Genomic DNA, 72,089 nt, shown 5'->3' on the forward strand with positions numbered 1-72,089 from the left:
TGGTGATTTTATAGATTTTAAGAGTCCTTATTTTTCACATGAATGTTAATTAATGATTTGAACAGAACCATTTGTGAATTCTGTGAGGTACTGGAAAAGGAAGTGGAAGGGGAGCTCAGACCTCCCAGTGCTGTCCCCAGCATTGGAATTGGCCCAAATTAATAACCCTCAGCTTTAAAGTGAGAGAGGGTAGGGAATCAAAGCAGAGACATTCATTAGTGAGCTTAAAAATCTCTTTCAGGTCTCCTAACTCAGGGAAAAGAACTAGGGGTGGTGGAAGGGAAGGTGGGCGGGGGGTGAAGGTGACTGGGTGACAGACACTCAGGAGGGCACTTGAAAGGATGAGCCCTGGGTGTTATTCTATATGTTGGCAAATTGAACACCAATAAAAAAAAAATTATGAATAAAAAAATCTCTGCTCTAAGCATTCTTTTTTTAGGCTTATTTGAGAGAGCAAGAGAGAGAGCATGCACACAAACAAAAGAATACAAGCAGGGGGAGCTGCAGAAGGAGGAGGGAGAAGCTGACTCTCCCCTGAGCAGGGAGCCTGATGCCCATGGTTCCTTGCTCTATCCCAGGACCCTGAGATCATGACTTGAGCCAGAGGCAGATGCTTACCCGACTAAGCCACCAGGTGCCCCAGCACTAAGCATTCTTGATTCTCACAAGGAGAGCAGAGTGTCAGATTCTCAGATTCAATAGTTTTCTTCTTTAACTACTTTCCAAATATATGAGTAGTGGATGCAGGTCAAATCATTCAAACAGTGTAACTCAAACTGTAAAATTAGGATTGAAGGGCAGGAAAAATATCTAATGTTATATTTATTTTTGTGAGTTATTTTTGTGGTTTTCCTACAGATCATTTTAGCAGATTTCCGTATAGGTGTTTAACCATCCCTTTCCAGACAAATAATTAGTATAATTTTTGTAATTCTGGTTTTAAAGTGATTAATTCACATGACTTATGGAAAAAAGCACTGGACAGAAAGAAAAAGGGATGACACTTTAATAGTAATCTTCAAAACTTGGGAATATGTTGTGTTTTGTGGATTACTCAGGTCCTGCAACTTTTTAATCTACTTGTCTGAAGCATCCTGCAAATCTCCCCAAATATTACTGCTCAAAAACCTGGTGCATAGCCCTCCTGGAGGCCCAAGCTTCAGCATACTTAGAGAATTTCCTCAATTGAGCCCCTTCGGTAGGAGCTATAACAGACCAACTTTAGTTTCCAAATCTGTATCAGAGTGTTAAAGTATTATGTTATCTAGTACTAAAAACCATTCTGCGATTTAGAATTATGATTATTGTGAAATATTGCAATTGTTTTCATTATAGTTATTTATTTTCTCACATTTGTTGTGAGTTTTATCTTTGATATTTTGAAAAAAGGTCCCCCAAATCTATAACTTATTTCTGCAAAAAAAATTAAGTTTTTGATAGTAATGGGAAAACAAGATATGTTCTTATATTTATTTTTCTCAACTAAATATTCAGCTCTTTATTTTTATACATTATTCAGAAAATTACATCATATATAGTGTAGTTATTATTAGTCTAGGGAGTCTTAATGGTTTTTCAGTACTAAATTGAGAGAAAACAAGCATTGAAAAGACCATTTTATTCCTTTAAGTGTTTCTGTACAGATATTAGTGCTTTTAAAACAGGAGCCTAAGAAGCAGCAGTGGCTAACATCTACTTGTTCTGTACAAGCCTCTTGAATAATTTTTATTTTTACAAGAAATCAATTTTGAAGGTATACCCCATTTAATAATGTTTGATTAACTGAAAAGTAATATCTATCATGTATTAAAGACTGTATTAGGCATAAGGTTTGTCTGAGACTCTATGCTGTCACATTATATGTCTCATTTCCTTAAATTTTTAAAAAATATTTATTTATTTATTTATTCTACTTTACATTTTGTGGCTTTTTTATTTTCATGAATCTATTTTTTATTGGTGTTTAATTTGCCAACATATAGAATAACACCCACTGCTCACCCCGTCAAGAGCCCACCTCAGTGCCTGTCACTCAGTCACCCCTACCCCCTGCCCACTACCCCTTCCACCACCCCTAGTTCGTTTCCCAGAGTTAGGAGTCTCTCATGTTCTGTCTCCCTTTCAGATATTTCCCAATTATTTTTCTCCTTTTCCCTTTATTCCCTTTCACTATTTTTTATATTCCCCAAATGAATGAGACCATATAATGTTTGTCCTTCTCTGATTGACTAATCTCACTCAGCATAATACCCTCCAGTTCCATCCACGTCGAAGCAAATGGTGGGTATTTGTCGTTTCTAATGGCTGAGTAACATTCCATTGTATACATAGACCACATCTTCTTTATCCATTCATCTTTCAATGGACACTGAGGCTCCATCCACAGTTTGGCTATTGTGGACATTGCTGCTAGAAACATCAGGGTGCAGGTGTCCCGGCGTTTCATTGCATCTGTATCTTTGGGGTAAATCCCCAGCAGTGCAATTGCTGGGTCTAGGGCAGATATATTTTTAACTCTGAGGAACCTCCACACAGTTTTCCAGAGTGGCTGCACCCTGGAATCCCCTAACTGCAGTTCATATTCCCACTAACAGTGCAGGTGGGTTCCCCTTTCTCCGCATCCTCTCCAACATTTGTGGCTTCCTGCTGTGTTAATTTCCCCATTCTCACTGGTGTGAGGTGGTATCTCATTGTGGTTTTGATTTGTATTTCCATGATGGCAAGTGATGCAGAGCATTTTCTCATGTGCGTGTTGGCCATGTCTATGTCTTCTTCTGTGAGATTTCTGTTCATGTCTTTTGCCCATTTCCTGATTGGATTGTTTGTTTCTTTGCTGTTGGGTTTAATAGTTCTTTATAGATCTTGGAAACTAGCCCTTTATCTGAGACGTCATTTGCAAATACCTTCTCCCATTCTGTAGGTTGTCTTTTACTTTTGTTGACTGTATCCTTTGCTGTGCAAAAGCTTCTTATCTTGATCAAGTCCCAATAGTTCATTTTTGCTTGTGTTTCTCTTGCAAAAGAAAAGAAAAGAAAAGAGAAGAGAAGAGAAGAGAAGAAAGAGAAAGAGAATAAAATAAAAGAAAGAGAAAAAAAGAAAAGAAAAAAATGGGTGGGGGGTCAGAAACAAATCAAAAAACAAAAAAAACAAGGGGGAGTACCCTCTGATTCTGTGTACTGTAAATCCCTCGACCCCCCCTGGAACTTTCCAGTGCTGCTTGGTGAATAATTTGTTTTTCCCCTGTCCCCCTAGCTGGTCTCCTGGGGGAAGGGCCTGCTGTGCTGATTTTCAGGTGTTAGCACTTGGGGGAACTGCTCAGTCCCCTGCCTGCTGCAAGGCTCAGTGAAAGATGTTTAAACTGTTTATCAGGTGAGGCCACTGTGAGGCTCAGTGGGGGTTGTTTACCCCTTGAGGCCCCAGGAGGAGCAACCAGAGTAGTGGCAGCCAGCTCTCCAGCCCTACAGTCAGCTCCCGCAGTAACTCGGGAGCTCTCAGTCTGCAGGGGCCTGGAGACTCCGGGGCGGGGGCACTCATCTGCTCAGCTTGTGGCAGGAGCCTCCTTGTTGTCCTTGGCCCTCGCGGCTTCTACCTGTCAGCGAAGGAGGCCAGATACTGGGCTGTGTCCCCGGCGCCCTGGGCTCCCAGGCCTGTGCTGTTGGAATCCTGCTCCTGCCACGCAACCCCCTTCACGCGGAGCCGCAGCTGGAGCCCCTCCGAGCTACTCCCCGGTCTAGCCAAGTGCACTGCAGCCCTTTAGGCAGCTCGGCTCTGGGGTGTGGCGTGCTGTCCCCGGGGCGCAGGTGTCTGTTAGTGCCTCTGGGAGCCTGAGGGCATCCCCACCCTCCTGGGTCCTGCTCCAACTTCCTGTGAGCCCCTTTCCATCTGGGAAGATTGGTGAAGCTCCTGCTTCTCCGGGACGGGGCTTTTCTGTCCTGGGGACACCGTCCCCAGCCTTAGCCGGCTCGACATGGGGCCCCTTCCCCTTGGATGCTTTTTGTTTCTTTATTTCTTTTTCCCCATCCTCCTACCTTGATAGATGCATGAAGTCTTCTCACTGTAGCGTTCCAGCTGTTCTCTCTTTAAATCTCAGGCCAAATTGGTAGATTTTGAGGATTATTTGAAGGTTATCTTGGTAATTTGGTGGGGAGAGGTGACTTGGGAACCCTACTCTTCCACCATCTTGCCCAGAATACTTTTCTGACATTCTTCAGCTACACATATTTAGGGCACTAATTACTTGTAATGAAAAACTGACTTAATTTTTCACATCAACCCTTTTAAGTTATTTAACTTCCTGTGTACTGTATTCTGAATGCTGTTCAGTTAAACAGACTGCGATCTGTAAAAATATGTGTTTTCTATCTGCTTTTCAATCTGGAGATAGGGGATTCCATGGGTTGGGGTTATTGGATAATACCCCTGGAGAAGATATAAACAGGTAGGCCTCGGTGACATGTGTATACGTGTGTATAAGCCCAAAACAGCAAGAATTTTTAACAGAATCCTGTGAAAAATCACTAGGGGTGGTGAAAGGGGAGGAGCGAGGGGGTGGGGGTGATTGGGTGACGGGCACTGAGGGGGGCACTTGACGGGATGAGCACTGGGTGTTATTTTGTATGTTGGCAAATTCAACACCAATAAAAAATAAATTTATTATTAAAAAAAAAAAGAATCCTGTGAGAAATCAATAGAAAAAGCCCTGTGCCCTTTGCTGAAAAACTGTAAATCTCTACTGTCCTAGTGACGATCTTTGTTGATTTCTAAAAATGTGTCTCTCTTGGGTTTAAATCTGAGAACGGTGTGCTGTCAGAATTGATTACATGAGCAGACTTTTTTTTTCTTTGTGCTTCTAAGGATATCCTGAGATCTGTTTAATTGGACACTGAAGGCAGAGCATCTGGCCTAACTTCAGTTAAAAACAAAGGAAAAAATGCCTGTAATTTAATATAAACATATGGTGCCATCTGATTCTCCAAAGATATCCCTACCTTAAATATTAGTGCTTAAAACTAGCTTCTTTTTCTTTTCTTTTCCTTCCCCACCTTAGCTACATTTTTTTTTATGTAACTGGCTTAGGAGGTCTGTGCAAATCAAACAGGGTTTGGGATTGAGATGGTTTTTACTGCAAGATGAGAATATTCACTCATTACAGGCCCCCAGACATGTGGGAGATGATCTTCAGTAGGACAGTAACCAATACACTTCATCTTCATGAAAATTCAAATAAAAGATGATGCTATTTGGAAGACAAGTTTTGACAGGAAAAAATTATATTTTGGCTGCAAAGGTTAGTTAGATGCAGGAAAATGATACTAAGAGGAATATCTTCCTTATTCCTTAGACTTTAAAAATGTTCAATTTATTACCTCAGGGTTTGGTATCAAATTAAAAATAGATAAATGGAGACTTTAATAGTAGCCATCTGTCTGGAGAGTTTTTATTTGGTTTGTCTGGAGAGAGGAAGGATGGCTTAGATTATCTTTGAATGTCTCTTAGATATTTCAAGAGGGGAATGCTGTGGGTAGGGTGGGAAGATACAAATCACATGAGCAGATGATCTTACAGCTTCAGGGAAGTGTTAAGACTGGGAAGGGGAACAAGGCACTTCAGAGTTGGAGGGAACAGGTAGCCTGCAGAGAGGAACTCAGAAGTCATTTGGTTCAGGGTGTTTTGAATAAAATAAATAGTGGTTCTGTTAATGAACAAAAAGAAGTATCTCAGCTATGAATATGTAAGCAACTCTACAGTACACTGCTGTCTATGATCTTGTTGCTATGAGAATATAAGTAATCCTGAATCGATATGTAAAATGGATGTATTGAAAGGGACAGGTTTCATCAGAAGTTTAATATAAAATTAAATGGTGCTTGTCTCCTAAGCTGTGATGTGGTGTGAGATGGTTACAGACAACCAGAGTGAATACATCTAATGGACCGGAAATAAGTCACTAATACTGAATACCTGGACCTGGTTGGAGGCAAAGGGCCTGGGAAAAACCTGAAATATACAAAGAGCCAACGATGCCCCTGGCCGAGTGTCCTTACTCTAATAAGTCACAGAGAAATCTTTGTTACATTTCACATCTTTGAAGAAAGAATTCCAAATGTCAGACACATCTGATGTATATTGTACTTCCTACTGGGCAGCCAATGTATGACTCAGAGGTAGTTTCTGTGAGTAGTGCTGTCCTCTCCAACGGAGATATGTCCCTGACAGAGCCATTGGGGTTTCCCTACATAAAAAAAAAAAAAGTTGGATTGTGTGGATTCCAACAGTAATGGTGTTCTGGAAGAGAGTGTCTGTTTGTGTAAATGGAGGTCTCAGTCCTTGGATTCCCCAGAAGATTTATGTGGGGATCTGCACTCCAATAAAGATAGCCAGAAAGAATGTAGTAAATGCAAAGCGGTTCGTTAAAGCAAAAAAAGTGCACTTTCAAGGTGGGAGAATAGGCAGGTTCTGAGAGGTGGAACCGGCCCCTAGGTTGTTCTGGAATTGGGTATTACTGGGCCTCTCTGGGCTGGGAGGAGCTGTGATCTGCAGTGAGGTGGTCTCTTAATGGAGGCTGCCTCCAGTCATTTGGGAAACTCCTCCCACAAGTTGGGAGTAAGAGTTTGACCCTCTGAGGTTTGGCAGCCTTCTCCGTGGGGGGGGGGGGGATAGAGAGTTGTAGCCATTATGCAAATACATTATAATGAGTCTAGGGGTTACCTTGGGGTAGGGGTGGAAGGGGAGAGAGCATGTTCTACACCTGAGGCATTTGATCTGCCCACCCCAAGGTCTTAGAAACTACAAAGGAGGCCATTGTCTTCCCAGGATTTTTTTTTTAATTTTTATTTATTTATTATAGTCACAGAGATAGAGAGAGAGGCAGAGACATAGGCAGAGGGAGAAGCAGGCTCCATGCACCGGGAGCCTGATGTGGGATTCGATCCCGGGTCTCCAGGATCGCGCCCTGGGCCAAAGGCAGGCGCCAAACCGCTGCGCCACCCAGGCATGCCTCTTCCCAGGATTTTAATGTGTAGCTTATTTATCACCAGCCTTGCCTCTGCTCCTCTCCCCATCATTTCCCTTTAAAGACTGGGGACCGTGCCTTAGGGTGTTCCTTCCACTGCTTCAGTCTCCCTTCTGCAAAACAGTCGCAGATTTTAAAATCTGATTCTAAGAAAATTTTTGTTTCAAGAATCTAATGGCATTGCTGCTCATTCTGCTTCATTTAGCTCTTTGTCAAGGTAAACAGTTTTGTTACTGTAGCTACAGAGGAACCGGGAAAGGAGACTTCATACCCAATTATCTAACGTGACTTATTTAATGATTTATTCACTGTCCTTAAAGAACAGTGAGTTGATGTCCTCTTTGAGGAGGGGCATGGAGAGTTCTTTCTATGTATCCCAGCAGTCTTTCTGGACACTTCTGACGTTACCCAATGGGCAGTGAGGGGTAAGCAGCAACATAGCACAGTTTTCAAGTGCCTCCCAAAGGAGATCTCAGTATGAGCTTTCCTAGTGAGAAGTTACAAATTCCCATGGCTTCTCACCTAAACATATGAGATATAAATAGTAGGTGTTTATAGTCCTGAGTTCTTCTTTTAGCAGTTACAATATCAAAAATTAAATTTCTGCTTCTCATGGAGGTCTCGCATTTTGTCAGCAAGATTTTTAAATGATTATTGAGGATCCTTTGGCATTTAAGAAAACAGGAATTGTTTGAGACACATGGCAGTGAATGGTATAAAGACAGAACAGGAAAACTGCATTTTTTCTGGACAATATATGCTAAAATCTTGACATATCAGTGTTTGGAGCTCATGTAGCAGATGTTTTGATGTAACAGTCTTTTGGAGGTAACTTGACCTCTGCAGATGGCTTCCTAGTCTGTACATCAGTATGTGGCTGGACCTGTGCAGTTTGTTTGATGTCCCTGCCCCTCATTTTCTTGGTTGCTTCTGTGCCACTCCCGGGGCCTTTCTAATTGCCTTCTATGTGCTGTTCTCTCTGGGTAGCAGCACTCTGTCTCCAGCCCTCCACTGGCCACTGGCCAGTCCCTACCTTCTTTAGAGCTCCTCTCAGGTCAGAGAGGCTGTATCATCTCTTCTGAGATTGCTCAGCTCCCCTCACTCTGCCTCCTTCTGCTCTGCTTGAGTTGTCTTCACAGCTCTTACCTTTACCTGAAGTGATATCCTATGCTTGTTTGTTCTTAAGTGCTGCAACGATGTCCAGTTCCAGCTGTCTTGTTCACTGAAAGATTCATAGTGCCTTAAGTTGTACCTGGCACATGGTAGGGACTCAGTGAATTATGTCCAGTGAATGCATGATTGTCCAAATGGATCATTGGGAAATTCAGACATTATTAGGCTCGTGGTGCTTTATTTTATTAAATGAAGTTTTGGAGATGTAGAATTTGTTTATCCCCACCCCAAGTCTGCAAAGGTGAATTTATATTCTTATATTTGTGTTACTTGGTATTAGAGATCTGAAGTGCTGATCACTCACTCCTTTCCTCCTCCCCTGGATTCCAATGGAATTTAAACACACAGTGAGTTGGATGGAGATTGATTTTTCCATTATTAAACTGAGCACCGCCTGATAACCTACAGCGTGGGGGCCTTGGAGAAGCTTGAGTTGAAGCAACTTGGTTTCCAGAATGTAAAATGAGCTACCCACTCCTTTGGCAGTTACCTCTCTCCCTCCAACTGAATGTTGAGTGGGTCTGACCAGGAAGCCTTATGGCATGAAACAAAAGACAGAGGGCGCACTGACCTCAACAAGCCATGAGCAGGCCATGAAAAGACAAAATGGAACCTATTTTATTTATCTACTATTTAGAAATGTGAAAATGTGGCTCAGTGGATGTCAGATTCTACTGGTTTCATTGGCAAGTTCTCCTCATATGGAAAAGATTCAGGAAACAGGTGGAGAGTGAAATTGAAAGGATTGCTCCAGCTCTGCCCCCCTCAAGTGGGAACCAAGCAGTATCCCCTTTTCAGTGGGAAAAGGGGGACAGGTTGCAATTATGGTTGTCCCCTGGGTGGTTGCAGTTGCAACACGTCTATTAAAATATACCAACTAACAAATAATTTGAACCAGAAAAGAGCTATCAACTCTGAGAGTTGCTGCAATTGTGAGTCGTCTAGACATCTGCCAAATAAAATAGTAGGTTCTATTTGTACGTATGTTTAAGGGGGAGAATGGATGTTAATCCAGCATCTATTCAACATCTGTCAATAAGAAATGTGTATCCTTATGAGAAAATATCATATCCTACTCTTGATATGTTTAGTATGACTAATACTAACTTCATGTCCAAACTCAGCAGCTTTTTATGTTTCAGGTTCGTGGGAGTAAGGGAGAAGTACTATACATTTTGGATGCTACCAACCCTCGACACTCCAACTGGCTTCGCTTTGTTCATGAGGCACCATCTCAGGAGCAGAAAAACTTGGCTGCCATTCAAGGAAGCTTATTTGCTTCTTATTTGTACTATGTACTGTGAGAGGAATGAACCAATTTATAACTGCACTCCCTGTTTTAAATTTATTCCCAATGACCTGCTTCAAATAACAGTAACTAACTCATAAAGCAGAGAAATCTCATGTATTCAGCATATGCAGAAAAGGGTTAAATCTAGTTGTAAATTGACACCAGATCATTCTCTTTATGAGAATTCTTGAGGGAATGAATTACATGCTCTGATAATGTCCTTGGCAGATCTTGTTTTCAAGTACTTTTGATTCATTCAGTGAACATTTATTGATAGTTTCTTTACTTGATGGTTTATTTGGCTCATAGTGCAATATTCTGTGTTATTACTTGGGAAAGGCTTCATGGAGAAATTTTATTTGGGTATATCCTCATGACTAGATTTTGAGCTTCTCGAGGATAGTGTATTAGCCAGTGTTTCCCAGAGAAATAGAACTGATAGGATCTAGATATCTGTCTTTCTGTCTATCTATTTATATATATCTCTATCTATCGAAAGATTCATTCCAGGGAATTGGCTCACGTGGTTATGGAGGCTGGCCAAGTCCAGAATATGCAGAACAAGTGTCCCACTTTGAATCTAGAGGCCACAGGCTGACGTAGAAGAACCAGTGTCCCACTTTACACACCGTTAGGCTGGAAGAGCAGATATTCTAGTTTGAAGATCATCAAGCAGGAGAATCCTCTTATGTGGAGGAGGATCACCCTGTTGTTCTGTTCAGGTCTTCAACTGATAGGATGAGGCTCACCCACACTGGAGGACAATTTGCATTAGTCAAGTCCATCTATTTAAATGTTAATCGCATGCCAGAACACCCTCACAGAAACACCCAGAATGATGTTTGAACAACTATCTGGTGATCCTGTGGCCCAGTCAAGTTAATACATAAAATTAACCATCCTCAGTAGGAACCGTATTTTATTGAATTCCATATCCCTGTATCCTTGCCTAGTGCTGCACATTACATTGGGCTCTGACAGAAACTGTGAGTTGAACATAGCTGATTCCTCAGCAGAAATTCCGCCAAGATGAGAAAAAGTTAAGCAATAAGTTTTTAGAGGAGTCCTCTAATTAAAACTCCTTTATCAGATGGTTAACAGAATGAAGAAACATTGCAATTCACTGGGAAATTGGTTGATTGCATGTGAAAGCACAGCTCCTGGTACCTAAGCTGCAAAAAAAAAGCAAAGCTATGGTTGGCAGAAGTAAGAGAGAAGGGAAAGAATAAGGAAACTAATATTTTTTTAAGAATTTACCATGTGCGGGCAGGCCCAGTGGCTTAGCGGTTTAGCACTGCTTTCTGCCCAGGGCGTGATCCTGGGGACCCGGGATCAAGTCCCATGTCAAACTCCCTGCATGGAGCCTGCTTCTCCGTCTGCCTCTCTCACTCTCTCTCTCTCTCTCTCTCTCTAATAAATAAATTAATAATCTTTAAAAACAAAGAATTTACCATGTTTATTGTTCTAGAAGCTTCATTGTACATCATGTCATTTACTGTGATCCGAAAGACTGTAAATTTAATAATTTGCTGAGAGTTATGCTGATTTCACTCCATTCTGAGTGTAAAGTCCACAGTCAGAAGAGGGAAAATGCACAGAATTAGTTTTTAAAGTAACCAGAAAGGATAGTCATCTAGAATATTCCATTTCCTGATGTTATTAGCTAACCATATTTTCTCCATACAGATAAGCATTGGATAACCAATGTAATTACTGTCTTTTTTTGTCTGGATAAATGAGAGATGCCTCTTACAAAAGGCTAGATTGGGCTGGAAAATAGAATCTTTTTGGCAGCTGGAGATATTCAAGCCACTTTTTAGGTTATTCAGGATATACGTTGATCCAACCACAAATTTCAACTGATATTTTTAAATGTGCATACATTAATTTTTTCCAAGCATTTTGTATTTTTTATGGCTTCCTGATGCAGTCCTCTTCCAGCACCTCCAGCATGACCTCACAATTTTAATTTACAAACTCAGTTCAAGTGTCTCCTTGTGAATGTTACTGATATCAAAAAGCCTACATGTAGACTCATGGAATTTACTTTAGGCAAATCCACTGTTTTGTGTTCTTTCTTTATTCTGTGTTTTAGAGAATGTTATTCTGTTTAATCTACATTTTTTCCTTATGCTTAAATAGTAACTCTTACCTTTGCTCAGCTGCCTTTTGTTTGTGACCTTTCTTCCTATTGGTGGTTATGTCTGTATCATCGATAACACTCTACGTTTGCCCAGACTCCCAAAGGATTGGCTGCTCAGCTTTGAGTTCCCTTTAACTGTATATTTTGCTTGCAATGATCCCTTTAGGTAATGGAATACTATGTCGGTAAGTGTTTATCTCCACCGTTTACCCACATCACTCCTCTAGGCCCTACTTATGTATTTCTTTATAAGGGAACCACCTGCACGTCTCTCTTGTTTAGTAGTCGGTGTTGCAAAGACTCACACAGTTCTCCCGGTCATTCGGTCATTCAGTGTCGTACCTGTCTTCTGCTATGTCAGGTGCGCTTCCTTCCTTGAAATAGAGTAGGAATCTACAGAAGATGACTGTTGGCAACTTTGATACTCTCAGAAATTATTGTTCGATTTAAGAGGAGGTGAAGTGGGGGTGGGACTGGAAGAGGATTCATAAACTAGAAGATCTGTGAAGTTTCATATTCAAATTAATTAGAATCTGTTCAGAGGCCAGTGTGAGAGCCTTTTGGTGCACAAGTGATGACAGTGTCTTTAATTCCTTTTAACATTATCTTGGCTTTTCCTTAGAGTGGGATCGAGTGCACTCTGTGTTCCTTGCCACAGAGCACAGTATGGATCTTTGTCGCTCCCTTGGCGGAACGTCTGTTTTCCTTGAATGCTAGCTGGAGTAGCAGACTGTTCAGGGTTCAGAATCACATCTGAGCTGGGAGCAGAGGACCCAGCTATAATGGGTCACAAGGCTGACAGTGATGTCAGCCTTCTGATTCGGTGGAATAATCTCCTGAGGGTTGCATTCCAGAAACATCGAGCTGGTAGGAGAAGACCATAATGTTTCCTGCTTAACATTATGAATCACTTACATTCCAAATTGTATCTGAAATTTGGGGTATTCAGGAAATTTCTTGTTTGAGCTGTATGTCCCAGGATTGGAGTAAATGAGAAACATTTGTGGCTATGTGGCTTGCTTGGTGGAAAACATCAATAGTTGGTCCAATTTTTTTGGACAAGGGATTAAGAATTTGAAGTCTGTTTTGGCAGAGAATTGGAACTCCTTTTTGGAGACTTAGTTCACTGGTAGTTTTGCAATTTATTTGATTTTGGAAGATTTGCTTTGGAAATGATGATTTAAATATATGAATTATTGAAGGATCTCATAAGCAAAAAATTCTTCCCACATGCACATATTTCAGAACAATTCATTGAACTGTATGTTCAGACTTCTGAAAAGTATTTCCAACTGAACCAGAAAATTCTAAGTGTGAAAGATGTGGCTTAAAATGAACCAAAAGAATTCTTAGGCTCCATAAAAAATGGGTGATTCTTATTACTAAGTATTAATTTCTTTACACCAAAGGAAAAATGTAATATTGGAAGAAATATTTGACCTACTCAGATTTTACAGGCTTTTAAAAATTTCTGATCTTTTCATAGAAAATTATTTATGTACAGAATTACATCATTTAAAGTCAAGACTTTGAATTCTTGGAATATTTTAGATATAGTGCTACATCTCATGTTCTTAAAGACATAGTTCCAGGCATCCCTTCCTGGGACTTTTTTGCAGCATAATATCAACATAAATGAAAAGGTGGCTTGGTGTTATAAGAAAAAGGAGCATATGGAAAACCTGGGTTTTTGGAACACCTCATGAGGGATGTCAGGTTGTGGGGATGGACTGAATATGTTGAGAGAGCACTAGGTATTGAGCCAAACTTGTGATGTCAACAAAGCTTTGTCCCAATTCTGATGTCAGTTTCGTTTTCCCATTAGCAGGAGAGCTATTTTATTACATATTATTTTCTCTCCTTTCTCTGCCTTGTGCAAGGATGGGTAGTCTTAGGCAGTTTATCTTGGAGTCTTCTGGTGACACATGATATTTCAAAATGGTCAAGCCAAGAGATCAAATGTGGATTCCTGTGAGAGAAGCAACTTGATTGTTTCTAAAGCACAGACAAGACTTTCTCCATTGTCATGAAGACATTGAGATCCATGGGCTTATTAAATGTTGTTGATGCAGCATTCAGATCGCAGGGGCACCAACCTAGCAACCAAAAAAAAAAAATCAACTGGATTTTTCATTTATACCAAAAATTATAAAGACTTTTCTCTAATTCAGTTTCTTTTCTGTTTTTTAAATCAGATTTATATAAATGTTTTTTTAATAATTTTTCTAGACTCTGTTACAGAATATTAGGGAGCAGCTATCTAATGATTTCTTTAGTAATACCATAATAATATCAGTTAAATATCTTGGAGATCTTTTAATGGATTATTTTATAGTAAAGTACATATTTGTCTTTCCTTAGTTAAAAGTTTAAAATAAGTACAATTAGAAGCAGTAGGTCCTATGAAATTTTAAGTACTAGCCCTACTGTGGCTACATATTACTATAGGAAGTTAAATTATTATATTACTTATAAATATATTATTTTAATTCAATTGGAGATTATCCGCAAGTCAAACGACTATTTTTAGAAATATCCTTAAGCTGTATAGATTGATAACTTTGAAATACATCATTTAATCCTTAATAATGATGATGGTGACGGCAGCTAGCACAGAATAGGTACTATGTGCCTATAAGTGGTCATGTGTATTAGAACCTTAATATGTACCATGAATATGTGAGGAAGGCACTAGAATTGTCCCCTCCTCTGTCAGGTGAGGTTGCTGATACAGAATCTAAGTAACTTGCCTGAGCCACACAGCCATTGAGTAGCTGGATAGGAACTGAGTCCAGGTAATTTGTCTTCCCTGTCCACCGTGTAAACCTCTGTGCTCTAATACCTTAGAGTTAATTTGCAAAAGAGTAAACACAGATTTTAAAAGCCTTCCATGCTTCTGAATTTACTATTTAGATAGTTTTGAAACTACTGAACATTTGCAAACAGTTTCATTTAAGAATATACATAGTTTAGAGTTATTTAGAACTCATGTTCCTTGATATTTTTAAGTTCTCAAAACATCCTGAATTCATTCAAAGGCATTGCACCTTCTTTTCTTTTATACAAAAGTCATGCGTAGGCAATATGTGTTTTAGCCTCTTTTTCCCTTTGGTGAGGGAAATTAGCTTTGTTGGAGGATGAGGAAAAGTTAGAGTCAGTGGACAAAACAAACACTTGATATAGAAGTAGAAAGAATGCAGAACTGAGCCCAGTTTGGATTCTGTTAAGAAAGGCAATTTAAAGGCCTAATTTCTGGCCCTGACCCTTGTTGGCTGAACACTTCACTTGATTCATTCATTCAACTGATAGCCCTCGAGCATCTGCTGTGGGCCAGGGCCTGTACAAAACTGAGCCCAGTTTGGATTCTGTTAAGAAAGGCAATAAATGCCTAATTTCTGACCCTTGTTGGCTGAACACTTCACTTGATGCATTCATTCAACTGATAGCCCTCGAGCATCTGCTGTGGGCCAGGGCCTGTACAGAACACTGGACGTGTTATAGTTCAAAAGATAATCTAGTCACTGTTTCCATAGTGGTAAAAATAATCTTGGAACTCTTGTTTCTGTTGTGAATTAATGATGATAATACCTACCTCATTGGATTTTGTGAAGATTAAGTTAAATAAGATAACATAAGCAAAACACCTGGCCCCTATGTGTGCCATATAAGTTAGCAAGTATTTTTATCACCACTCTGCCATGTGTATAGTTTTTGTCTCTGTAGTTTTGTTTCTATATAAAACAGAGCAAAGTCTGTTTTATTTCTCTAACATCTCAAGGTAGCTGGTATAAATCCCAAGCATGCCAAAGACGTTTAAGTAAATAATCACCACTCAAGGAACAACGTGCTATGTGGATGACAGTCCTAACGGGCCTACTCCCAATGAAGACAGCAGCAGCCTAGTGCCCTGTTCCTGGGCTCCTCAGTTGGATGCACAGGGAAGCATGTGTTCACTTAGGCCACTTGAATATTGTTTACCGGGGCCATCGTACTGGCTATGGCTGGGTGGCCTGTCTTCTCATTGGAAAGGTTGCTAGGACTTTATAAATGTAAGAAATGTCCTGTAGGGAAGATATCTTGTTGTGCTGTGCAGAGACCTTTATTAGATATGGTGGTTTGGCAGCTTCAGAGATAGGTTTAAGATCATTATTATTATGCTAAACCGCTTTCAGCTTTTTAAGAGAAGCATGTTTTGTGCCAGCTGATTGTTTCTTCGTCAACCTTGTGCCTGCAGTCAGCTACCTTTCCGAATGGGGAATGCTGGATGTTAGTAGGTAGGGTCTTTAGAAATCATTTCAGTGAGCCTACACCTTCATAATTTGTAGGGCAGTAAAGCCTACCGCTGAGGCATCAACCAAGGAGAAGCTAGAGTGTTTGTTTCCTAACTGCGCTGCGGCCTTTGTTAACAGGATTGGTGATACTGAAAGTATGAAATAGAATTTAAAAAAGGAATTCTGTGAAATTCTTCTTTGGGAGGAAAAGTGCTGAGTCTTCGATTTTATATTTAAAGTTATTATTATTACTAATTTAAAATTAAATTCTATTTAATTTCTAATTTAACATTTTAAGTGAATTTGAAGCAGAATTGTTTAAGATTTTCCCAAACCCTCTAGAATAGAAATCTAGAGTAATATATCCATGGGCCCACTTAGAGAAATGATTTACTTATATATGTGTTTTTGTCACTGAACTGAGTTCCTCAAGAACTGAACTGAGGAACACAGAACAGCTATGTTTATTTTCTCACTGCCCACCCTGGCAGTCGGGGCTCAGTGAATGCTGGGTGATCTGGCCTCCTCTGTTCCCTTTCGTTTCTCTCCTGATGCAGTACACCTCGTCCAGTGTGCCTTTTCAATTCGGAAGAAAGCTTATGTCTCTTTCCTTGGAAGTCACAGAAAGCAAATTCTTCCACTTGAACTCTGGTCTGCTGTTCATGTGCATGGAAGTATTTGGTCTGGCAAAGTGTTACATTTTTACCCTGGGATTGCTGAGTATGTACTGGTATGTGTGTACACATTTTGGTCTACTGTGTAAGTAGCTTATCTCTGAGCCACATAACTGTGTGGCCAACAGCATCTTGTTGTTAGGTCATAGATCTTTTTATGGTTATTACCACAGATAATCAGAGCCTTCGATTAAGATACCCCATTGACTAAGAACCTGGCAGTCCTGTCTGGACTACTCAGAAACCTGGATATAGAGCAGTGAAATGACTAAGGTTCATGGGAAGATGGTATTTGCTGCAGGGTTCTTTCAAATTATGCTTAACAAATGTAATAATGAAAGATTAGTATTCTAAAATTAATCCACATTGCATTAAATACACAGGTTTAAGAAGAGATATGGTAAAAACTAAAAAGGAGAAAGTTTACAATCTTTTGTTGCTAAAAACTATGATGAAAAGAAGAGGCATTCGAGTTAGATTCAGTAAGGCAAATAACATGAATACATCACTTATCACAAGAGGAAATTAAAAGAATATAACACTTTTAAGTGTTAAATCTAATATCTAGACAACTAAAATTAAACATACATATTGCGTTTCCAGACAGGATTTCTTTGTGTAGGAAGATAAGGAAGAAAATGCCTTTTTTTTTTTAATTGGGGATATATTTTATGATGAGTATTAGATTATTTTTTAATGATTGGTATAAAAATAGTCAATAAGCTGCAAAGTGAAGTTAATTTAATGCACATAACATAAAACACTTGAATTAGCTAGATTTAGTTCTTTATGAAGGAAAGTTGTGTTTCTAGGGAGATTTTTATTCAAGAAAAATGTATTCCATCTAGTAACATGAGTGGATACTCATAAAAGATTCAGCCACTACTTAGCCATACAAAATAAAATGTGAAGTTCTACATTGCATCATTGAATTAATAAAATATTCAAAAGAAGGTTTAAAATTTGTCTTGTAATATAAATTTTTATGATTTATATTTATAGTTTATATAATTCAGTGAATGTAACCTGCACAATAAAGATGTATTCAGCTAAGTATATTAAATTATGAGAATTTGAGAAACAAGCTCACAGAACCTTAAGAAAAATGTTTCTTAGAACCTTAGGAAAAATGTTTCCTAGAACTTTAGTCATCCTTCATTGTGCCTTAGCCCTCTTTGGAAATCTCACATGATCCAAAAAAGACTGCTCAGGAAGGGAGACAGAACATGAAGACTCCTAACTCTGGGAAATGAACTAGGGGTGGTGGAAGGGGAGGTGGGCGGGGGGGGGGGTGGTGACTGGGTGCTGGGCACTGAGGGGGGCACTTGATGGGATGAGCACTGGGTGTTATTCTGTATGTTGGCAAATTCAACACCAATAAAAAATAAATTTATTATTAAAAAAATCAAAAATAAAAGAAATCCTGTGCCTAAAAAAAAAAAAAAAAAAAGACTGCTTGGAGAAAAGAAAAAGGAAGATAAGTTACTGAGTTGTAGGCCACTGTTTGTGGTGCTTTATTGCATCAAGAGGGTACAGAGTTGAATAGAAGAGGAGTTCTAACTCCTAACTCTGGGAAACGAACTAGGGGTGGTGGAAGGGGAGGTGGGCGTGGGGTGGGGGTGACTGAGTGGCAGGCACTGAGGTGAGCACTTGACAGGATGAGTCTGGGTGTTATTCTGTATGTTTACAAATTGAACACCAATAAAAAAATAAATTTAAAAAAAGGAGAGGAGTTCTAAAATGTAGCCTTCCCTTTTTTGGAGTTTGTTTTTTTTTTTCTTTTTTTTAAACTTTATTTTATTTTAATTTATTTATGATAGTCACAGAGAGAGAGAGAGAGAGAGAGAGAGAGAGGCAGAGGGAGAAGCAGGCTCCATGCACTGGGAGCCCGACGTGGGATTCGATCCTGGGTCTCCAGGATCGCGCCCTGGGCCAAAGGCAGGCGCTAAACCGCTGCGCCACCCAGGGATCCCGGGAGTTTGTTTAACAAGAGTCTAAAAAGTAATTAAATATATTATTATCATGGCTGACTTATGTCAAAACTATACACACTATTATTCTTAATTAAATGCATAATCAACTGACTGATGTGTCTATTATTTCTTAGGTTGGTATTTACTTTTTTATTTTTTTTAATTTTTAGATGAAGAACAAAATTTTATTCTAAAAATAGTTCTCAGTGACAATTAAATACCAAAACCTGGTCATTATAATAAAAGGAAAAAAGAGTTAAAGGAATTTGCTTTAAATTTTTCTCCTTAAAAATACAAAATTCTCACGAATATATTGTCAACTCTCATTTACCTGAATGGGAGTGATTCATGTTTTGGATTATCTAAAGTCCTGGATTGGATTCTCACGCATCTTCAAGTGAATACATTTCTCAGCGGGAGCGGAAGCGAGTATTTGCCGCAGTGAACAGGACTAGGTAATGAGTTTATGCCCGTGAAATGTGCACTAGGGGAGCAGTGGTTGGCCTGGGAAGTGAGCGATGCAGCTTCCACACGGAGAAGACAGGCCTCAGGCCACCGGAAAGGTATTCAGGGACATGAAGTGGTTCCCTATCCTCAGAGTGCTCAGAATCCGGCTGCCTACGGGGTTCTTTTTTTTTTTAATTTTTATTTATTTATGATAGTCACAGAGAGATAGAGAGAGAGGCAGAGACACAGGCAGAGGGAGAAGCAGGCTCCATGCACCGGGAGCCCGACGTGGGATTCGATCCCGGGTCTCCAGGATCGCGCCCTGGGCCAAAGGCAGGCGCCAAACCGATGCGCCACCCAGGGATCCCCTGCCTCTGGGGTTCTAATGGACCTCAAGCCGGGAAGCACAAAGAACACAAGAGATGAAAAAGGTAAAATTGAAAACACCCCCCACCCACATCGTCATTTTACAAAGAAATGGAAACGGTGGGGGTTCCTACCAGGCAAGTATGTGGTCTGTTACCAACTCTGCCCACCCAGGCTTTCTTGGATTCCTTCTACAATACACATCTCAGGCCTGCGGCATTACCTGGTCCTCAGCAGACTAGGCCTTAATGCACAGTGCGTAGACGTGATGCTTTTACATAGAAATTCCTAGCATCCTCTGAAACACAAAAGCTGATCACAAGTCACATTTAAATCCTTTGCAGTGCAGACGAGGGACATTAGGACATATTAGTGCATTTCTGGATTAGCAGAAATTTACTAAGATAGCAACACTCTGTCGGATGGTCATATAGTCAGATTAAGTACCATTTTTTCACCAAACATGAACGAGTTTTGGCTGCTTGTAACAGGAACTACATTGACTGGCCCTGGGGTCCCTACAACATGGGGCTTTCTCTAATACCATAATACAGCCATGTGCCCGCCCCCAGGAGACCAGTGGCCTGAAGAATAATAAAAGCTTATCTTTAAAAGCCTTAAAAATGTACTCCAAAGCTTTTGTAGTATAAAAATGCTATGTCCCCAATCTGAGTAAAATCAACAGTGCACAAAAATGCAGCATTTGGTATGTAGGTGGGAGCCTGAGGGGTTGTGTAGGTAGTGCTGCCCTACGGCCCCTGGATGGACTGGCACAGCCTTAGCTTGTGGGGTGGGTTTGGAAATCACAGGAGGAACTTAGGTTAGGGAAGTTTACAGGACATTCAGCGATTCTAGGAGCAGAAAGCTTTACACCTCTTAAAAATATTCACTAAACAGAAAATAACTGTTCCATATGAAATAGAGCGATTTCTGGTAGTGACACTAGTCTCACATCAGCAATAACCTAACCAAATCTTTAAAACACTGTTCAGTGTTCCAATTTAGTGAAATACACAGAGGAAAAAAAATACTTAGATTACCTCTCATTGAAAGTTCAGGCTCTCCCTAGCAGGGCAAAGCCCAGATATCATTGCTAGTTTGACTGGGCCCTGGGGGCAGTGCACCCGGCACAACGCTTTAAAGTTATGCTTGCGAGCTGGTGAACTCCTATAATTTTTGCTGTGTGGTGTTTCTGTCAGCATCCTGAGGGCCTTATTTGTATGTGCGGAGGGCACAGCACCCATGGGGGACCATGTCTGCCGATCACTCCCCTGCTGTGACCAGTGCCATACAAGGAAAGGGCAGGCCTTGTCTTACTGTGTATTTCTTAAAAGTGACTATAACCATTGCATTAACTCTATGTTCCAAATACTCCTTTAGAAAACCCAAACCAAACCCGTTTTCCCTTTAGGAACCAGGAGGACGCTCCACATGTTTATATAGCACATTGTATATTATGTGCATGGCCGAATCACCGAAATGATCTGACAGGGCTGTATCTGTCTTCTTCCACTGGTCCTGGACCTCCTTAGATGATGGCATCATGTTCACCAATGGTTCGTGATCGAACGCCTCTTCTGGAATAATACCTTCTGCCTCCGATGTAAGGAACCGACGGGACACCCAGTGTCAGCACAATACCGCCCAGAGAGCTGCCAGTATCCACTCTGGAATCTGGATTTCTTTTAGAGCTAATAGCTGGTGTGATTGTGACTGATAAGAAAAGGCCGCGGCTGAACTATCATGGGGATGGTCTCCGAGGCCAGTGTCGCCTGGGTTGTGTTCTGGGACCCTGAGCTGCTGGAGATCCTGTTGGCCCAGCCCCCAGCTGCTGGGATTCTGGCTGTAGCCACGCGTCTTGGAGATGGAGATGGCGGTTGGTCAGCGGGTTCCCGGAGCTGCTGGTGGCCTGGCTCCTAGAGCTGGAGGTCACAGAGGTGACATTCCCTGTTGGTGGTTTCCTGAGGCATCGAATTCTCTGCATGCAGAGATCCGTGCAGGCGCGCGCTGTCCACAGGCGCCTGGAGCAGCGCCAGCAGGAGCAGCAGCGCCCAGGCCGCGTCCCAGGCCCCTTGTTCAGGGGCAGGACACGCAGCCTCAGGGTCCCGCCCCAGCTCAGCTGCCTCCTTCAGGCGGGATTGAATGGGCGATTGATTTAATTCATCTCAGTGGGCAGAGATGACAGCGACATTTCCTTGTGTCTTTCCCTTTGGTGAACTAAGTCCTGTGATGTATGGCTGTGCACAGTTAGGGGTGGGTTACATGTCTGTCTGTCTATCGGTTTGCTTTCCTTCTTTCTTTCTCTTTCCTTCCTTCCTTCCTTCCTTCCTTCCTTCCTTCCTTCCTTCCTTCCTTCCTTCCTCCCTCCCTCTCTCCCTCCCTCCCTCCCATTCTTTTTGTTTTTCAGAAAGGAAAAGCAAAGAAAAAGGAGCATGGTCATTCTTGCTGACAGTTTCCCTGACTCTTCCTCTAGCAACAGCATGGAACCAAGCAGGCTTTGGAGAGCTTTCCCTCCGCGACTTAGTTCCATGGGCCCATTTGTAGACTTTGGAATGTAGTGTGCTTGTAAACAGCTTTCCTGATCTTTCTTCATTTTTTTCTCTATTAAATTTAAATGCACATTATTGGGTATTTATATGCTATATTAAACTTTTATAAATATATTTTGCTTTGTTTCAATTCATGGTAGGACCAATGCCATATTGTACACAAAAGTGACATTTAATAATCCCTTGAAATACTTTGTACCTTGCCACACGTAAGATTTTTAATTCTGTTGACACCATCTGAATCCCATAGGAAACCCTATGGTAATTTTAACCCTAGAATGTCAGTAAACAACTGGAAAGATAATGTAAATAACACTGACACATCAGCTCCTGACAGCACACACTCACACTCACTCATCGGTGCACTCGTTCTGTTTTCGACCTCCCAGCATAGAGAAGTGTCTGTCCCCTCCTCTTTCTGAAGAACAAGCCTGTGTACCCCCTCTGATGAACACTTAGGACGTAGAGCATCCCCTCTCTTCATTTGATATTCACCCTCTGACACTGATGATCATTGTCATTGATATTAAATATTCAGACTTTTTCTTTTCAAAATTGTTCCCTCTTGATTCTACATGCCCTTTCGTCAGGGATCCCCTCTTTGCTTGGATATTCTAGGTCTCCAGTTTTCTCACCTCCAATGTGCTCCTCTGCCCGCACTGAGATGGCTTCTGCCCTGAGCTTTCTAGTGACTCTCTCAGGCCACCATGCACTTTGTGTCACTAAAGCACTGCAGGCTTTTTGGAGCTCCTTCTGCTGATCTGCCCAGTGGCATTAGGGGTTGTTGACAGATGACAGATACCTCCCTCTTAAAGCACTCTCTTCCTTGACTTCACTGAAACCATCTCCTAGCCACTCATTTTTTTGTTCTATTTTTTTGCAGCTTATACGCATTTTACCCAGCTATTAAATGTCTGAGTGCCTTCCACTTGCTCTATATTTGCATTTTCTCTTTTTCCTTTGCTAGATTCCTCTGTTCAGTCATCACAGGGCCAAGAAACCATCCTTGAACTCCAGATGAGATTAGCTCTCTCCATTATATACTCCAGTAGCACCATGTTCATCATTGTCCTTGCATTCATCAGGTTATTTTCCATTTCTTTGGTGGTTGATTAATGGCTTATCCCTACCTAGTCTGTAAGCTCTTTGAGGTTGGGTACTGTGCCTGCTTTATTTATTTCACTGTGTTATACTTAGTCCTAGCATTACTCTTGCACATACAGGCTCAATTTTTTTTTCTCAAAAGAATTGTTTGTCTATATAAGAAGTATTTCTTTCTTCATTAAAATAAAAAGAAGTAAAATTAAAAATGGTTGATATTGAATGACTATTGCTCTGAACTTATCTGAAGGCTATTTAATGTTACATTTTGGTCAAGGTTAACATGTTTTCATTGACTAGAAGGTGTATCAAGAGTCCTTTAGTTTTTTATCAGATAGATTCTATTGTAGCAATATAACAGACATCTGAAATTTCAAGTTTGATTGTATTAGTCTGGGCTCTCCGGAAAAGCAGAATCAATAGGATGTGTGTGTGTGTGTGTGTGTGTGTGTGTGTGTGTGTGTGTGTATATATATATATATATATATATATATATATATATATATATATATATATATATATATCTCACTGTAAGAATTGGCTAAGGTGGTTATGGAGGCTGACAAGTTCTGAGATCCGCAGGGTAAGCCAGCAAGCTGGAGACCAAAGGGAGCTGGTGCTGTACTAGTTTGAGTCTGAAGGCCTAAGAACCAGGAGAACTGAGGGTATAGCTCAGGTCAAAGACTCTCAAGCTCGAGACACAACCAGTGTTTCAACTTAGGTCCAAAGGCAGAAGAAAGCTAATGTCCCAGTTTGGAGGCAGTCAGGCAGGAGGAATTCTCAGGGGAGGGTTAGTCTTTTGTTCTGTTTGGGCCTTGAGCTGATTGGATGAGGCCCACCCATGTTGTGGCTAGCAAGTTCCTATAGTCAGTCAATGAATTCACATATTAATCTCATTTGAATATATTCTCATGGATACACTCAGAATAATGTTTGACCAGATATCTGACACCCTATGATTCAGTCAGGTTGATACATAAAATATACCATCATATTGATCAAATGAACAAAATTTATTATAGATTTCTACTTTTTAGTCTTTTTTTTTTTTTCTATTTCATTAGGGTGAGGTGGTTGCCTTATAATTTTCTTCAAATGCTGCAATTGACAAGGCATATTTAGATTTTTTTAAAAGATTTTTTTTATTTATTAGAAACAGCAAGAGAGAGAGAACATGAAGGCAGGTAAAGGCCGAGGGAGAAGCAAGCTCCCTACTGAGCAAAGAACCTGATGCAGGGCTGGATCCCCGGACTCCAGGATCACGAGCTGAGCCAAAGGCAGGGCATGTTGAATCTGTGCCTGACTTTTCAGTCACTCCACACATCGAAGCTGCTCTTTCAGTCTCCTTTTCTACAACTTGTCTGCAATACCCAGTGTTCTCGCTAGGTTTGTTGCTTACCATAATCTAAGCTACGCTTGGTAATACTGTGACTTTGCTGACATTGTTTGCCCTATTTTAATAAACCCACTCCCTCTCAATCTTGTCTTGTCCCAAACTTTCCTAGTTTTCAAGGTTCAGAGTGAATCTCAAACACTGTTGTGAAACTGCCTCTGAGACGTCCATAGCTGCTGCTCTCCATGCAATTGTCTTGGCCCCTTTTACTTTTTATGGTAATTTAACCAGTTCCTATTCTGTTTCCACCAAAAGCATGTCAAGTCCTACAGAGCAGAAACTGGTATTGACTTTCTTGTGAGTGGTGGGGGGTGGGGGGGTCCTGCAGGATGGTGCACATGATGTGCTACAATAAATGCATTGAATGAACACTCAGTTTCTCTCATAGGTTTTTGAATTGACTTTTGGTATGTGAGTGGAGTGTGCTTGGCCTGATTCTGGTTCTCTTTCCAGGAAGCACATCTGCTTATCTACTCTGTCCTCTTATTTCCAGTCGGTTAAAATACTTTCAATTATTGGTTAACTTTTGATTTCTTAAGAATTTGTTGGGAATGCGAACTTGATTCCTCAATCCTTTTTCTAGCAAGTTCCACTTTCCTGAATGACATTCTTGCCTTTATCATCTTATTAATTTACAGGAAAATGCCAGTTATTTTTCTTAGTTTTTAGTCCATTGGGTTCTTTGTGTCTGGCCCTCAGTGAGCAAGGTTTTGTGTCAGGTACTGAGATTTCTACATAGATGAATATGATGTAGTGCGTGCCCTCTGGGAGCAAGGAATCTTTGGGGAAGGGAGGAGGCAAGGGGAAGGAGAAATCTCTGTTTAGTGAAGTCTCCTGCCATTTAGAATAATATATATTTGGGGAATGATAATTTATATGTAATTTGAGGATATAACCCCTTCCCCCATGGAGTTTGCAGCCCAGTTGGGGGATGCATCTAAATAAATACAGATCAGGGTGGGAAATACTTTGATAGGGATAGCAAAGTTGGTTAGGGAGGCATGTGTGGGGAATCTGTTGCTCAAACTTGGTTATATAATAATTTGGTTGAAATTCTCTTTTCTGATGTGATATGGACCGGTACGTGGTCAGGTAATAGAAAAAGTTTGTGCTAGCAGGGAAAATAGAACTGATATTTCAACCATTTCATTTTAGTTTAAGTTTTGTAAGTATACATTGATTCTTTTTTAAAATAATAAATTTATTTTTTATTGGTGTTCAATTTACCAACATACAGAATAACACCCAGTGCTCATGCCGTCAAGTGCCCCCCTCAGTGCCCGTCACCCATTCACCCCCACCCCCCACCCTCCTTCCCTTCCATCACCCCTAGTTCATTTCCCAGAGTTAGGAGTCTTTATGTTCTGTCTCCCTTTCTGATATTTCCCACACATTACTTCTCCCTTCCCTTATATTCCCTTTCACTATTATTTATATTCCCTAAATGAATGAGAACACATTGATTCTTTAATTTTTAAAACTATGGGCAGCCTGGGTGGCTCAGCAGTTTAGTGCCACCTTCAGCCCAGGGCGTGATAGTGGAGACCCGGGATCCAGTCCCACGTCGGGCTCCCTGCATGGAGCCTACTTCTCCCTCTGCCTGTGTCTCTGTCTCTGTCTCTATCTCATGAATAAATAAACAAAATCTTTTAAAAAAAATAAAATTTATGACCAAAGCCTTCATGATTCTGAGCATAGGTTTTCTCACTAGAGTTTGCAACCATATATATTTTTTATAACCACTCCTTATAGTATTCAGTTTTGCTATTTTTATTTTTTTTATTTTTTATTTTTTTTAGTTTTGATATTTTTAAAGTAATATGAGTAAAGCCTCCTTCTTGTAAAGCAAGTGGAGTATAAACTCCTTCCAGATTATGATTTTCCCCCATCTTTTATAATTGCTTTCGTTCTGTAACTTTTTTTGTTTTTTTTCCTCTTTTTTTTCATTCTGTAACTTGACAATTCTTTTTACACATTTACCTTTGAGTGTTTTTTAAAAATATACAGCTGATTTTCTTAGAAACAAATGAATTTTTTTCTAACTCGTATATCTTTGGTTTATGTAATATTTGGTTAAGTTATCGATTAAAATATCTTGTACAAGTGTCATAAACATATGTGGGAACACACACAAGGGACTCTCGCGACACAAGCATGCTAGTCAAGGGCTGAGGACAGAGGTGTGCCCGTAAAGCAGAGAGCAGGCTGCCAACTGAGAAGACTTTGCTTTGGACGTCATTCAGCTGACTTGATGCCGTGTCAGGTAAATCTGGGAATGAGTTAAGTGGAGGTCAGTTAAAAAACTTCTGATGTAAAATAGAGCAAAAATGCTCTGGGAACACAATATGCTCTCTAATTGCTTGTCTATAAAATAGCCACTCTGTTCTCTGTGACATAATCTTATTCTAAAGTTTCTTGGCCTGTCGAGATTGGTAATTTATCTAAGTAAAATAGTTGAGGTATACCTTTTTTTCCTGTGAAGAGTACCTGTTTCCTAGGATCAGATCACATGTTTTCTGTGTAACAGATTTTTCTTTTTATTCTTCTTGTCTTTTCTGTTGACTTTTTTTCCATGTCAGATTTTTTTTTGTAAGATACTTTAAAGATTACTGTCTTTGCCTGAGCCCCTCAGAGAAACATAGCATATATGTTAGTGATTTGTGGTTGTTGTTTTTTATTTATGGACTTAGTTTTTTTGTCTAATATAGTATCCCATTCCTAGGAATCCTATTAAAATGTTTCCTTGCTGTGTGGCTGATTATTAGCTGTGATTAGAAACCATCAGAGACCATATTAGTGTCACCTGGATGGCTCAGTTGGTGAAGCATTTGACTCCTGATTTCACCTCGGGTCATGATCTCATGGATTGTGGGATCCAGCCCTGAGTAGGATTCCACACTCAGCAGGGAATCTGCTTCTCTCCTTCTTGCTCTCCCTCTTCCCCTCCATTGTTTTCTCTCTCACAAATAAATAAATAAATCTTTTTTAAAAGAAAAGAAAAGAAAAGAAACATTTACATTTGTTTGAAACTTCACTTTTTAATAGGACCCGATGAGTGTGCCGTAAATATGAAATTAACTTATTTTGCACAGTTCACTCTTTTGAATACACCTGTCATTTTTCTGCTTCACATAAATTTCCTTGATTAAAAGATGCTTCATTTTTACCAAGGGAATAATTTAAAAAGTATTATTTTGCTTAAGTCATTGTATCAGTCAACTTTTGCCAAGAAGACTGCTCAAACAAATAACCTTAAAGTCTTAGCGGTTTCTAGCAACAAAGATTTAGCTCTTGTCCATGCAAGTGTGGGGTACAGGAGGCTGTGACTCTTTCCAGCATTTGGTTCCACTTGATGTGTAAGGGAACAACACTTACAAGAGACATGCATTTTTCTGGCAGAAGGGAAAGAACAGTCCCCCAAACATGACGACTCTTAAAGCATTCTCTTGGACATGATTCACTTTGCTTCCAGTCACATTTCATGTGTCAGTACAAGTCATTTGGTCAAGCCTGATACAGTACACACCTCATACACACACACCACTCTGGGCTAGATCACAACTTGGTACAGTGCCCCCTCCTGGGATGGGAGTAAATAAATAGGAATGCAATGCTCTGTTACAGTCAGGTCTTTTTTTAGGTTTTAATAATAAATTTATTTTTCATTGGTGTTCAATTTGCCAACATACAGAAAACACCCAGTGTTCATTTTAAAGATTTTTTGTTTTGTTAGAGGAGTATTAAGGATATATTTTGTGAATTTTACTGTGGAAATAATTTTTTCCTGATATTTTTCAGCTTTATATTTTGAACTCTGTAGAACTGATGTTAATATACAGGTTGAGATTGAATTAGGATCTTTGTAAGGAAGAATTAAGTGAAAGGATATTACATATGGAATTCTTACTTCCTACTTCATTATATTTTATTTTCTCCACCTTTATCACTTGTCTCCTACTTCTATTGATAATTGAGCGGGAGTTCAAACTTTTTTCGTCCATACTGGTATAGTTTCAGTTTGTAACTGTAGGAATTTTGAAGACTATTTCCTATTGTATTGATTAGTCATTAGTCAATTTGGCTGGATAATCTGACGCTATCTACTACCATTTCAATACACTAAATTATGCCTTTGCCAATTTCATAGTCATGTTTTGTTTTTTTTTTTTTTTAACAGCATCCACATGTGGACAACAGTCTCCCAGCAAGTAAAGAGAAACCAAGTTAAGTCACAGACAGGTGCAGCTGAAATACCAAATCACGCATGGCCTTTTCTAGAGTTATATTTACTTGTGCACAGTGGGGACTATATTTCCTTACAAAACAAGAGATAGTTACATTTGCTGTTTTGAAATAGCAGAACTGAACCTCAAATGCATGAGAACATGAAATCTTAGTGGGGTATGGTACTTGAAAAGGGACAGTGGGCAAGTTGTCAGAGAAATTGGAGATTTGTGAGTGATGCTGGATGTTGGAAGGAGATAGGAAGTTTGAAAAGTAGATACATCTAGATATCCAGGAGTAAATGTTTTGTGATAGTGATGGAATCAGAAAGAATTAGACTGGAAGGCATTGTGAGTTTATTTGGTCCTAGCTATTGCCACAATACAGAAGCAGTTCCATTGGTAAAAGCTTATCAAATGGTGGCTTACATTATCCTGTGTAATTTCAGAGAAGTCCCCTCCCCCAATCTTCCAAGATTGTGTATTCCAGTTTTTCACTGTCATATCCCACTTAAGTGTGTTTCTTAATTCCATACCAACTATCCTTTTCAAAGGGTGAGGTCTGAGAGGGGCAGCAATGATCACATCATCCTGTATATGCATTTCTCTTTAACGTCATTAAAGCTCTTGGGAAAGATGTTATTTCACCTGTGATTGAATCTAGTTCTGAAAGGGATGAGATTACAAAGTCTACCTACACCATTTTACAGATTAAGTGAAAGAGTTTCAAAGATGATGAGACTCGCCCAAGGTGAAAGGGCCCAAATGGGAAAGCCAAAGCCAGAAGAACAATCTTGTCTCCTAATTAAGTGTTCTTACTTTGTATATGACATATAAGTGGCTATTTCATGAGTATATTAATATCAGATGTACATAACAGAATATAAGTTTTCTTCCTGCACATAACATTGAGGTAGCATAGTTAATAATAGGTGTCTGGCCAAAGAAAGGAAATTGTTTTGTGAGTCATTGAAAAGTAAGCATAAGAAATAAAAGAAATATATGAGGACAAATTCCATTTAGCTGTCAAACGCATTGGGTTGTTTTAGCCTCCTTTAAGAAATGTTTTATCCAGGAAAATTGAAAGCTATATATAGATTAACTCATTCTATTTCACTCCTGAGTTCACTACGCCTGTTCTTCTCATGGTTCTAGTTATAGGCTGGCTCTAGGATTTGCTAAGTGTGAGCTTTACAATTGTTTATCATCACTTAGTCTCAACTCTCCCATTGGTAAAATGTGCACAGCTTGGAGGTGTTCTTCTGGGAGATGGACCCAGATTTTTTTGAATTTTTTTTAATAAATTAATTTTTATTGGTGTTCAATTTACCAACATACAGAAAAACACCCAGTGCTCATCCCGTCAAGTGTCCCCCTCAGTGCCCGTCACCCATTTCCCCCCACCCCCCGCCCTCCTCCCCTTCCACCACCCCTAGTTCGTTTCCCAGGGTTAGGAGTCTTTATGTTCTGTCTCCCTTCCTGATATTTTTTGAATTTTTTAATCCAGAATTACTCTTTTAGGTAGGTGCTATTGATCCTATTTTGTAGATAAGGTAATAAATGAAGTTAAGATAACCTTTCCTGAGGATACATTGCTAATAAGTTGTATACCAGAATCCCAAGTCAGGTCTATCTGATTCCAAGGCAGAGTCTCTCCACCCAGTGTACTTGGAAATGCACTTGACTTTTTCATCCATCTCTCAGAAGGTGAAAATCTGATAAAGTACGTGATATTTTTAGACAATTGCCAAGTGCTTTATCGATGTGAGGTATTGTTTCTTTTATGTGTTCTTAGCCACTTATTGGAAAATAGCAGTACGATCCAAGGCATAAATAAGTTTTCTATTTTCTGCTTTATGGATGAGGAAATTGAGGCCCATGGGATAAGGAAGGATATCTACATAGGCAGAAAGTAGGAGAGTAGTGTCAGTTCCTAGTCTAGTTCTAAAGCCAATCGTCCAGTCTTTCTCCTTATTCCTCTCTAGACCTGAGTTTTTATTCTGGCATAGGGGCTGATTCCATCACTATGTACTGTGTTGGAACTTCCCAATCTGCTAAGACACTCTAGCGAGGTAAGAGTAGGTTACTAGTATGGAAAGAGGTAATGACATCGATGATAGTATTTTTTTTTTCGATGATAGTATTTTTTAAAGACTATATGCATACAGGTAATCTTTCAAACTTCATGATAGTTGGATATAACACTATATGGCGACCCTTCCATACTTTATGAATTCAGAAACGGTCATTGTGGTGCATTAGGATTTTGGCAGAGCACCCGCCTCAAGAGAATACTCTGTAGCAGCTCTACCATAAGGCACTATCTCCAGTTTTCCTGTTGAATCATTCCAGCCAGGTTACTTACTACATTTTTCTGGGCTTGTTTAATCTTCATTTCCTAAGTTTGTTTAAAAAACCCTAACAACTAGGACATTCAGAGAAGCTCTTGTATGTGCAAATTTGCCTGTAAATCTGAATTCTCTATGAGATGTTACTACCAAAATGATGAATCTAATAAAACTGTAAGCCACCATGATTTTTGTGTGTCATTCAGAGAAACAGATCAACATTCTCCTGTACTTTACTTACTTGAATAGATTATCAGTCCAAAGGAAGAGCTTTGCAAGTAGTTTGTTACTAAAATGATTTATTTTTTGGTTGGGAATTATAAATGACTCTGTGTAGATTTGTTGAAGAATAGTAGTTAACTTTAAAAATGGCTGAATTTGGGTTATCCGGGTGGCTCATTTGGTTAAGCTTCTGCCTTCGACTCAGGTCAAGATCCCAAGGTCCTGGCATCAAACAACACATGAGTTCTCTGCTCAACAGGGAATCTGCTTCTCCTTCTCCCTCTGCTGACCCCCAGCTCATGCTTGTTCTATCTTGTTCTTTCTATCTCAAATAAATAAATAAAATGTTTTTTTAAAAATGAGTTGATTAATATTCTTTGGCACATGAGTGAAGGAACACGTGAAAATATGTTGAAATATACAGAGATGATATTGATTCAAAGCAAAAATCTGTAGTTAGTGTTTTATTTTGAACATTAAGAAGAATTATTATTATTTTTCAACAGGAAATTTTCCTTTCAATTTTTTTTAAAGATTTTACTTACTTATTCATGAGAGACACACAGAGACATAGGCAGAGGGAGAAACCGGCTCCATGCAGGGAGCCCAATGCAGGAGTCAATCCCAGGACTCCAGGATCATGCCCTAAGCTAAAGACAGACACTCAACCACTGCTGAGCCACCCAGGCATCCCAAGAATTATCATTAAATAGAGTAACATCTGTGAATGCTTGAGGGAAAACCGTAGTACCCTGGACTCATCCTTAAACCTTTTACTCTCATACTGCATGTACATTCTGTCAGGAAATAGCATCTGCTTTCTCTTCAGATCATACTGATTACTTCTCCCCATCTCCACTATTCCCCTGTCATAATATTCCCAAGTCATCACTATCTGTGACCTGGCTTATTGTAATAGCCTATTACCAAAGTCAAATAAAGGAAAATATCAGTAAACTTTTATTTATTTATTTATTATTTACTTATTTATTTTAGTAAACTTTTATTAATAAGTGTTTTTCTTCTATAGACACAAGCATCTTAATATGCTTTTTTTTTTTTACTATTCATTATTTGTCAAATGTTGAGCAACTGTAATGAGTACAGCTAATGCTGTGGGCAACACATGGTAATTCTTGTTTGTTGCCTTGAGGAAATTATATTTGGGAAGATGATATCAACACATATTAGAATTTCACTGATCATATGAATTAAGTGACAAAAAATACTGAAATGGATTATAAGTGACCCATAAAATTAAGACACTTTATATAGAAAAACTCCTGGAACCTACATGCATTTAGTAGATTAGAGATGGAGAAGGATAAAAATGACCTGTGCCTCAGATGATGATGATGAAGCGTTGTAAGAGAGGCCAGGTGGCATCTTTGCAGTTGTACTAAGGCAGGAATGAGTCCAGTGTTTTTGAGAGGAAGTATACCAATTGGACTGAAAAATAGGAGGCAGGTTCGTTTGAAGGATATTTGAAGATGAGAGGACAAACTGAGTTCAGATTATGGGAGTCTATTGGATATGCTGTTGAAGCCATATTTGGGTTATGGCTGGTTCTGTCTATTGAGAGTCTTGAGGTGAGACTAGAGATTGGGGGATGGACCCAATAAATATTATTGGTAGGAAATTGTAAGTAAAGAATGTGGATTTGGAGAACATGATGGGTATAATTAGGGTGACCAAAAGCTATGTTTTGCTCAGAACTCTTCTTAGTTTTAGCTCTGAAAGCCCCATGATCTGGGAAACTCTTCAGTTGCAGACAAAGCAGATGGCTGGTCACTTGAGATATAGTTCAGACAAGTGGTTGGGATCAGAGTGATCCCAGAGTGATGCATTAGTATGTTAACAAGCGAACAGTGCATGGCAGCAGAAATCCAAAGCAATTCAGAGCTCTGGGAGGCAGTCAGTGGAATTGAATTATATTTTGGCTGAGATCAACTTGGCCAAATGAAATTTAGTAAAAAGCAGCATTGTCAGAGCAACTTTATTTGACAGTTGGGTTGAAATAAATTTGAAAATAAAATGAATATTTTAACCACAGGCTTTCAAGCTTTACATCATGATAATAATTAATAAAAATAATAATAATAAAAATAATAATAATAATAATAATAATAATAATAGCGACTACCATTCACAAATGCTCATCATGTGCCAAGCACCTTATTCCTTAAAATCAGTCTATGAGATAAGCACTGTTATTTTCTCCATCTTGCAAATGAAGAAACTGGTGGTTTGAGCGATGAAGCTGTTTGCAGTTACACAGCCAATTAATCATAGAAAGAGACATTGAACCCTAGCCCGCCCAGCGCCTGTGCTGTTTAGTCACTAAGTGGTACCACTGCTTGGCATCAAGTTTATTTATTTATCAAGGTCTGTTTATTACTTATTATTTTTTTACTGCGAAAATAACACGTTAATTCTAGAAAAATTATAACATATGGACTAGCAGAAGAACATGGTAAAATATGTACAACTCCTTCTACTTAGAAATAGGCTCTGCTATTTGCAAATGACATATCAGATAAAGGACTAGTATCTAAGATCTATGAATAACTTATTAAACTCAACACCCAAGAAACAAAAAATCCAATCATGAAATGGGTAGAAGACATGAACAGAAATTTCACCAAAGAAGACATACACATGGCCAAAAAGCACATGAGAAAATGCTACCCATCATTTGCCATCAGGGAAATACAAATCAAAAGCACAATGAGATACCACCTCACACCAGTGAGAATGGTGAAAATTAACAAGGCAGGAAAAAACAAATGTTGGAGCGGATGTGGAAAAAGGGGAATCCTCTCTTTTTTAAAAAATTTATTTCTTTGTTCATGGGAGACACAGAAAGAGGCAGAGATGTAAGCAGAGGGAGAAATAGGCTCCATGCAGGGAGCCTGATATGGGACTCATCCCAGGACGTCAGGATCATGCCCTGAGCCAAAAGCAGATGCTCAACCACTGACCCACCCAGACATCCCCGAAAGGGGAATCCTCTTACACTGTTGGTGGGAATGCAAGCTGGTACAGCCACTCTGGAAAACAGTGTGGAGGTTCCTCAAAAAGTTAAAAATAGAGCTACCCTATGACCCAGCAACTGCACTACTGGGTATTTATCCCAAAAATACAGATGCAGTGAAATGCTGGGACACCTGCACCCCAATGTTGATAGCAGGAATATCCACAGTAGCCAAACTGTGGAAGGAGCCATGGTGTCCTTCGACAGATGAATGGATAAAGAAGATGTATATATATATAGGGAATATTGCTCCGCCATCAGAAAGGACAAATACCCACCATTTGCTTCGATGTGGATAACACTGGAGGGTATTATGCTGAGTGAAGTAAGTCAGTCGGAGGAGGAAAACCATTATATGGTTTCACTCATAGGAGGAATATCAGAAATGATGAAAGGGATTATAAGGGAAAGGATGGGACCTGACTGGGAAAATTTAGAGAGGGAGACAAACCATGAGAGACTCCTAACTCTGGGAAATGAACAAAGGGTTGTGGAAGGGGAGGCGGGGAGGAGGCTGGGGTAACTGGGTGACGGGCACTGAGGAGGGCACGTGATGGGATGAGCACTGGGTGTTATACTGTATGTCGGCAAATCGAACTTCAATAAAAACAAATAAACAAGGTCTGCTAACCTGTTTGATATCTTTTTCTTTTGGGAGCACACTGATATATGTGTCTATATTTATTGAGATATATATGTATGTATATAGCACAATGATACATATGTAGCACAATGATATACATGACATACATACATATTTTTTCCTCTAAAATTACATTTAAGGCTGTCGGAGGGGGCAGGAGATTCCAGTTACACACCCGCCAGGCCACCAGCCCCCCACTCTTCTTGGCCATTTTGGGAAAATAAGGCTCAGAGTCGTCTGAGGTCAGAAGAAAGGGGTGCCAGCCTCGCCCACAGCAGAGAAGAGAGGACAGAAGGATCTGAGATCCCTCTGAGAGCCAGGCCTGGGCCAATGGGTAGGGGCACCAGTTTTGCTGGGTTTCCAGTTTGAAGGGCAAGGGGCTCACCACCAGGCCACAGCCCGCCTGGAGAAGAGAGTTATTAGGGGATGGGTCGCTGGGCAGCGGGCTAGTACTCTCAGAGCTGGCTGGCTCGATGGCCTCAGCGCAGGCCTTCAGGACCCCTGCATGGTCCCCCTTCAGGTAGCGCCGCTAACCTTGATGGCTACGTTGTTGTAGTCACAGAATTTGAAGAAGAAGTCCACGGGGGTGTCGCTGCCGGTGGTGACCGACGAGTCACTTGCCTGTGGAGTCTTTGATGTTGTAGGCACCATCATTGAACTCCAGCTGGAAGACATCGTAGCTGGATCGGTTGGCATCTGGGGTGCCCGTGACGGCGCACCTGCCTTTGGCCCAGGGTGCAAGCCATGCTCTCCACGGAACACGAAGATGGGACGGTTGATGAGCTTCATGAAGAAAAGCTCCGAGTCCCCTGCTGTCTCCACCAAGGCAGCCAGCTGCCGTTCTTCCTGGCTGTCACACACTTGCACGGACACGCGCAGTGTGATCTGCCCATCACACCACTCGATGTCAAAATAGCAGCTGGCGTTCTTGGTGGAGGCGGTGGGTTGCACGCCCACCGTGGCTGTCAGCGTCCAGTACGTCCCCGTGTGAGAGCCTCTACCCCCGACTTCCCATGAACTGGGCCATCGCCCCCCGCCCCCCGCCCCATGCACTTTCCCTGTGTCTGGGGAAGGCCGCGGGAAGGAGGCGGTGCAACCAGTGTGCGCCTGCTGCTTGCTCCTGTGCACCAAGCAGGCTCACCCTCCGCACATCCCGCTCTGGCCTGGGGCCCTGTTCTCTCTCCCTTCATCCTGGCCTGACTGGAATCAGAAAATGACCAAATCAGTATCTTTTTTTTTTTTTATATGAAGCATTATTGCTGGAAGCACCCAGGCAAGCCTCGTGGTAGCCGTGAATGATTTTCAAGGGGTCCTGTGGGGGAATCTTGAAGCAGCATCTCTAGGAGTCGGTGCTCTCCTTGTCTGCTAGTTGGGGGGAGGGGGCAGGATGCTCCCCTGAATCCAGAACCTGCCCCTACCTCCCCAGGAGGCTCTCGCTGGCCCCCTCCTTCCTGTGTGCCTAGGCCTCTCTCCCCATCTGGTGGTGCTGAGCTCCCTCGCCGCCTCAGCCAGAACCCCCAGTGTGATGGGTGCTCCCTGTCCGACCGGACTCCTCGGTTCTCGGGGTGGGATGAAGCTGGGCGTCGCCCTCCACCTAGAGCCCCATCGGGAAACCGCAGGCCCCTGGCTCCCAGCCCGGCCCCTGCCAGCCCCCGCTACCAGTTCATCTCTGCCATGCATCTCACTCTGGGTGTCTTGGTCTTTTATTTTTTGTGTGATTTGTATAACTAAATGCCCCTGATAGTAGCTTCAGACTGGAAAAGCAAAATAAAATAATGCAAGTGTATGCCCCCCCCCAAAAATTATATTTGATACTTTTTAAAACCATTTTTTAGGCATTTAATTTATTGCAACTTCTCTTGTTGGACATTTAGACTACTGCAGCTTTTTGGTTTTTTTTAAGATTTATTTATTTACTCAGAGAGAGAGAGAGAGAGAGAAAGGCAGAGACACAGGCAGAGGGAGAAGCAGGCTCCATGCAGGAAGCCTGATGTGGGACTGGATCCCGGGTCTCCAGGATCACACCCCAGGCTGCAGGAGGCGCCAAACCACTGCGCCACTGGGGCTGCCCCACTGCAGCTTTTTGATATTCCAAACTGCTTACAGTAAAAAGTAATTAGCTGAAAATGATATATAAATAAAGCAAAATGAATTAAGACTAAAAAACAGGGGATCCCTGGGTGGCTCAGCAGTTTAGCGCACCTGCCTTTGGCCCAGGGTGCAATCCTGAAATCCTGGGATCGAGTCCCACGTCAGGCTCCCTGCATGGAACCTGCTTCTCCCTCTGCCTGTGTCTCTGCCTCTCAATGTCTATCGTGAATAAATAAATCAAATCTTTTAAAATAGACTAAAAAACAAAAAATTCAGAATGATGGATGATATAATGCAAGAGATGGATAACATAAAACCATTTGTTCTATGTTGTATTCTGATTACCAACACAATGAAAACCACTGGTTGAAGAATATTTGCTTTTCGGGTGCCTGGGCGGCTCATTCCATAAAGCATGGGACTCTTGGTATTGGCTCAAGTCATGATCTCAGGGTCTTGAGATTGGCACCCCCTCCTGTGGTGCTGCTAGCTCAGTGGGGAGGCTGCTTGAAGATGCTCTCTCCTTCTGCCCTCTACTTCTGACTCCCACTCATGCTCGCTGTCTCTCTCTCCCTCTAAAATAAATAACTTTTTAATAAAAGAATATTTGCTTTTTGAAAGATCATGTTGAACAGCCTTCTTTCAGCTAAGGCATTTTTATTTTTTTTTCTTAAAGATTTTATATATTTATTCGTGAGAGACACAGAGAGAGAGGCAGAGACACAGGCAGAGGGAGAAGCAGGCTCCTTGCAGGGAGCCGGATGTGGAACTCGATCCTGGAACTCCGGGATCACGCCCTGAGCCAAAGGCAAATGCTCAACCACTGACCACCCAGGCGTCCCAGCTAAGGCCTTTTTTAAGAAGGTGTTATTTATTTGAGAGAGAGAGATTAAGCAGGGGGAGGAGCAGAACGGGGGAGGGGGTCAGGCTGACTCTTCTGAGCACAGAGCTTGACAGGAGAACCTAATCTCACGACCCTGCGATTGTAACCTGAGTGCAAACCAAGAGTCTGATGTTCAACTGACTGAACCACCTTGGGTGCCCCCAGCTCAAGCATTTTCAACAAAATCACCTGGAGCCCATAACAGGAACCATAAGCAGGACCCCAGACTCCAGGCAGAGTTTAGGAGGGGGTCAGGATGAGAATACGAAAGTAGTCCCCAAAGCTGGAATACGAGGGCAGAGCCAGGCTAATGGCAATGGGGAGTTGCTGAGTTCCCAGGATGTTGGGTCAATACCCTTTATTTTTTTTAAGATTTATTTATTTATTTATTTATTTATTTATTTATTTATTTATTTTAGACACAGAGAGAGAAAGAGAGCAAGACAGAGAGAGAAAGAGAGAGAGGCAGAGACACAGGCAGAGGGAGAAGCAGGCTCCATGCCAGGAGCCTGAAGCGGAACTCGATCCTGGGACTCTAGGATCGTGCCCTGGGCCAAAGGCAGGTGCCAGACCACGGAGCCACCCAGGGATCCCTGGGTCAACACCCTTTAAATCCTTGCCAAAGGGCACAGAATTAGGCCTGGAGGTGAGTCTACAGGTGAGGAATATTGCCTCAAGGGCTCAAAAGAGCTCCAGGGATTAGGAATCTGGCAGGTTCTGACAATGGGAAATTTTGAAGGAGAACAATATAATGAAGAGTTATGTGATTAAATTAGAGAAGTTTAGGGATATTTCTGAAAACTATTGTGGTAGTGAATGAAGGGGGGGATTTGGGGCAGTTGTAGGAATTATATTTAGAAAGGTACCTAGAGATTTCTATTAAATAAATAGATTGGAGAAATACCTGTAATGACATTTCTCTTCTTACCATATCTTGCCAAACAGACAAAACATGTGGTTGGTCCTTGGTGGCTATAATGCTCTTATTACTCTAAGTTGAGATTTTAACGGGTACGTTAAAATTTTCTTTTGTTATGGAGCCCCTAAATAGGCATGCTGTGTCTGTCTTATGATTGCAGTTTAAGTTAATGTTACCATGTTTTAAAATTAAAACTTATTATCTTTTCTTGCTGCTATGAAGGCCATCATGAAACTAATGATTAATATTCTGGAAAGACATTTCAATTAAATTTCTTGGGTATTGATCAGGTAAGTATTAAGATTTATGATTGTCTTCAGAAATTTTCATTAGGTGAATCCTTTGTTGCTTTGGGTAACTCTTAGTAAGTGGTTTCCAAACCCTGGAAATTACCACTTTGAGTTAATTTAGAAAGAGTCTTCTCTTTTGGCGAGTGTGTTGTTTTTTGTTTATTTTTGTTGCATAAAAAAGTAACATTTGTATAGAAGTTAATTATGTTCTTAATTACAAATAACTTTATAGTTTCTGGAGGTTTGGAATTAAAACACTTCCAAGGATGCTTTAACTGTTACAGGAACATCCTTTAATTAACTGTAGCTGATGGTTAGATTTGCTTCAGTGCTTTGAACTTTTGCATCAACCCTTTCTTGCCCAGAAATGATGACTATGATCATCATGTCTGTCTCTTCCTGGAATTTTCTAATATATATTGTTTTAAAAATTACAACGATTCTGTTCATTGTAAAAACCAAAACAAAAAACCCTAAAACTGTATTGAATATAGGCTACTTTTTCTCCCCACCTCCAAATGATAACTGTTAACAGTCTGATTCATATTTTTACAACTTTTCACAAGGATTCTGCTTGTGTACACACACACACACACACACACACACACACACACACACACTATAAGTTCCTCTTCCTCCCCTCTCCCTTCTCCCACTCACGTAACCTCTTCCCCCTCCTCTGTCTCCTCCTTCACAGGAGTGTGGAGTGTGGTGATAATGCCAAGGGAGAGAAGGCTTTGTTCTGTGTTCTCTCCCTTATTGAATCTCACTCCTTAGTGGAGCTTACTGTCCTGGTCCTTTCCTCCCCTTGCTACCAAGGGGCACCACCAAGATTAAAAAATTCAGGCCATGCTTTGCTTCTCTTTATCCTCAGCAGTCAACTCCCAGAACAAATCCTCAACTACGTAAAAGACAGCAGTTCTGGGTGTTTCTCCTGGGGACAGCAAGCTATGCAGCCCCAGTTCTGCCCTCCCTGGTGATTGGCCAAAGGCCCAGAGGGGTTTTGTGTGCCAGTTCATTCCAAGTGTGAAGTTTCTCTGGGGTTTCCTTGGGAAGCAGGTTCTTCTTTGTAACATTTTTCTTGTGTCTGTTATGAGTTGAGATTTCTTCTGCAGTGGTTATCTATCATTTCAACCCTGATTTCTAATCTTCGAGACATTTCTAAAAATTTTTCATGTGTTGCTAATGGAACTTATTTTCTGCTCTCCTGTCATTTAAGTGGAATTTAGGTACACATGATGATTCAGTAAATTCTTTGAACCTCTCAGGTGCCTGTTCTTTTTTTCTCATTCTGGACCAGGGTTTTGGAAATTCTTTTAAGGTTTGTTTGTAGTTCCCTGTCTTATAACACGAAAGTTCTAGCTTAATTTTAATATTCTAGTTTAAATTTAATATTAATCATAATTAGATCACCGATAGCATATTGTTCTCTAGATGCAGAAATGACACCATTACTTAATAAACTTCTTTTTGCTGCATTTACAGGCCTCCACAAGATGTTACTGCATTGGGCAAATTGATGATGTGGAATTCACTTTTAGAAAGTTAGATAATTAGCCTTTCCTTTGATATATATATATGACTGTCTCTATTTGTAATATATATTTTATGTAAATTTTATGTATATGTATTTTATTTGCCAGGTAACTGAATATTGTCAGATTCCTTTTTCAGTATCTAGATCAGTTGGAAATGTAAAAAAAATAAAACAAAAAAACATCAATAGTAACTTTGAATTGGCACGTGGTACTCAATGTATCTTAAAATGATTTTTTCTTAATCACTATTAGAAACAAATGAATAGGGCACCCTGGGTGGCTCAGCAGTTTAGCATCTGCCTTTGGCCAGGGCCTGATCGTGAAGACCCAAGATCGAGTCCCACTTTGGGATCCCTGCATGGAAAGCCATAAACTACCAGAACTGGACAGGAAGAAATAGCAAATCTGTACAGGCCAATAACCGGGAGGAAATTGATGCAGTCATCAAAACATCCCAAGAAACAAGAGTCCAGGGCCAGATGGCTTCCCTGGGAAATTCTATCAAACATTTAAAAAAGAAACCATACCTATTCTACTAAAGCTGTTTGGAAAGATAGAAAGAGATGGAGTACTTCCAAATTCGTTCTATGAGGCCAGCATCACCTTAATTCCAAAATCAGAAAAAGACCCCAAAGAAAAAGGAGAATTATAGACCAATATCCCTGATGAACATGGATGCAAAAATTCTCAACAAGATACTAACCAATAGGATAGAACAGTACATTAAGAGGATTATTCACCATGATCAAGTAGGATTTATTCCCGGGATGCAAGGGTGGTTCAACACTCATAAAACAATCAATGTGATTCATCATATCAGCAAGTGAAAAAACAAGAACCATACGATCCTCTCAATAGACTCAGAGAAAGCATTTCACAAAATAGAGCACCCATTCCTGATCAAATCTCTTCAGAGTGTCGGGATAGAGGGAACATTCCTCAACATCTTAAAAGACATCTACGAAAAGCCCACAGCAAATATCATTCTCAATGGGGAAGCACTGGGAGCCTTTCCCCTAAGATCAGGAACAAGACAGGGATGTCCACTCTCACCACTGCTATTCAACATAGTACTGGATGTCCTCGCCTCAGCAATCAGACAAGAAATAGACATTAACGGCATTCAAATTGGCAAAAATGAAGTCAAACTCTCCCTCCTCACCGATGACATGATACTCTACATAGAAAACCCCAAATCCTCCACCCCAAGATTGCTTGCACTCATACAACAATTTGGCAGTGTGGCAGGATACAAAATCAGTGCCCAGAAGTCAGTGGCATTTCTATACACTAACAATGAGACTGAAGAAAGAGAAATTAAGGAGTCAAACCCATTTACAATTGCACCCAAAAGCATAAGATATCTAGGAAGAAACCTAACCAAAGAGGTAAAGGATCTATACCCTAAAAACTATAGAACACTTCTGAAAGAAATTGAGGAAGACACAAAGAGATGGAAAACTATTCCATGCTCATGGATTGGCAGAATTAGTATTGTGAAAATATCAATGCTATGCAGGGCAATTTACACGTTTAATGCAATCCCTATCAAAATACCACAGACTTTCTTCAGAGAGTTAGAACAAATTATTTTAAGATTTGTGTGGAGTCAGAAAAGCCGAATAGCCAGGGGAATTTTAATCAAAATCCTAGAGGAGAACACAGGCAACACCCTTTTTGAAGTCGGCCACAGTAACTTCTTGCAAGATACATCCACAAAGGCAAAAGAAACAAAAGCAAAAATGAACTATTGGGACTTCATCAAGATAAGGAGCTTTTGCACAGCAAAGGATACAGTCAACAAAACTAAAAGACAACCTACAGAATGGGAGAAGATGTTTGCAAATGACGTATCAGATAAAGGGCTAGTTTCCAAGATCTATAAAGAACTTATTAAACTCAACACCGTAGAAACAAACAATCCAATCATGAAATGGGTAAAAGACATGAAGAGATATCTCACAGAGGAAGACATGGACATGGCCAACATGCACATGAGACAATGCTCTGCATCACTTGCCATCAGGGAAATACAAATCAAAACCACAATGAGATCCCACCTCACACCAGTGAGAATGGGGAAAATTAACAAGGCAGGAAACCACAAATGTTGGAGAGGATGCAGAGAAAGGGGAACCCTCTTACACTGTTGGTGGGAATGTGAACGGTGCAGCCACTCTGGAAAACTCTGTGGAGGTCCCTCAAAGAGTTAAAAATTGATCTGCCCTACGACCCAGCAATTGCACTGCTGGGGATTTACCCCAAAGATGCAGATGCAGTGAAACGCCGGGACACCTGCACCCCGATGTTTCTAGCAGCAATGTCCACAATAGCCAAACTGTGGATGGAGCCTTGGTGTCCATTGAAAAACGAATGGATAAAGAAGATGTGGTCTATGTATACAAAGGAATATTAGCCATTATAAATGACAAATACCCACCATTTGCTTCAACATGGATGGAACTGGAGGGTATTATGCTGAGTGAAATAAGTCAATCAGAGAAGGACAAAAATTATATGTCCTCATTCTTTTGGGGAATATAAATAATAGTGAAAGGGAGTAGAAGGCAAAGGAGAAGAAATGGGTAGGAAATATCAGAAAGGGAGATAGAACATAAAGACTCCTAACTCTGGGAAATGAACTAGGGGTGGTGGAAGGGGAGGAGGGCCGGGGGTGGGGGTGAATGGGTGATGGGCACTGAGGGGGGCACTTGAGGTGATGAGCACTGGGTGTTATGCTGTATGTTGGCAAATTGAACACCCATAAAAAAATATTTTTATTATTAAAAAAAGCTATTTAAAATCAGTATGTCTTACAGTCAATAAAAATATGATTTACAGAATATGATTGAATTAGCATACTGCATTATAAATATGTCATCAGGAAATTTTAGATCCCCATATAGTTTCAAATAGTAAAATTTAATCTGTATTTTAAAAATGTTTTAAGTACAGACAGGAATGTTACTAATAAACAGGTTATAGATGTCATTGATACGTACAGTCACTAAGGCAAATACACTGTTGCCATGCACAATTTTGAGATTCTGGTACTAATGACAGACAAAAAGCAACCAACCTCAAATGGAGTCTATATTGTAAATGTATGTCATTTGAATGATCCTAAGACCCAGAGTATTTTGCAAATGCTATGAATCAATTACATGCACACACACGCACACCGACTTGCACAGGATCTCATGTTGAGAGATAGAGCCATGTACCTTCATGGTTTGTGGCAACAGACTTGCTTTTTCTCCAATACATTGAAAATTAAAGTTTTTTAAAAAAATAAATAAAAACAAAGGAATCAAACCAAACACAAGATCATTCTAAACCATGGCATGAATATCAGAAGTAGTTTAGATAATAGTTCTATGACACTAACTCCTCTGATAATGACAGGCCATCCTGTTTTAAACATTTTGCCTATGGTTCATGCACTTCTTTACACTATATGACTATCCCAGGTTGTAACAAGTAGACATTATTCAGGCTTAGGTAAAAAATGATATGTGCATTCAAATGAAAAAATAAAAAATAACAAAAAAGAGCCCACAAAGTTCTATTAATCTCAAAAACTAAGAAAGATCATCTGCAATTTGTATTCCTAGAATATTTAGTACAGTTGTTAGCATAAAGTTTCTTCTTAGAAAATTTTACTGAAGCGCAGGTGTTGTAATATTTGAAATTTATTTTTCCATCTAGCTCTCGCCAAGAAAACTTGTAGGAAATGAAAAACATAAATAATGGCACCAATAAAGAATGACTCACTCTATCAACTATCCTCTTAAAGACTCATCATATTGTGAATTTATTTACAAGTTTATATTTGGTACCCAGAGTAACAATGTTATATATAATCTTTTCTTTTTCTTACAAACCATTTTTAGTCCACCAGTATGAAGGAAAGGGATTTATAGGTTTGTTTTGCTTAATTCATCATTTTCAATTCTGTAAAATTTTACTCAACTCCTGAAACAAGAGTTCATAGCAGAGCTATGTATTTATCTTTCAGTTATCACAAACAAGAAACCCCTCTTGGGTATATCTCTAGGTATGATATTTCTATACAGTTTTTTATGATTTATTTATTTTAGAGAGAGAATGAGCAGGAGACAGAGAATCTCAAGCAGACTATACACTTAGTACAGAGCCCAATGTGAGGCTTGATCTCAAGACCCTGAGATCACGACTTGAGCCTAAAGCAAGACTTGGATGTTTAACCAGCTGTGCCAGCCAGGCGACACCTCTACACAGTCTTTAAAGATGTGTCTTAACATACTAAAATCTGGGCACCTAGGTGGCTCAGGGGTTCAGCATCTGCCTTTGGCTCAGGGCATGACACCAGGGTCCTGGGATCGAGTCCCACATTGGGCACCCTACATGGAGCCTGCTTCTCCCTCTGCCTGTGTCTCTGCCTGTCTGTCTGGGTCTCTCATGAATAAATAAATAAGATCTTTCTTAAAAATATGAAAATCTTTAAGATTATAAATGTACAGCATATGAATACTATGATTATTAAAGTTATTTTTAATCTTTGAAAAATTTCTAGAACTCGAAATATGCCTTTCAGGCATTTTCACATTTAGGGACTATGTCATTTTCCTGTGACGGGCTGTATTGTTGGTTTGCAACCTTGAGGGCTCCCCAGGTGAAATCTGAATGTGGCCCCCACACACAGGGGGCTTGGAGAGCCCAGAGAAAGCAGCAGAGGATTCCAGATTGGCAGGTGGCTGTTTTAATAAACAAGGGAATATGAGGCTTATCCTAAGTGGCCCCAAGACAAGGAGATTCCCACACCCACCCACACACTGGACCTTAACAGTTTAGGGGCTCCTGGGTGGCTCAGTCCATGAAGCATTAGACTCTTGATTTCATGTCAGGTCATGATCTCAGGGTTGTGAGATCGAGCCCCACATCAGGCTCTGTGCATATTAAAAAAAAAGTTTATACAGAGGACTTAACTTGGTTTAGTTATTTGCTCTCAACAACATCTTCATTGTCTCAAGAACACCTCACTCTCATCAGACTGCATCCCCAAAAGGGCTGCCGACATGTGAATAGTAGTTTGCAGGCACAATTCCAGGACAGGGGAGGGTGTAAGCAGCTTCTTCTCAAGATCTTTGACCTAACATCTGCAAAGATCCTTTCTTCCAAATAAGGTGACGGACGTGTCCTGTTTCCAGAAATTTGACGTGGGTATGCCTTCAGGGGGAACACCATTTGACACTCCACAGAAACTACACATTATTATTACATAAAAACTGTGCTCCTGTCTCAGGTAAGAGAAATATTGGCCCCTGAAAGATGCCCACATTGTAACCCTTGGAACATATCATATCGCCATGCAAACAGGCTTCTGCAGAAGTGATTGGGTTAAGGATTCTGAGATGGGAAGATTGTCCCGGATTTTCCAGGAAACCCAATATGACCAGAAGAACCAGTGTAAGAGGGAAGCAGGAAGGTCAGAGTGAAGGAGGATGTGGCTACACGGCTGAGGACAGGGCGGCAGGTGCACACACCAAGGATGGAAGGCAGCCTCCGGAACCAGGAAAAGGCAAGGGACGGAATGTTCCCTACAGCATCCGGATAAAACACAGTCCTTGATTTTAACCTTACAAAACCATTTCAGACTTTTTCTTCTAGAAATGCAACATAATACATCTGTATTGTTTTATACCCCTAAGTTCCAGGTAATTTGTTACAGAGCATTGGAAATGATCCAGGATGCAATGGCTTTCACGGCATATTAACAGTTGTGTGTTTAAGGACAGTCTGACTACCATGGTTTAAATTCACTGCTAGGGCTGCCTGATTTGAGAAAAGGGAAGTCAATTCTATTCTATTTTTACTCAAGGAATTATTTTATGTTAGTTGGGATGTTAACAGAATGTTAACCTGTTGTTAACAAAATCAAGAATTTGAGTTGTGTTTTGTTTTGTTTTTCCTTAGCTTCAAGATAAGACCTGCCATGGACCCTACAAGAGGATTCCTAACAGATGTTTTATGGGGTCACTCACAGGAGTCCATGCCCTCTCAATATAGCCGCATTTAAAATTCTTATACCTGTTTAAAACTGTGAGATAAGTAGTTACACTTACTCAAAATACATCCGAATCCTTAGATAGCTAAATTTAAAAACAATCTATTATCTACATCAAAATAAGATCTATTAACATAAAAAAGTCAAGACCCCAGGGCATGCTACCTTTGTTTACCTGGCCTTATAACTTTGATGGCTTGTAGACTTTGGATTTAAATTTCCCTAAAGAAAAAACCAAGATATTTGGTGGAGAGAAGAGGTGGCACGAAGTGTAGATATTAATGACCTGGTCTCTCCATTTAACTTTTGTTTGCTGTTATTTTTCTATTCCTATGTTATTTTAAAAGCATGAAAGTTAAATCCGAGTCGTTATTCATTTTATAGCTTTTTTACATACATGCCACATTAAAATTTTGTTTTATATCTCACAAACTTTAATTTCCATTTTAAAGTTAAAAATCGGTCTCAAAGGTTATCAAAGTATTCAAAAGTACTCAAAAATTATATTTACTGTTATTAGAACATTTTGTGTTGTTGTATGTATTCTTTTAGCTGTTTGATATCATCCACTTGGCCTCATTATAATAAATGAGAGAATATAGCTATGGAGCAGGTCTACCTTGTAACTTGGATTATTTCTCCACTTCATTTAATTGACTTTTCCCTAGTGCTTTGCTCAGCATCATTTAATACCTTATGCCTAGTTCTATTTAGAGTTTACAAATCCATAAAGTGAAAGATTTACTCCAACACTCTTATGACTTTCTAGTTGTGAACAGAACATAAGGTAATATTTTAATAGGCATTTGTTGCCTCAAATATACTTCTATAAATGTATAATGTTTAATTCTTAGATACTGATTTTAATTTTTCTCAATATCATATAATAAAGCCTAGAGGAAAAGTGCAAAGGCCGTCAAGTCTATCACTTAATCTTCAAGAGCTAACAATACATACATTGAAACTATCTTGTTTCAAGACTTAATACCCGTTAATATTTCAAAAGGTACTACAGATTTAGAAATTTTTAAAATTTGAAAATGTCCAATTTCTAAATTTGGTGCACACTGAAGGAAAAAAATTCATCCCTGTTCTTGCCATTTTTTTTTTCATAGAATGTGCACAGATCAGAAAGAATAGCTTGGGATTTTTTCTCAGTGGAAGGCAATAATTTTCAATCCATTTCAATCATGAGAAGTTGTAATCTTCATCATCTTTCAGGAGCTTCACTGGAGAGAGGTCATTTGTCTTAGGCACTTAACGTTTACCAAGATACTATGTGAGTCATGTCATTGAAAACTGACCAGAAATTCACAGCAATTCAAAAGCCAGGCACACAGGCAATATTTCACAATTTTTCTCCAACCTAGGCACGTCAAAGTATTTATTTCCTGTATAAAATGTGTGCGTGCATGCGTGTGAAATTAAGTCAGGTTGTTTTAATCCACCAGAGACTCCAACGACAATTTTAATGATATTCTGATGAATAAATACTTGCCAAGGGAATGACTATATGGAAAGAAAATCATTTTCCAGTGTGCAAAACGCTGGTCTAGTTGTCATCCCACTTCCGAATTGATCTATCAATAAGCAAAAAAGAGCAACCATATTTTTTCAATGTCCTATAAGAATAAATGATTTTTAAATGTGAATTTTTAAAAATCCTCCTGAGATAACAAACAATATGGATCAAACAGACTTTGCGACCCTCCAGTTACTGCCCAATATTTTCCCCTGTAAATCACTGGTTCTCAAAATGTGGACCACAAAACTAACAGCACCAGCATCAGCTAGAATATTGTTAGATGAGCAAATCTTTTTTTTTAGATTTTTTTTATAGGCAGAGAGAGAGAGAGAGAGAGAGGCAGAGACACAGGCAGAGGGATAAGCAGGCTCCATGCCGGGAGCCTGACCCGGGACTCAATCCCAGGACTCCAGGATTGCACCCTGGGCCAAAGGCAGGTGCCAAACCGCTGAGCCACCCAGGGATCCCCTAGAAGAGCAAATCTTAAACACACTCCAGGGAGTTCAGAAACTGAGGTCGTAGGGCCCAGGAATTTTCAAGACCCATGAGATTGTCATGCAAACTGAAGTTTCAGAACCCTTGTTCTACGACCAACTCTGACTAGAAGTGTGCGTGCATGTACTCTAAACACTCAGAATCGCAACCTTGCAAACAGTGCACACTCATTTGCGGTATGGGTTCCCAAGCTACCATTTAATAATGGAAATACCACTGTAAAGTCAGCAGTGTAGAAATATCAAGTAAACAAAGAATTATGCGATGTGGAAGTGCATGTATGGATGGGCCAACCACGTCTTCCCATTCGGCAGATCCGGGCTGGCAAGCTGTCACGGAGGGAGGCATCCATCAACTCCGTGTGTTCATAGAAGTAAACATTTTTCCTAAGACTTATTTATTTGTTGTAGAGAGAGAGCGAGCATGAGCAGGAGGGCCAGAGGGAGAGCGAGAGAGTTTCAAGCACACCCCTACCTGAACATGAAGTGATGGGGGCTGGATCTCAGGACCATGAGATCACAAACTGAGCCAAGACCAAGAGCAGGATGCTTAACTGGCTACACCACCCAGGCGCCCCAAAAGTAAACACTTTAAACAATAGTAAATTGTCAACACAGTACAAATCATATGTTATATATATTTTTCACATTTAACGGTAGATCTGCATTTAAAAATTAGAAGTATTCCATGATGTTGTATCACAGGCCTCGAAACTTTTCTGAGGTACCTATATTTGGGGACACTTATATGAATGCAATGAGCAATAGTAATTCCTTTTATACCTAAGTAATTTAGAGGTAGCAATTTTTTAATATTCTCTTCTTATTCTACAGTCACATTTCCATGTGAGTTGGTATTGACTGATGAGAATATTCAACTGATTCAACTTTTATAGATTTTTTTTATTCTTTTGCTAATTTTCGAGAACAAAAGCATAAAACTTTAATACTTTCTTGATGTTATCCAGTGCTTTATTTGCCAAAATATCAGTAAAAGCTGCACATGAATTTTAGATAATATTGATTAAACTTTGCTATTCTATAACACTTGCACATTGGAAAATTCAGTTAGACAACAATGCCAATAAAATGAAATTTTAATATATTAAACTTAGAAAGTTTAGATTTTATAAGTTTTCTATTATAAGTTTTATATTTCAAAATATAAATTTTGTAGTTCTACTCTTTTTAAGAATATATGCATATATGGGCCTTGGCATCATAACTCGCTCATCCATAAAGTTAACATTTTTGATTATATAACAATCCAGCATTATTATTCTGGACTCACATGCCAAAAACTTAATATGAGTTATTTTTATGTATGATGCAGAACTTTCCATAAATGAGTCCCTCATCCTCCTTCCTTTTTGTTAGGTGTGTGCTTCTGTGACAGGAAAGGGAGGAAACCTGCGTCCCCTCTAAAACATCTTGAAGCAGACACATACATACATACTATATATATATACGCATGCATAAATAAGCTTGGTTAAATATAGGAATTATGAATACTTAGAGTGATATTTTTTTCTGAGTGTTTCCCATCCAACGCATCAAGTGAAGAAAAGGACATGAACTAATGGAATATGATTAGATAGTAGATTTGATAATGTTACACTTAGCTTTATATATTTTTAAAATTTTAATATGGAGGATAAAATAGGTCTTAAAACCCATTACGTTCATTTAAAAAATGAAAATTAATATTACTTTTATTGATTCAATATTTGTTGAATTTGTTTTTTGTGTATATGCTACTTAAAATATGAAATAAAATTTTAATTTGGCTTAGTTATCAAATACTGTAGCCTGACCTCATTCTTAGCCATCAACAACACTTTCAAAAAGGACTGAATTTTTAAAAAAATTTTTTATTATATAGGTAAGCCATGGCCATTGTAGTTATGTGAAATATAGAAATGGATAGGGATATTATATATATATGCATATATATATTTAATTGTTTATATCATATATAAACAAAATATCTACTAAAATATTTTGATTTAAATATGTTCAGTCCTCTACACAAGTGTATATTAAAATATCCATGTTTTGATACAAAATAGGTTTAATACATATTTATGTATTCAAATCTGTCCATCTGTTCTGGCGTGAATCTTCTATTATTTTTAAGCTAAGGTGATTCTTCATCATGAAATCCAAAATTCAAATATTCACTTTTTTCTAAGATATTTATGATATCACACTTCAGTATTTAATATTTTTTAAAAATCTGAAATTTATTTTAATATTAACTCTCACATTAAACATATTCTAAATATGTCTCTCAGTAAGTGACCAATTATTCCAGGACCCTATCACTGAGACATCACCATTCTCAAGTGATTTTTTTTAGGCAATTGGAATGCAATTGGAATGAAAGCCCCTTGAAGGCCATTCCTGTTTTCTTCACCATTCTGCAGTATCAGCAGATCTAATAGGATCAGAAATGACAAAGAAGGAGGTTGTGGAGAAGGGAAGTAAGGAAACAATGAAAACATTCAAGTATTAATCTGAGACTGTCTTATATCTAGTAATGTTTCCTTTAATGTTTAGCCCTATTTACTGAATTTCTACATGTAAATGATAGTCTTTAATGTCCCTATTACTTCAGTAATTGTTTATACAAAGAGTAAAATTTTATTGAAGATTGGTTTTGTCTTTGAAGAGACACAAGCAGAGCCTTTGGGAGGTAATTAAAAAGCAATACTTAGACTCAGGATTTGATTCATCTCTTCTCTCAGACTCAATAATTAATAACATTATTTTAGTAGAAGGGAAGACTGCTTACATTGTCATAATCCAGGATTACTCTGTAAGAGTCTAGTGAGAAAAAGTGTTGTGCACACAGTAAATAAAAATGTAAATAGGGTCATATCACAAAAGCAACATATTGGAAGAAATGAGAGCAACGAGTATTTGCTTTTTGCTGCATCACCATCCATAATAGTTACCTTAAGGGATATCTGTGTGGTTTATTCAGTGAAACGTCTGACTCTTGGTTTTGGCTCAGGTCATGACCTAAGGCTCCTGGGATCAAGCCCTGGGTGGGACTGTGCGATCAGAGGGAGCTGCTTGGGGATTCTCTCTTTCTTTCTGTCTCTACCCCAGATTGAATTCTCTCTATCTCTCTCATAAATAAATAAATAAATAAATAGGCAAATAAACAAACCAAACCTATCTTAAAAAAGAGTTACTTTAAGCAATTTTTTTTTTCAAACAAGAAAAGAACAAATGAAAAATCAAAGAAGAAAACTACTGGAAGGAAATTTTTTATCCTAGATATTTTCTCTTCCAAATGTTTATAGTAGCCAGTCATTCAAAAAGAAATAAGTGAAAACAAAACCACAGGACTTTAGTAAATTAATATAGATCTAAGATAATTAATATGATTTAGCCTTACTTGGTTTACTCCATTAAAATTTCAACAACAAAAATGGTCAACATTATAGCATAAAAGATTCTGTTAAAAGGTAAGAGTGGTACATAAGATCACTTAGTAGGATCACTTTTAAGAAGACCTCACTACTAACTTACTTTTCTGTAATACTAGCAATTTTAGCAGAAGTCCTTAAGTTCTAAACCCATGCTTCTTTTGTAAGTCCATATAATAGCTTCATTCATCTAATGATCTATTTAGAAAGACATAAGAAATCAGATAAAAAGCCGAGCGTGTAAATCTAAAGGCACTATTGTATTAAGCAATTTTTCATAAAGTGCTTATGAAATAATTTATGTCCATCAGTGAATATTATTCACTCAACTGATACATAAGCCTGAGTGAACTACACTAAAAGAAGAAAGAAATGAAAAAAAAAGAAGAAAGAAATGAAAAAGGATACATGTATTAATATGTTTCCAAATACAGCTTAAATTTCTGTAAGAAACTAAATAATTCTGATTGAAGGCACAGAAAGTAACTCCAGAAAAACTATACATTTAAAACATCCCACTCTGAAGGTTACATTTGTATCGAATAGAGACATCTGAGCCAAGAGAGAAGGCATGTTACATAATAGTTAATCACCAATTTCTTGATATATTTCTAATGTACAAAAGTGCTTGTATTTCTCTTTAAATGTGAAAATGGATGCTATGATCATAAGGATTTTCAAAATAATACAATCAAATTAAAAGTTTTCTACCCATGGCAAATTACACATTTAATGCAATCCTTATCAAAATACCATGGATTTTCTTCAGAGAGTTGGAACAAATAATCTTAGGATTTGCGTGGAATCAGAAAAGACCCCAAATAGCCAGGGGAATATTGAAGAAAACGAGAGCTGGGGACATCATAATGCCAGATTTCAGGTTGTACTACAAAGCTGTGATCAAGACAGTATTGGCACAAAAAACAGACACAAAGATCAATGGAACAGAATAGAGAATCCAGAAGTGGACCCTCAACTTTATGGCCAACTAATATTCGACAAAGCAGAAAAGATTGTGCCCTGGGAAACGACAGTCTCTTCAATAAATGGTGCTGGGAAAATTGGACAGCCATGTGCAGAAGAATAAAACTGGACCATTCTCTTGCACCATTCACAAAGATAAACTCAAAATGGATGAAAGATCTAAATGTGAGAGAAGATTCCATCAAAATCCTAGAGGAGAACATAGGCAACACCCTTTTTGAACTCTGCCACAGTAACTTCTTGCAAGATACATCCAAGAAGGCAAAACAAACAATAGCAGAAATAAACTATTGGGACTTCATCAAGATAAGGAGCTTTTGCACAGCAAAGGATACAGTCAACAAAACTAAAAGACAATCTACAGAATGGGAGAAGATATTTGCAAATGACGTATCAGATAAAGGGCTAGTTTCCAAGATCTATAAATAACTTCTTAAACTCAACACCAAAGAAACAAACAATCCAATCATGAAATGGTCAAAAGCCATGAACAGAAATCTCACAAAGGAAAACATAGACATGGCCAAAAAGCACGTGAGAAAATGATCCGCCCCCCTGGCCATCAGGGAAATACAAATCCAAAACACAATGAGATCCCACCTCACACCAGTGAGAATGGGGAAAATTAACAAGGCAGGAAACAACAAATGTTGGAGAGGATGTGGAGAAAGGGGAACCCTCCTGCACTGTTGGTGGGGATGTGACCTGGTGCACCCACTCTGGAAAACTGTGTGGAGGTTCCTCAAAGAGTTAAAAATAGACCTGCCCTATGACCCAGCAATTGCACTGCTGGGGATTTACCCCAAAGATTCAGATGAATGAAACGCTGGGACACCTGCACTCCAATGTTTATAGCAGCAATGTCCACAATAGCCAAACTGTGGAATGAGCCTTGGTGTCCATCAAAAGATGAATGGATAAAGAAGATGTGGTCCATATATATAACGGAATATTCCTCAGCCATTAGAAATGACAAATAGCCACCATTTGCTTCGATATGGATGGAACTGGAGGGTATTATGCTGAGTGAAGTAAGTCAGTTGGAGGACAATCATTATATGGTCTCACTCATGTGGAGAATATAAGAAATAGTGAAAGCGAATAAAGGGGAAAGGAGAGAAAATGAGTGGAAAAAATCCGAGAGGGTGACAACACATGAGAGACTCCTAACTCTGGGAAATGAACAAGAGGTAGTGGAAGGGGAAGGTGGGTGGGGGGATGTGGGGATGGGGAGACTGGGTGACAGGCACTGAGAGGAGGACTTGGCAGGATGAGCACTGAGTGTTACACTATATGTTGGCAAACTGAACTCCAAAAATAATATACAATTTTTTTTAAGTTTTCTTAATATAATCAACAATGACTCATATTTTCACAAGGATTTTTTTTGTGAAACTTTAAGTAATTCTAAAAAATTTTCATTGTATGAATTTATTTCATTAAATGTTTAAAAGGCAATTCACCAACAGACACAAGAAAAGGTACTCTACATCACTACCATCAAGGAAATGCAAATCAAAAGCACAACAAGTTATTACCTGACATTGTCAGCATGGCCTGAATTGAGACAAGAAATGACAAATGTTGGTGAAGATGGGCAGAAAAAGGAACCCTCATACATTGTTGGTGGGAATGTAAATTGGTGCATCCACTGTGAAAAACAGTATGAAGCCTCCTCAAAAATTAAAAATAGAAATACCATATGTTCCAGCAATCCTACTTCTAGGTATTTACCCAAACAAAAAAACCCATTAATTTGAAAAAATATATATAGACCTCTATGTCTTTGCACTATTATTTACAATAGCAAAAATATGGAAGCAACTCAAGTGTCTATTGATATATGAATGGATAAAGAAGATGCGGTGTGTGTGTGTGTGTGTGTGTGTGTGTATAATAAAAATTTTATATTTAGATATTATTTCAGCTGTAAAAGATTTTGTGATTCACAAAAACAAAACAACATGATATACCTAGAAGGTATTATGTCAAGTGAAATAAATCAGAAAAGGACAAATAACATACAATTTCACTTATATGTGAACCTTAAAAATGAAACAAATGAACAAATAAAGAAACAAAGAGAGAAGAAAACTAAAACAGATTTTTTTAAACAGACATATATATAAAAAACAAACTGGTGGTTGTTGGAGGGGAGGTGGGTGAGGATGGGTGAACTAGATAAAAATGATTATAAGGTACAGGCTCCCAGTTATAAAATAACTAAATATAGAGATAAACAGTACAGCATAAGGAATATAGTCAATAATACTGTAACAACATTGTACGGGGAAGATGGTGACCATACTATCATGGTCTTAACCCTTAAGTAACAGAATTGTTGAATCAATATACTGTACACCTGAAAACACTATAACATTATATGTTAGTTATACTTCAATTTTTAAAAAGGCAATGCAAATCGCATATCCATTGCTCCTTTTATCCATCATATTTTTAGATATCCATCATATTTCCAATTGGCCATGGTAGTTTATAGCACCTTAATCAATTTTTATGTCAGGAAAGGTCATGTGCCTCCATTGTGACCATGGGAACCAATTTTGGGCTAGCGTTTTATGGGATAATTCTCTAATCCTTAAGAGAAATAGAAATAGATAGCCCCTCATACACTCCTGGGCATCTTCATATATTGGTAAGACCTGGACTTCATGATCCCTCAGGATCCCTCACGATCCCTCAGGATACATGCAAATCTGCAAAGATGCCACACAGAACGGCAGGATAGGGTAAATAGAGTCTGGGTGCTCAGACATATACTGAGCTGAACTAACCAGATGGAACCATCTTTCCTTTGATTTCTTTATTTGAGATGATGAATCAGTTTATTTCAAATTTGATTGTGGTTTTCAATTGCTTGTAGCACAAAGCATCATGGATAATACTGAATGACTGTATATGCTCCAACAAATTCATTGAAGAGAATAAATCTTCCAGAATATTGTAGGTTACAGGTGTAACTATTCTGGTAGATTAATTTTATTAATCAATGTCATACACATCTTAATAAATGCAGTTTATATCTAACTAGGCTTATAATGCATATACCTTGGCTGCACTTAAAATAATGCATAACATTATTACTGTTTCTTCTTCTTCTTCTTCTTCTTCTTCTTCTTCTTCTTCTTCTTCTTCTTCTTCTTCTTCTTCTTCCTATTCTTCTTCTTTCTCTTCTTCTTCTTCCCCTTCTTCTTTTTCTTCTTCTTCTTCTTCTTCTTCTTCTTCTTCTTCTTCTTCTTCTTCTTCTAATAGATCCTTTTTAAACCAAATACTGTATAGCTATCACAGGTAACTGACAGAGAACTGATAATACTTCAATTTACTGATAATGCATAGGTACAGTTTTCTACACTACACTATACTATAAAATTAAGAAGCATTAAGTAACTATATTTACTATAGAGGTTGGTCTTCCTAATATGCAATGATCTACTCCCCTTTGACATCAGTAAGTAATAAATTACACTGACTCCATTTTTAATCAGAATCAAAATCATTTTGGCTTTTATCACAGCAACTACAGAATCCAAATATTTAGGGTTCATCATGACCCAAGTGAATCAACTCTGTCCTTTCAGTATAATAATGTGGTGAGGACATATGACAAAGGGGTAAATAGCTAAAAGCCTGGAACCAGAATTTTGAGTTTCATTTTGAGCTCCACCTTATACTAGATCTGTGAAGTAGGGCAAATTAGCTGAACACTCTGTGTTTCAGCTTCCTTTTTTGCAAATGAGCTATTAATAGTATTTATCTGTAATAGATGTTCTGAGGTTGAAATGAGATAAAGCATGGAAAGTGCACTTGATCCATAACACCATATACTTAGCAGCTTTTTTTGTCCTCATTATTATTATTAGGTAAGTCAACTCATGCCTTTCTTTTTATGTTTTTATACCTTAACATTCACTTCTTTTGATTCTAAGAGCTTTTGAGATTGAAAATCATTTTTTAGTTCTGGGATATATATAATTTTGCTTCCCAAAACCCACAAACAAAATGGTAAATCAAATGTTTTCAAGTTGTAAGTCCCAAAGCTGGGAAAACCAGAGGAGGAAACATAGTGACAAAACCTTGTGAGCTGGGAAGCAGACAGACGGTGGGTATTATTGAAGCCCAAAGCAGGAAAGCTAAGAGCAAATGGACATAGACTCTAGACTCTTCAAAGCCTCAGTAATCAGCCTACTAGGCACATTTGGAACACGGGATAACAGGAGTTGTTAAAATAAAGAAGAGAATTAAACAAGTTTGAGAACAATGAAATCTCTAGATTACTGCTACTCTCCCAACTCTGGAAAAGGTGTGGAGTTTTAGCCACTGAAGAGAGTTTAACAGAGGATATGTGCATGTGGAGTGGGAAGAGACAGCAGGCACATTTGAGAGAGTTTGTATTATAACAAGGCTAAAGCCAAGTTATCTTATATGAATGCAGAGCTCTTTGACTTACCATGGGATTACATCCCAATACACCCATCATATGCTGAAGATATTGTAAGTCAAAAATGCATTTAATATGAATAGACTACCAAACATCACAGCTTAGCCTAGCCCACTTTAAACATGCTCAAAGACTCAGACAACAGTTGGGCAAAGTTAGCTAAAATAAAGCCCATTTAATAATGCAGTGCTAAGTAGCTCATGTAATTTATTGAATACCACACATAAAGTGAAAACAGAATGGTTGTATGGGTACACAGTGGCTGTAAGTATATTGGAAAAGATCTAACTATCTTAGAAAAGATATTACCTTATTTGCAAAAGATGACTTGAAATAACTTTGGCTATTTCAATAGCAACACTGGAAGGGAAATGTCGATGAAACATACCTCCAATTTTCTGAATGAAAATTATTTCCAATCTAGAATTTTTTACTCAGCCAAACTATCAACCAACTATGTGAGAAGCATAATGTATTTTCAGACATACAAAGTTTCAAAATTTTGCTTTTACTACATTCTTTCACAGGGAGCGACTGGAAGAGGCCTCTAAGCAATACAAGCAAATCAAAGGCAACCACAAGATCAAGAAAACTAGAGATTCATCAAGAAACAAGTTCAAGACAATCTCCAAAATAGTAAGCAAATGAGATTCCAGGGCGCCAACTATTTATCCGGCATAATAGATCAATTCAGTAAGACTTAATCACCATGCTTTTAATTAATTAATTTATTTATTTATTTTTTATTTTTATTTTTTTATACAATGCTTTTAATTTAATGAAAGTACTGGAAGCTATTCTTTCCCATAACAAGTGAGTAAATTAAGAAAAAGCAAGACATGAGAAAAAAATCAGCAACAGAAAAAAGCTAAAGAATTCTATTATGCTAATAAAAAGTGTTGCAGAGGGATCATCCCTGGATGGCTCAGTGGTTGAGCATCTGCCTTTGGCTCAGGGTGTGATCCCGGGGACCAAGTCCCACGTTGGGCTCCCTGCAGGGAGCCTGCTTCTCCCTCTGCCTGTGTCTCTGCCCCTGTCTATATCTGTGTCTCTCATGAATAAATAAATTTTCGTTTAAAAAAAGAAGAAGTTCCAGAATGCCAGTCATGTAGCAGGACTCAGAGAGAGAAAAAAAATATATATGGTTATTTTTAGGAGAGATGTTTTGAAGAAAAAAATGAAACTGACAGATTACCTCATGTGTTTGGCCTTGATGACAATTGTACAAAGGCTTTACTGGGAAGTGTGGGGGACTTTAGCAATAGATACAAAGAGAATCAAGCAAATGAAAATGAATTGCCTCATTATTAACTTTAGGAGAAAACATAAGAATGAAAAATAAGCACAGCATATAAATAGTGCCCAGATATGAACAGCAGGAGCACACACATAATAATATAAACCTATTTTGATTTAATAAAAATGTTGACTAAATATACTGGAGGATGGAGCATAGCAACAATGAGGTAGATTATTCAAACAATCAAATCCTCATTTATGAAAGTAGGAAGTCAAACCATAATATCACAAACTGGTGAATCAAACATTACTTGTTTTCGCATTTATTTAAAAATACAGATGTGTGTAAAAGTCAGAATAATAGTTTAAAAAGTAGATAATGGTTGCATCTGGGTGATGCAAGAGGAGCAGAAACATATGTTTTGTTATGTACTCTGGGCATATTTGAATATTTCAAACTCTCTGCTTGTGTTATTTTGATAAATTCACAAATAATACATACAAATAAAATGCTAAATTAGTTCTGTCCAATAGACCAAGCATCTCTCCCGATTTTTTGCAGAATCACAGCCAAACTGAGCAAAGTGCAAATATACTTTTATCCTTCAGACATATCCATGTAGCTTGTAAAGTGGAAAGACTGTAGATTGTGAATTCAGAGAAATAAGGTTTTGGATCCCATTTTCTGCATTTCTAGCATTTTATCTGTCCCTAATGTGATTCTATTACTCATTAGGAATCAAGTGATAGAAAAGTTAAACTCTCAACACATATCTAGCACACAGTAATGGTCACTACTGAGTTCCCTCCCATCCTCAACAACACAATGCAGGCACCAGGTAAGAAGCCACTGCTATATTATATTGTTTGAAATACAACTTTAGCTTCACTGAATTGAGGATGTGGTACCTGAGAGCTAACATGAGGCCAGGCAGTGGGCACGAGAGTTCATGATGGTTCAAAATACCTGAAGATATTTATCCAACAAATTGCACATTTAATAATATTGAAAAATGTTTCCTGTGGGAGGAACTAGAACAAATGAGTCAGAGCATTTGTACCTCACAACATTACTTGCTACTTACTTGCTTCATATTTTTTATGCCTTCTCTTCCTCCTGTTTTTGGCTCTTCCTCTTCTCTCAGTGACATCTACAATGGCTTCACTTTAGAGAACTGTGGAACTGACGTGAATAGCCTACGTTCTCTACTTTTCCCTATTAATATGCTGCTAAGGAGAACCCTAACAATAACTTTTGTGGTTTAATAGAAACAGCTACTCAACTAGACCAAAAATACTCTTTACATTATAATGCACAATTACCCAAACATAGGAAAAATGCTCTGTGAAATTATACACTAACATCTTCAAATAATTCCAAATGCTTAATGTCTACTGAAAAAAAACTGTCCGATAGTGCTCACACTTCATACATGCATTTGCTCACTCCACAAATATTTAAAAGTCTACAATTGGCCAGACAAATGTTCTAGGTCTTAGGTACAACAAGGGAGCATAAGATATGAACGTAGGGGAAAGAGAATATTAGTACATAGTATCAGGTGGTGATAGGTCATAATCGATAAGAGAAAAATAAAGTAGGGAACAGAGATTAGGAAATAGTGGGAGGTTATAATATTAAATACAGTGGTCAGGAAAGTCTCCTTGCATATGAGGGGGATAACCATGTACATATCTAGGGAAAAAGAACCTTGAGGCAGAGTGTCTGGGCAGCTCAGACAATTACATGTCTGACCGGTCATGATCTCAGTGTCTTCGAGTGGACTCCTCATGGAGGCCCTCCTCCACTCCAGGGTGGAGTCCTCTGGTCAAGCCCCCTTTGAAGCCCTCCCTAGAGCCACAGGGGTGAAGCCATACATTGGGCTTAGCGAGGAGTCTGTTTCTACCTCTTGCCTTACACCTCACCCGACTCATTCAGTCTCTCTCTCTCTCTCTCTCTCTCTCTCTCTCTCTCTCAAATAAATTTTTAAAAAGAATCTTAGAAAAAGGGAAAAACAGATATAAGGAACCTGATATGGCAGCAATATTGACATGTTTGAGAATAGGATGCTGGAGCAGAACGTGGAAGGCACAATTGAAAAGAGAAGGGATGAGAATTAGGAGCCATAGAGGGCAGAGTTATCAAGCTTACTACAGACTCTCAATGAAGCAAGGGACCACTGAGGAGTTTTGAACAAAGCACTGATGTAAGACCATTTGGATTTTTTTTTAAAGATTTTTATTTATTCATGAGAGATGCAGAGAGAGAGAGAGAGAGACAGAGACAGAGAAGCAGAGACACAGGCAGAGGGAGAAGCAGGCTCCACGCAGGGAGCCTGATGCGGGACTCGATCCTGGGTCTCCAGGATCATGCCCTGGTCTGAAGGCGGTATTAAACTGCTGAGCCTTTTGCTTCAAAATACCATGGACTTTCTTCAGAGAGTTAGAACAAATTATTTTAAGATTTGTGTGGAATCAGAAAAGACCCCGAATAGCCAGGGGGATTTTAAAAAAGAAAACCATAGCTGGGGGCATCACAATGCCAGATTTCAGGTTGTACTACAAAGCTGTGGTCATCAAGACAGTATGGTACTGGCACAAAAACAGACACATAGATCAATGGAACAGAATAGAGAATCCAGAAGTGGACCCTCAACTTTATGGTCAACTAATACTCGACAAAGGAGGAAAGACTATCCACTGGAAGAAAGACAGTCTCTTCAGTAAATGGTGCTGGGAAAACTGGACATCCACAAGCAGAAGAATGAAACTAGACCACTCTCTTGCACCATACACAAAGATAAACTCAAAATGGATGAAAGATCTAAATGTGAGACAAGATTCCATCAAAATCCTAGAGGAGAACACAGGCAACACCCTTTTTGAACTCAGCCACAGTAACTTCTTGCAAGATACATCCAAGAAGGCAAAACAAACAATAGCAGAAATGAACTATTGGGACTTCATCAAGATAAGGAGCTTTTGCACAGCAAAGGATACAGTCAACAAAACTAAAAGACAACCTACAGAATGGGAGAAGATATTTGCAAATGACATATCAGATAAGGGATAGTTTCCCAGGTCTATAAAGAACTTCTTAAACTCAACACCAAAGAAACAAACAATCCAATCATGAAATGGGCAAAAGACATGAAGAGAAATCTCACAGAAGAAGACATAGACATGGCCAACACGCACATGAGAAAATGCTCTGCCTCCCTGGCCATCAGAGAAATACAAATCAAAACCACAATGAGATACCACCTCACACCAGTGAGAAAGGGGAAAATTAACAAGGCAGGAAACCACAAATGTTGGAGAGGATGTGGAGAAAAGGGAACCCTCTTACACTGTTGGTGGGAATGTGACCTGGTGCAGCCACTCTAGAAAACTGTGTGGAGGTTCCTCAAAGAGTTAAAAATAGACCTGCCCTACGACCCAGCAATTGCACTGCTGGGGATTTACCCCAAAGATTCAGATGCAATGAAATGCCAGGACACCTGCACCCCGATGTTTCTAGCAGCAATGTCCACAATAGTCAAACTGTGGAAGGAGCCTCGGTGTCCATGGAAAGATGAATGGATAAAGAAGATGTGGTTTATGTATACAATGGAATATTACTCAGCCAATAGAAATGACAAATACCCACCATTTGCTTCGATGTGGATGGAACTGGAGGGTATTATGCTGAGTGAAGTAAGTCAATCGGAGAAGGACAAACATTATATGGTCTCATTCATTTGGGTTATATAAATAATAGTGAAAGGGAATAGAAGGGAAGGGAGAAGAAATGGGTAGGAAATATCAGAAAGGGAGACAGAACATGAGAGACTCCTAACTCTGGGAAACGAACTAGGGGTGGTGGAAGGGGAGGAAGGCAGAGGGTGGGGGTGAATGGGTGACGGGCACTGAGGGGGGCACCTGACCAGATGAGCACTGGGTGTTATTCTATATGTTGGCAAATTGAACACCAATAAAAATAAATTTATTATTTAAGAAAAAAAGGATGCAAGTAAGAAGACAGCACAGAGAAACCTGCATTTCTGCCTCCTGGGCGGTGAATGCCGAGTGGATCTTTCCAGGTTGGAAGGAAAAAGAGAAAGAGTTTGATGTACTTGTGAAACAGGACATAAAGCCACCCCGACGAGGCTTTGACAAAAGTTACCGGTAAATAAAAGATGAGCGATTTGTCTTTTTGAGGCTTAACTAGGGTGGCACCTGGCTCCGTGATGGGGTTGTAACAAGGAGAAAGCTGCATAAGCAGGCACGATGGGGATTCGGTCACGGGGGGACAGTCTCTGAAGGTTGAGCCACTCACAGGAACACGGCCCCCGTACCGCAGCCTTTCAAAGGGAGTCGCACGGGATTTCTGGGTCTGGTTAGAATGAATTTACTTAATTAAGAACAAACTTTAGTTATGGGCATTCTCTGCAATCTGAGAGTGCAGCAACCAAAAGAAAAGCAAGGACATAATCCTGCTGCCTTTATAGGGGATTACGGAGATGCTCCGACTCGAGCCTTTAAACCCACTCCAGACACGCCTCCCGTCCTGCAGGCCTTAAGACCCCTTTGAGCAGCTCATTCCACCCATCAATGTGTCCGACAAACTGTGATCACATAGATGCAAAAAGGACACTTCACACCCAGATATGTCCCCACTCAGCAGCGTCCAGAAAGTTGGGAGCCAGGCCGCTGCACCTCGGGGCCAGGTCCCCCTGTGGCCAGGCCGGTGGTGCAGCCAGGCCCAGCTCCCGGAAAGCACGGTGTGGGCAGCTCAGGGTGCAGGTGAGGGGGTGCTGTGATGTCCGGGGGTCGGGGGCACCCCACCCACCTCCTCCCGGTCCCCCTGCTCTGCACGAAGGCTTTGGCTACTGGCTCTGGCCCAACAGTGCCTGCCCTAGGCCTGTGTCTCCCTTCCTGTGGGAACCAGGACACAGCCAGGCTTCAGGGTGGCCCTGGACCCCTGACACTCTGCGGGGGAGGGTCCCCAAGGGTCCTTCAGCCTGGCCCCCGGACTAGCCAGCCCTCCACCTCCACACCAGGATGCTCCAGGGGCAGGACACAGGACAGGGCCCCGGGAGGGCCTGGCGGGTGGGAGGGTACTCCTGTGACTGGCCCTCCTCTCCATCCCTGGGGTAGGGTGCTCCTGTGACCCAGTCCTCCTCTCCATCCCCAGGGGAGGGTGCTCCTGTGACCTGCCCTCCCTCCTCTCCATCCCCAGAGGAGGGTGCTCCTGTGACCCCACCCTCTTCCCCATCCCTGGGGGAGCTTGCTCACAGTGACCAGCCCTTCTCCCCAGTCCCAGCCCCTTTGCCCTGGGAAATGTCTCTCTTCATGTCAGTTGACACCTTGAGCCTTCCTGAGACCTTTGCCTCTAAAATGGGCTTAAAAACACAAAGGCTTTTACAGTTTGACTCCTTCTCGCTCTTAAAGTGCAATGATGGTCTCTTGCTGTTCTGGACATCTTACCTGTAATTAGAAGAAATTCTCTGAAGGTGCATTTACCTTGTTTTCAATGATGAGAAAAATTATTATTTTAATGAACCTGATTATCCCTGTCTTTTTGGTTGTGTGTGTAAGTGCCCTCCGCATGGACTTTAGGGATGGAGTTCTGGATCATAGGCTCTATGTAGTTCGTGTATTTTAATTTTACATGCATTTTATACTCCATGAGCTATTGTTTCTGCTTTTAGGGTCATAATTTACTTATATTTGCCCACACATTTTTTCTTTCCATTACTCTGTACCTTAATGATTTTAGTGTTTCTCTCTGTTATCGTATTTTTGTCCTGGAAAAAGTAATTTTCGTAACTCTTTCAAATGAGAGTGTGCTGCTGATGAATTCACTCCATCTTATTTTGGTTGGAGATATTGATTTCTATTCTTCAGTCCAAAAGATACAGATATAGAATTCTGTTTGGCAGTCATGTTCTTTCTGGAATTTAAAGGTTATTCCATTGCCTTCTGGCTTTCATCATTTAAGATGATAATACTTAACTGTCAATTTTATTGTTACTCCATGAAGGCTAAACTTCTCTTAATGCTCCCACCCCTGGCTGCTTTTCAGTTTCTAATTTCTTTTTAACTTATATTTTAATATGCTCAGATTCATATGTCTTATGCTAGTTTGCTTCTTTGTGTTTACCTGCCTGGGATCTATCATTCTTGAATCTATAGATGATGCATTTTATCATTTTTAGAAAATCTCAGCCATTATTTCTTCAAGTATTATGTTAGCATCACCTTCTCATTTCTGTGTTGCTTCATTTGCAATTACATAAATTAGACGTTATTCCATATACACACATTTTATCTTTTTCTTCCTTCTCTTTGTTCACATGTAAAAGCTCTTCTGGTGCTCTAGTCTGGATATTTTCTCCTGAACTTTATTCCAATCCTCCATTCTTCTTTACCTAATCCATGGATGAGTGACTTTTTTTTTTTTTTGTAAAAGACTAGATAAGAAATATCTTATGCTTAGGACATACAGGTAGAAAACTGGGCATCCTAATACACAGAGAGTCAGACACATTATGTAACCACGTGGCTATGACCTGTTCCAATACAAAATCCATTATCAAGTATTCTGCACTTGGACCGTAGGCTGACATTTGCCAATATTATGTTTAATAAGACCTTTGAGTTCATAATTTCATTACTGTATTTTTTATGCCTAGAGTTTACATTAGACCATTTTCATAGCCTCTAGTTCTCTGGTGAAATTTAACAGATTACCAGCTCTTTCCTGAGCACCTTAGTTGTCATTATTTTGTCATTTGTGTCTGAGAATTCCAACATCTGAATCAGCACTGAGTCTACTTCTACTGCTGTTTTTTGCTCTTAGCTGTATCTCTTGCCGTGTCTATTAACATCTTATGAAGTCGGAGACTTAATTAATATGAAAAACTCTCAGAGCTCTAGATGATACATTATCTTCAGCCTGTAGTCAGCATATGGACGTATCATCTTAGTACAAGTCAGGTCAAGCTCGATCAAGGCTGAGTTTAGTGCTTTTAAGTCCTGGTGTATTTCTGCTTCTCCCTTACTCCTGTGGTTACTTGTTTTCAGAAGTCCTACATGAAATTCTTGGGAATTTGTAAGGGGCCCTACTCAGTGGCAAGCCCTGTGTGCCGTCCTGGTGCTGGAGCTGCCCACTGCTGCAGGGCCCCAGCCCTCTGGCCTGCATGGCCTCGGGGTCGCTGGGTTCCTGGAGGAGGCAGCAGTGCTCCCTTGCCCAAGTCTCACTTGCAGGGAGATCTTGTTACTCAGGCATGGCGGGCTTAGCATCCTTGGCGTCTGGGTTGCACCTACCAGTCTTCAGAAATGTGGAGAAACTCCATTTATGGTCTCCGTCCCTTAGCAGCCATCCTGCTCAGCTTCTCAGCTATTCACTCTCATCTTAGAAATGGATGTTTGCTTGTCATGAAGAGCGACGTGTGGCACCAAGTCTTCCCCTGTGAGCATCTCTTCTCCTGCCATAATCACCTTTCAAGCACACACTTACTTGCTAATTTTTCATTGCCTTTAAATAGATGGTTGATTTTTATTGTCTGCTTGTTTGAATAATTTCTAGTTTTTTCCTTAGTTTTTTGCTTCGTTTTGAGAGGATATTATATAGATTGCTACGAGCTAGTCCGTCATTACCAGGAAAATGAAAATTTACCTATTATTTTTTTTAATCTCTTGAAAATAATTCAACATGACATTTTCTCCTCTTTTTATCACTTGCATTTGCTGTATCAAAGTCATGCACTTCATGTTTCCTCTCTGCTCCATGTCCGAGGAGATCCCTCAACCTGTGTTACCCACACTCCCTTGCTGCCTGGCTTCCTAGTGGGTTTGGGGGGAAGAGAGTCCAAGCATGGCAGCTGAGAGGCTGAAGCATTTGTTCCCTTTCTTCATGGAAGGAAGCATTCTCACCCTTTGGCCTCAGGTTCTGTGTAAAGGCTGCTCTCACACGGGTCTAGCTTCCGTTTGGCTAGACCACCATCCTGCTTTGCCCTTTCCATGTACTTTGGGCCTAAGGGTAGGTGGTGGGGTTTCTTGCTTTTGCTGGAAATGTGGTATTTAACTTGACCTTGGTTATTCCCTTAATAGCCCCTTAGTTACGTTTCTTTCAGTTAATCTTTTGAATATGCCATCTGCTCTGCTTGGACCTTGACTGATACATATTCACATTCTTCATTAGGGTAATGAGAGGGGCTTTTGGGGATTTGTAGCTAGGATGGTTCAGATTTTGCCCCAAACTATGGACCTTTTAACAAATGTAGCCTTGCATTCAACAGAGTCAAACCTAAAAGAACAAATAGTGATAATTTCATAAAAAGAACTCTCCAAATGCACGTGTACACTAATGTAATTTGTGCACCTACAAAACACAAGATTAAAAAACAAAATGTTAGTTATGAAGTAGAACAAGATACATAGAGTTGTTAAGTAAGATTCCAGCTGGCAATGTACTACAAAGGTAAGTCACTAATTAAAATGCATTGGGCTGGACAAAAATGGGGTAGACAAAGCTCAACTGGCTTTAGTATGTCAGTGTCACTGACTTTGAGTATTTTTCATTACTATAACGATTAGTCTAAGATTTGCAGTTCTTCCCTTGACATGCTGACCTTTTCACACTGATTCTTTCTACCTGCTGCTAAGATGCAAAATCAATATAATCAAACAAGCAAATCACTTGATACTGAAATTGCCTGATAATAGAGAAGAAAATCTTATTACCCAGTGTCCTTGGATGTGCTTATGCATCTATAAAGACAGGCCCAGAGACCTACCTTGAAGGAGACCTGTTACACTCCCACATCCAACATATGACCTTAGTATTTAAAGGTGTGCTGTTGAACAGAATCCAGTGGGCGGACATGCCTGCTGATGTTTGATGCCGTCTCCCCTTGATGATATCCTATGGTATTTCTTTCTCTTTTACTTTTATGGTAGTTTTGTTAGCTTTCCTCCCATCCCCATTTCTATCCTGTTTTTCTGCACCTCACCTGACATAGAGCTCGTCGAAACCAGATATGTAATGGAAGGGTTTTAAGGAGGTGATTCAAAGGGATTGTGGACCCTGGTCGTTTTTCTTCCCTTCCCATCCTTCCACTCCTTTGGGAGACATGCTGGTCATTTGAAGTATTAACAGCAGCCCCTTCAGCCTTTGTGGGTTTTTTTCTGCCAGAGTCCTGGATCTTGTTCACAAAAACCCAAAGCAAGTTGCTTCCTTAGGGGGGTTACCCTGACACAATTCCTTAAATCATAGTTTGTCAGTAGTCATCCATGTATCAGTTAGATTTAATATACTACTAATTAATCTGTATAAAAAAACTAACTGTAGTACTTGTAAAATTTGTAAAACTTTGTTTTTAGAGCACCTTGCTCTGTTTGGAAAGTTTTGACTATTAAATTTTACTCCCTGAGAAAGAAAATCCCATAGGGAGTTCTATGATTCAGGTATTTGCTGGAAATGATATTTTATTTAGCTGTGCTATGTGTTCATCATTGTCAAGAGTGGCAAAGCATATATGCTGATTTAAGGGCACAGTGCATTTCCTTTTGAATATTTTATCAAAGTTAAGTTTCTTAGTTACTTTTTTAAAAAAGTGGTAATGTATTTTATAATCCATTGTTTTGAATCTAGGAATCAAACTGGTAACAGGACAATATAAAGAATCTACAACACGTTTTTCCCTTTGGAAGCAATCTTCATATAACTCATCTATAATAAGGATATTACATATTCTCCAAATGTAATGCATTCACGTTAACTGGTGATAAATTGAGATGTTCATTCTTAATGTCTGGTTGGAAACTAGTCCCAAATTTTAAAAATTGCTGTTTAAGGAAATAAATCTTCTATAGAAAAATGTATTTTTATAGCATACTTGTAATTCATTCCATGAATGGGGCAGATGGGGCTAGTTGTAATCATCAACTCAACTAAGTGCCTTTTATTTGCTGAGATTGGGTCTCATGTCTATAATATAAAAATGTGTTCTAACACATTTGTTAGTTGTTTGTCTCAACTTTTAGTGGAAAAAAAGGTGATCGGTGTTGGGTTTAAATTATGAAAACATTTCAGACTTAAACTGCAATTGAAAAATATATTCTTTTTTTAAACTTTATTTTTTAGAGCAATGTAAGCTTCACAGCAGGACTGGGAGGATCATGGAGATTTTCCACACATTGCCCACTGACACACACACGTGGCCTCCTGCATTATCAGCATCACTCACTAGGTAGTGCATTTGTTACCAATGATGAATCTACATTGAACATCAAAATCACCCAGAGTCCAGAATTAACCTCGAGGTTAGTGCTTGCTGTTGTGCATTCCGTGGGCTTAGACAATCATATAATGACACTTATCCATCATTCTAAAATCATATAGAGTAGTTCCACTGCCCTAAACATGTGCTCTGTACATTTATCCTTTCTTCTGCCACTGTTGACATTTTTACTATTTCCATATTTTTACTTTTCCAGAATATCATTTAGTCATAATCACGCAGTCTATAGTCTTTTCAACTGGTGTCATTCACTTCGTTATATGTACTTAGGGTCTCTCTGTGTCTTTTCATGGCTTGAAAGCTGATTTCCTCTTAGCACTGAATAAAATTCCCTTGTCAGATGTACCATAGTTATTTTTCCATTTACCTACTGAAAAAGAATAAAAAAATTAAAAAATGATGGATATCTTGGTTGTTACCAAGTTTTGGCAATTATGACTTAAAGATCTATGTGTATGTTTTTGTGTGGACACATTTAAAACTTTTCTGAGTAAATGCCAGGAAGAGTGGTTGCTGGATCAAATGGTGCATTTAGTTTTATAAGAACCTGTCAAATTGCTTTCCAATATGGCTAGACCATTTTGCATCTCATCAGCAGTGTATGAGCGTGTTCCCATTGCTTCACATCCTCACCAGCAATTAGTGTTGCCAGTGTTCCAGATTTTAGGAATTCTACTAGGTATTTTGTGGTATCTTCTGCATTTTTCTGTGGGCATATAATGTGGACTATTTTTCATATGCTTGTTTTATATCTGTATATATTTTAAGGTCTTTGGCCCATTATTTAATTGGTTGCAAATATTTTCTCCTGGTCTATACCTTGTCTTCTAATTCCCTTGACATTGAATTTCATTGAGCAAAAGCTTTTCATTTTAATGAAGTTCAGCTTATCAATTATTTCTTTCATGGGTTGTGTCTTGTGTTATATCAAAAAGGCATCACCATACCCAAGATTATCTAGGTGTTCTCCTATATTGTCTTCTAGTTCTATGACCCAGTTTTTTCTTTAAGAATTATTCTAACCACATATTTTATATAACCACTTTTTAAAAATATACCATTTATGTAAGAGAAAAATGAATGACACAGTGTTTTTATATTAGATTATATTTAGATTTTTTGACTGTATAAATGGCCAGTTTCTTATAAGATAAAATATATTTGCACATCATTCTGAAAAATGGCTATTATAACTATTTTTAAATGAAAAAAAAAGATCTCATCTAATACAGTAAATTCTGTAGTACCATTGATACCACTGATAGAATCATCTTCATTTGGGGAAATAATTACTAATAATTCATAATCTTGTGTTGGAATAGCTCTCTTAGAAAAAGGATTATTTAACTATTTTATTAAAGGTTTCCTGGTCAAATGATGAGAGACTCTTTAACTCTGGGAAACAAACTGAGTGTTGCTGAAGGAAAGTGGGTGGGGAGGATAGGGTAACTGGGTGATGGGGATTAAGGAGGGCATGGGATGTGATGAGCATTGGGTGTTATACTAGATGTTGCAAATTTAATTTGTTTATTTTTAAGATTTTATTTATTTATTTACTGAGAGAGAGAGAGAATGAGCAGAGGGAAGAGGCAGAGAGTGAGAAGCAGGCTCCTTGCTTGAGCAGGAATCCCTGATGTCGGGCTCAATCCCAGCGTCCCAGGATCATGACCTGAGCCCACCCAGACACTCCAGCAAATTGAATTCAAATTAAAAAAATCAAATAAAAGTTTCCTGGAATTTTGTGCTATGTTTTAGAAACTCCTCCTCCTGACTCCCTATCAATGGATTCACTTATTCACCCAGAAAATATTTACTCAGTACTTTCATAGACACAACAGGGGTTAATGGATATTTGTATTATGGATAAATGATTAAATAGAATGCAAATAAGAGTGACATGCATTCTTTCTTTGACAAATATTTACCTCTCAACTTTTAATTTTTAGCTCACTGATCCTTCATTGATGAAGTCTTTCATTTATTTAGCACTTACACTGGAATCTCGACCTGTAAGTTTTAGATACTAGATTTATATAAATAAGAGATAAGTATCCATTCTGCATATGGGTATTTTTTAAACAAAACAAAATTTTGAAAAGACAATCTTGTGCCCAAATCCTTTTCTAACCTAAAAGGGGGGGAGCAAATATGGTGGCAGGAGTTTATGGAACATCTCTTATTTCTTTCTATTTGTTTGTTTTCTCTGAGAAATGGAGAAGAATAAGAAGTCATAGACTCAGTAAGGATCGGTGAGGATGCATTATTAATTTGAGAAGAGGTCTGGCCTAGTCTTCCAGGAATGCAGAAGAGTGAACAGAATAGGAAAAATATATTGGGTGCCATTAAAGTCCTACTTGTGGTGAGACTCAAATGATCACAGAACTCACATGGTATGTGTTTTTCTTTAGCTGCATGAAACTTTGTGAGTTCAGATCCCAAGGAGGAGGAAATTTGTTTTAAACTAGGATTGTGATTATTCAAGCAAATGCTCTGAAGGGAGCATTGCATAACGGAGTTACAGGTACATGCCTGAAAGAAATTAAACCTTCCATGGAATTTAAGCTAGTAATATTGAAAAGGAAGGCACAAGGATGAGGTCATAAAGAACATCGAAAATGCAGTAGAAATGATGGACCGAAAGTCCAAGTGGGTCTGTGGCATTTCTGGAATTAGAGTACTAGAAGAAGTAAGCTGGAAAGATAGGAGCTGGTGATTGGTGAGCTGGGTTCTTAAGGCAGTGGAAATTAGTAATTACAAACATAGGCATGATTATGTGAGTAGCTGAAGCATGCTGAGAGCCAAATCCACTGGAGAGAAGGACATGGAGTCACTGAGTGAGACACCAGGATCAAAAGTCATCAATGTAGATAATAAAATTATCAAGGATTTTGATAAGAATTGTGGTGTAAGTCTTCAAGGAATAAGAGGAAACACAAAGGAGTAATAAAAGGCTTATAAGTAGGGAGGAATATAGTGAGTGCAATACATATGGGTAATTCCTCAAGATTATTGTAAAAAACATGAAATTTTAG

At 39.3% G+C, this 72,089-nt stretch overlaps 1 long non-coding RNA gene across 1 annotated transcript; it reads left to right on the forward strand.

Moving 5' to 3' along the window:
* The first annotated feature begins 21,087 nt into the window (after nucleotides 1-21,087).
* LOC140598536 (uncharacterized) lies at nucleotides 21,088-22,013 on the forward strand. The gene is made up of 2 exons (XR_012000975.1): nucleotides 21,088-21,603; nucleotides 21,758-22,013. It is a non-coding gene; the product is annotated as an uncharacterized lncRNA (long non-coding RNA).
* The last annotated feature ends 50,076 nt before the right edge of the window (nucleotides 22,014-72,089 follow it).

This window comes from Vulpes vulpes, chromosome 4 (genome assembly GCF_048418805.1).
Source record: "Vulpes vulpes isolate BD-2025 chromosome 4, VulVul3, whole genome shotgun sequence".
Classification (NCBI taxonomy): Eukaryota; Metazoa; Chordata; class Mammalia; order Carnivora; family Canidae; genus Vulpes; species Vulpes vulpes.